We start from the raw sequence: 72,089 nt of genomic DNA on the forward strand, positions 1-72,089 counted from the left end.
AGTTGTGACATGATATCCCAGCTCTGATATCCCATGCCCTGATCCATGAAGGCAAGGATCCAATCGGCCTTCATCACCACCCTATCAACCTGTGCTGCCACTTTCAGGGAAGTATGGACATGTACCCCAAGGTCCCTCCGTTCGTCAATATTCCTTAGTGCCCTACCATTTACTGTATATGTCTTACCACTGTTGGCTCTCCCAAAATGCATCATCTCTCATTTATCGGTATCCACAGAGTCATACAACTAGGAAACAGGCCCTTCGGCCCAACTAGTCCATGCTGACCAAGATGCCCATCTAAGCTGGTCGCATTTGCCTGTGTTTGGCCCATATCCCTCTAAACTTTTCCTATCCATGTACCAGTCTAAACATTTTTTTCAACATAATTGTTCCCACCTTTACAGGTGATACACAGCAGGACATTTAGTATAAATTAGCATCAAGATTGGTACAACATTGTGGGCCGAATGGCCTGTCCAGTGCTCTACTGTTCTATGTTCTATGCTCTATGTTTACCACTCCTTCTGGCAGCTCGTTCCATATACCCACCACCTTCTGTGTGAAAAACTTATCTCTTAGTTCCCCTTTAAATCTTTCCCCTCTCACCTTAAACCTATTCCCTCTAGGTTTAGAACTCCCCTACCCGGGGAAAAAGACTGCAACCATCCACTTTATCTATGCCTCTTATGATTTTATAAGCCTCCTACACTCAAGGGAAAACAGTCACGGCCTATCCAGCCTCTCCTTAGCGGTTAGCGTAACGCTATTACAGCGCCAGTGACCCGGATTCAATTCCTACCACTGCCTGTAAGGAGTTTGTACGTTCTCCCTGTGTCTGCGTGGGTTTCCTCCGGGTGCTCTGGTTTCCTCCCACATTCCAAAGCCATACGGGTTAGGAAGTTGTGGGCGTGCTATGTTGGCGCCAGAAGCGTGGCGACACTTGCGGGCTGCCCCCAGAACACTCTACGCCAAAGGAGCATTTCACTGTGTGTTTCGATGTACATGTGACTAATAAAGAAATCTTATCTTATCTTATAATGTGCATCAGTTAAGTCTTCCCTCAGCCATCTCCGTTCCAACCCCAGCCCCTCCAATCTCTTCTCACAGCTCCGATCTTGCTGTCCCAGAAACATCCTGGAGAATCTCCTCCACACCTTCTCCAATGCTGTCACATCCATCCTGTAACATGGTGACCGCAACTGAGTGCAGAACTCAAGCTCTGGTCTGACTAGTGTTGTACACAGTTCAGGCTCTGCTTCCCTGCTCTTATATTCTGTACCTCAGTTGTAAAGCGAAGCACACTGTGGGCCTTTTCAAACCTGCAGGCTGAGAGGGCTGCAATCCCACAGAAACCTGGTGGTAAACTGGTCGCCTCATTATAAGAAGGATGTGAAGGCTTTGGAGAGGGTGCATTTACCAGGCTGCTGCCTGGATTGGAGAGCATGTCTTATGAGGATAGGTTGAGTGAGCTGGGGCTTTTCTCTTTGGAGAGAAGGAGGATGAGAGGTGACTTGATAGAGGCGTACAAGATGATAAGAGGCATAGATCGAGTGGACGGCCAGAGACTTTTTCCCAGGGCAACAAAGGCTAACACGAGGGGACATAATTTTAAGGTGATTGGAGGAAGGTATAAGGGGGATGTCGGGGGTAAGTTTTTACACAGAGAGTGGTGGGTGTGTGGAACGCACTGTTGGCAGAGGTTGTGGGGGCAGATACATTAGGGACATTTAAGAGACTCTTAGATAGACACATGAATGATAGAGAAATGAGGGGCTATGTGGGAGGGAAGGGTTAGGTAGATCTTAGAGCAGGATAAAATGATGGCACAACATTGTGGGCCGAAGGGCCTGTACTGTGCTGTAGTGTTCTATGTTCTATGTTCTAACCGTGCATTTAAGGTGTTGTCTTAGGCAACTGCCCTGCCCAAGGCCACAAGAGATTCCAAGAGCTGTGAACACAGCCCAGTCCATCCCGAAAACCAGCCTCCCCTCCATGGACTCTGTCTACACTTCCCACTGCATCGGTAAAGCAGCCAGCATAATCAAAGACCCCATCCACCCCGGACATTCTCTCTTCTCCCCTCTGCCATCAGGCAGAAGATACAAAAGCTTGAGAACAAGTACCTCCAGGCTCAAGGACAGCTTCTATCTTGCTGTTATCAGACTATTGAACAAACCTCTCATACGTTAAAGATATACATTTGATCTCTCAATTTACCTCGTCATGGCCCTTGCGCTTTGTCTACCTGCGCTGCACTTTCTCTGTAACTGTAATTCTGCATTCTGTTATCACTTTTCCCTTGGACTACATCAAAGTACTTATGTTTTGAAATGATCTGTACGGATAGCATGCAAAACTAAGTTTTTCACTGTACCTCGGTACATGTGACAATAATAAACCAATACCAATACCCTCACAGTCTACCACCAATGCATTAACTGCACAAACGTACACACAGGAAAAAACAGAGGCAGTGGGTGAAAGTGGAGATTTAATTGAGGTGATCACATCTACAAATGAGTCTTTGAGAAAGAGAAATGGTTATAGGAAGGGTCACCAGGGCAGAGAAGTCCGCCACAGAACCAGGTGAGTGATGGGATGCCAGTTTTACCCAGCGCGGTGTCACAGTCTGGAAGGCGTAGCCTGAAAGAACATAATTAAATATAAGAAACAGGCCATTCGGCCCCTTGTACAGAGTCTACCATTCAATAAGGTGGTTGCCTTTTCACCTCAGCGTCTTGTTCCACACATCCTGCGATTCCCTCAATACTCAAACATTTTTTGATGTCTGTCTTGAATGTAATCAGCAACTGAGGCTCCACAATCCTCCTGAGCGAAGAATTCCAAAGATTCTCTGCCCTCAGGCTGAAGAAGCTCTTCACATTTCTGTCTGAATTTTAAGGCAGTGACCTCTTGTTCTCGACAACCCAGCCCAGAGAAGCATTAACTCCACCTCTACCCTCTTAAGCCCTGTTAGAATTCACTTCAATGAGATCACCTCATATTCATCTAAAGTCAATAAGAGTATAGACCCAATCTCTCTTGGTGGGACAAACCTGCTGTCCCAAAAATACATCCAATGAACCTTTGCTCCATTCCCTTTATTGTAAGGATGATGGATGCAAATTCAAGGGGAACCTTGAAAACTACTGGAAAAGGAGATGGGAAGGAATTTTCAGGGATGGGAAGGAAGATCGTGGACGACCAATTGGATAGCCCTTGCAAAGAGCTTGCATAGACTTGATCAGCTGAATAGACTTCTTATGCATCAAATGATCATACTTTTCCTGCTAAATTAACTATAGAAGGCTCTTGCATTTATTCATCTGATCTATCTTGAAAACACTTGTCCGAGAATGGAAGGAAAAGACATTTCTCCCCATGAATTTTATTCAGACACTTTTAGCCTCTTGAGTTTGGCGCAGTGAAATGATTGGCCGGTGTACCATCACATGGCACTGTGTAGGGTTGGTGAGAAGAAGCTAAGCAGGAAACGATTGATAATGAACCCTCTCCAGCTCTGGTGAAGGGCGATAGGGGTGGACACGTGGTGGTGACTCAGGACGCTGTGGACTGGAACCCATCAACCAGTGTCGTTGGGAGTTTGGCTCCTGCCTGGTGCCCGGTTGGGGGAACTGATCAAAGCGACTTGCTAGTCAGGAGGTGGGTCTACGAGCAGTCAGTGTTTATGGGTCCCGCAGGGTCAGACCTCTGGCAGATAGAGCACCATTGCCCAGCGTCCCATCCCACACCAAGTCCTGTTCACCTGTTCACCCACCACCCCTACCCCTGACCTGCACTAATCCCTGGTCTGTCCTCACCTTCCCCTTTCCCATGGTTTCGACCCACCCTTTCTCTGTAACCTCCTCTCCCCCTACAACCCTTTGTCATCTCTACTCTCCTCCAATTCTGGCCTCTTGCTCGTCCCCAAGTTCTGTCACTGCATCCTTGATGGCTGTGCCTTCAGCTGCCTCGAGCTCTGGAATTCCCAGCTTGTGCATCCCTTTGCCTCTTTTAGCCGCCTTCTAAACCCCTCCCTGCCCCCCAACAAAGCTTTAGATCATCTGCTGAGTTATCCCCCGTGGTGGCTGGACGTTGACGGATGAGATGTTTTACTGAGCTGTAGATGCTGCCTGGGTGTCTGAACCCACCCTGGGCTGGGTGGAACAGAGCCCTGGGACTGAGGCGGACTCAACAGCGTGCGGTGCGCCGAGCTCTTGAAGTGACCACAAAGTGTCGGGGAGTGAGCACCCCTTTGGCACAGAAGTGAAATTCTCCCTCCCACCTCATACAGCACAGAAATAGACCCAACTCATCCATGTCACCCAAGATTCCCATCTGAGCCAGTCACATTTGCCCACGTTAGTCCCTCTAAACCTTTCCTCTCCATGTACCTGTCCAAGTGTCTTTTTATTCTCTTTGACATCCTCAACCTCTACCCGTTTCAGGAGAAACCTTCCTGGTCCAGAGGGGAATTTGGAATTGAACCCACGGGGAATCTTTGGGACTGATGTCTCAGTAAAAGCTGGGAGAATGAGTGGTTGACGGTGGGCACAGACTCGACGGGCTGAAGGTCCTGCCCCGGTGCTGTAGGTTTATGACTCTTTGAGATGGATAACCATGTGGGGGATGGAGGGTCAGTAGAAGGTGTTGGGAGTAGGAACACCACACAGAGGGAGCAAATGGCCATTTTAAGGCTGTAAATTCAGCATGGTATTAGACTGCGCCACTATAAGCAAATCTGGCCCCAAACAGCAATATCCAAGCACAACTGACCAATCAAGAACTAAGCCCCAGAGATGACTACATCTCCAGCACACCAAATGTGACTCATACAGGAAGATTTCTTTCTTAGGGGGATGCCGGGAAAGAGGGAGTTCCAAGGCATACCAGTTAGGATATCCTAGCACCCGCAGCAAAGGTCTGCTGAATGCTGCCAATCCATCCAGTTGTTGGGCCTCATCTGGAGAAAGGAATGGTGGGGCGATCATCAGGGGCAAGGGAAAGCTTTTCTTTGACCCCTCCTTTCCCACTGGGAATCCAGGGATGACATTGGTGCTGAAGTGGGAAGGGGGCCCCATCAGATGCTGTTGGCTATTCCTCACCCAATCCCACAACCCTGCACACTCCGGTCCAATCGTTGACAAGCCAGAAACAAGGGCAGGGCATCAGCTCAGATGCTGATTGGTTGTGGAGGCTCCATCACTGAGTGTGTTCAATACAGAGACAGACGGACGTTTGGAAAACTCAGGAACCATAGGATTGGGCAGGATAGCAGAACTGAAATATGGGATCAGCATGGTCTTTGTCAAAGGGGAGCAGATGCAAGGGTCTCCCATTCCCGAGATGTACAAGTTCTCGATATCTCTACGCTCAAACAGGTGTTGACAATGTCTTCTTCTCTTAGTATCCCCAACGCCACACGAACATGTGACCCTCCGCTGACGTTGGCCGGCAGCTTCCTCAGGCTGGGTTCCAAGGCACTTTGTCCCGTGTGTGTGATTCGCTGCTGTTAACCTGGTAGATAGCTGGTGGTGGGGTGAGGTGGGATGTGGTGGGGGTTGGCAGGGGGTTTCAAGGGCTGGACGACACATCCTGTACATTTCTGTGGGGGTTTAAGCCAATTCCTGCTGCTGTTGTGATGATTCACTGATCACCTGGTGGGAAGAGAGAGAGAACAACACGTCATTGCAGAGGAGATTTACCAGGATGCTGCCTGGATTGGAGAGCATGTCTTATGAGGATAGGTTGAGTGAGCTGGGGCTTTTCTCTTTGGAGAGGAGGAGGATGAGAGGTGACTTGATAGAGGTGTAGAAGATGATGAGGGGCATAGATCGAGTGGACAGCCAGAGACTTTTCCCGCGATGTTGTGCCGACATTTTATCCTGCTCTAAGATCTATCTAACCCTTCCCTCCCACATAGCCCCCTATTTTTCTATCATTCATGTGTCTATCTAAGAGTCTCTTAAATGTTCCTAATGTATCTGCCCCCACAACCTCTGCCGGCAGTGCGTTCCACACACCCACCACACTCTGTGTAAAAAACTTACCCCTGACATCCCCCTTATACCTTCCTCCAATCACCTTAAAACTATGTCCCCTCGTGTTAGCCATGAGGGGCATTGATAAGGTGAGTGGTCACGGTCTTTTTCCCAGGTTAGGGGAGTCTCAACTAGGTTTAAGGTTAGAGGGGAAAGATTTTAGAGGGGCAAGGTTTTCACACAGAGGGTGGTGGGTGGATGGAACGAGGTGCCAGAGGAAGTGGTGGTGGGGAGGGGGGGATACAATTACAACGTTTAAAAGGTACTTGGACAGGTACATGGATAGGAAAGGTTTAGAGGGATATGGGCCAAACACAGGCAAATGGGACTAGCTTAGATGGGCATCTTGGTCTTCACAGATCGGTTCGGCCAAAGGGCCTGTTTCCGTGCTGTGTGACTCTGTGAATCTAAACAGGAGCAGCAGACGACATTCAGCCCCTCAAGATCTGCTCCCCCATTCCACAATATCATGGCTGACTTTCTAATCCAGCACTACTTTCCTGTACTAAACCCATCTCCCTTTCTCTTCATACTTCGAATTTTCTGTTTCAAACATACTCAGCGACCGAGCCCTCACAGCCCACTGGAACTCCAAAGGTTCCCCAACCTCCTAAGTGAAGGAATTTCTCTCTTTTCTCAGTCCTAAACAGCGACCCCTTATTCTAAATCCGTGACCCTTGGTTTGAGACTTCCCAGCTGGGAGAAACATCCTCCCTGTATCTACTCCTCCCAGGCCTTATTCCTCTAAACTCTAGAGAAAACAAGTCCAGTCTACTGAATCTCTCCCCATATGCCAAACCCTCCATCCCTGGGACCAGTCTGGGGGACAACAAGTAATCTGCTGGAGGAACTCAGTGGGTCGAGCAGCATCTGTGGGGGGCGGGGGGAGGAATTGTCGATGTTTTGGGTCGAAACCCTGCATCAGGACTGAGTGGAGAGGGGAGATGGCCGGTGTGAAGAGGAGAGGGGGGAGCGTTTCAGGAGAAATCTTTCTGGTCCAGAGAGGAATGTGGATTTCAGCCCCATGGGGAGTGTTTGGGACAGATGGGATATAGAACATAGAACACAGGACAGTACAGGAACAGGCCCTTCGGCCCATGATGTTGTGCCAATTTAATTAAGCTAATAATGCCTAATTACACTAATCCCTTCTGCCTGCACACAGTTCATATCCCTCCATGCTCTGAACATTCATGTGCCTCACTAAGAGCCTCTTAAACCCCTCTGTCGTATCTGCCTCCACCACCACCCCTGGCAGCACATTCCAGGCACCCACCACCCTCTGTGTAAAAAACTTGCCCTGCACATCTCCTTTGAACTTAGCCCCTCTCACCTTAAATACATGTCCTCTAGTATTAGACATTTCAACCCTGGGAACAAGATATTGGCCGCCTACTCTATCCATGCCTCTCATAATTTTATAAACTCTCCCCTCAGCCTCCACCGCTCCAGAGAAAACAACCCAAGTTTGTCCTTGACATCCAAAATGTTTAGGACTCCCACAAATGGCTCATATAAATTCAAACTCTTTTTCTGACTCTCTCTCTGCTTCTCTCTCCTGCCTCTCTCCCTCTCACTTTCACTTCCTCTCCTCCTTTCGCTCTCCCTCCCTCTCACTTTCTGTCTCCATTTCCCTCACTCTCTCTCCCTCACTCTCTCCCTCTCACTCTCGCTCCCTCACTCTCTCTCACTCTCTCCCTCTCACTCTCTCCCTCTCACTCTCTCCCTCCCTCTCACTCTCTCCCTCCCTCTCACTCTCTCTATCCCCCTCTCAATTTCCCTCATTCTCTCTCTCCTTCCCTCACTTTCCCACTCTGCTCCTTTCCCTCCCCCCTCTCTCTCCCCCTCTCTCTCCCCCTCTCTCTCCCCATCTCTCTCCCCATCTCTCTCCCCATCTCTCTCCCCATCTCTCTCCCCTCTCTCTCCCCCATCTCTCTCCCCTCTCTCTCCCCTCTCTCTTCCCTCTCTCTCCCCCATCTCTCTCCCCCTCTCTCTCCCCCTCTCTCTCCTCTCTCTCTCCCCATCTCTCTCCCCATCTCTCTCCCCTCTCTCTCCCCATCTCTCTCCCCATCTCTCTCCCCCTCTCTCTCCCCATCTCTCTCCCCTCTCTCTCCCCATCTCTCTCCCATCTCTCTCCCCCATCTCTCTCCCCCATCTCTCTCCCCATCTCTCTCCCCATCTCTCTCCCCCCCTCTCTCCCCATCTCTCTCCCCATCTCTCTCTCCTCTCTCTCCCCATCTCTCTCCCCCTCTCTCTCCCCCATCTCTCTCCCCTCTCTCTCCCCATCTCTCTCCCCTCTCTCTCCCCCATCTCTCTCCCCCATCTCTCTCCCCTCTCTCTCCTCTCTCTCTCCCCATCTCTCTCCCCATCTCTCTCCCCTCTCTCTCCCCATCTCTCTCCCCCTCTCTCTCCCCCATCTCTCTCCCCCATCTCTCTCCCATCTCTCTCCCCATCTCTCTCCCCCATCTCTCTCCCCCATCTCTCTCCCCTCTCTCTCCCCCATCTCTCTCCCCATCTCTCTCCCCCCCTCTCTCCCCATCTCTCTCCCCATCTCTCTCTCCTCTCTCTCCCCATCTCTCTCCCCCATCTCTCTCCCCCATCTCTCTCCCCTCTCTCTCCCCCATCTCTCTCCCCATCTCTCTCCCCATCTCTCTCCCCCTCTCTCTCCCCATCTCTCTCCCCTCTCTCTCCCCATCTCTCTCCCATCTCTCTCCCCCATCTCTCTCCCCCATCTCTCTCCCCCATCTCTCTCCCCATCTCTCTCCCCCCCCTCTCTCCCCATCTCTCTCCCCATCTCTCTCTCCTCTCTCTCCCCATCTCTCTCCCCCATCTCTCTCCCCTCTCTCTCCCCATCTCTCTCCCCTCTCTCTCCCCCATCTCTCTCCCATCTCTCTCCCCATCTCTCTCCCCCATCTCTCTCCCCCATCTCTCTCCCCTCTCTCTCCCCCCATCTCTCTCCCCATCTCTCTCCCCCCCTCTCTCCCCATCTCTCTCCCCATCTCTCTCTCCTCTCTCTCCCCATCTCTCTCCCCCATCTCTCTCCCCCATCTCTCTCCCCTCTCTCTCCCCCATCTCTCTCCCCATCTCTCTCCCCATCTCTCTCCCCCTCTCTCTCCCCATCTCTCTCCCCTCTCTCTCCCCATCTCTCTCCCATCTCTCTCCCCCATCTCTCTCCCCATCTCTCTCCCCCATCTCTCTCCCCATCTCTCTCCCCCCCTCTCTCCCCATCTCTCTCCCCATCTCTCTCTCCTCTCTCTCCCCATCTCTCTCCCCCATCTCTCTCCCCTCTCTCTCCCCATCTCTCTCCCCTCTCTCTCCCCCATCTCTCTCCCCCATCTCTCTCCCCTCTCTCTCCTCTCTCTCTCCCCATCTCTCTCCCCATCTCTCTCCCCTCTCTCTCCCCATCTCTCTCCCCCTCTCTCTCCCCCATCTCTCTCCCCCATCTCTCTCCCCCATCTCTCTCCCATCTCTCTCCCCCATCTCTCTCCCCCATCTCTCTCCCCCATCTCTCTCCCCTCTCTCTCCCCCATCTCTCTCCCCATCTCTCTCCCCCCCTCTCTCCCCATCTCTCTCCCCATCTCTCTCTCCTCTCTCTCCCCATCTCTCTCCCCCATCTCTCTCCCCCATCTCTCTCCCCCATCTCTCTCCCCTCTCTCCCCATTTCTCTCTCCCTATCTTTTTCTCCCCCATCTTTCCCCATCTCTCTCTCCCCATCCCTCTCTCTCCTCCCCCTCTCCCCCTCTCCCTCCCCCTCTCCCCACCTGTCTCTCACCCCCATCTCTCCCTCACCCCCATCTCTCCCTCTCCCTCATCTCTCTCCCCCATTCTCTCTCCCCATCTGTCTCTCCCCATCTGTCTCTCCCCCCCTCTATGTCTCTCTCTTTCCTTATCTCTCTCACCCCATCTCTCTCTCCCCATCTCCCATTCTCTCTCCCATTCTCTCTCTCTCTCCCTTTCTCTCTCTCTCTCTCCCCCCCCCCCATCTCTCTGTATGTATCTCTGCCCCTCCCTCTCTCTCCACACACCCTGCCACACTCACCTCTCCATCCCTGGTCTCATAAGTCTTGATGGTCACTGTCTTTTTGGTATGGATTTCTGCATGGCGAGGCTGTTCAGGACTGGTCTCTGGAACAAAATGGATCACAAGTTTACTCCCCTGTCCCTGACTCACTGGCTGGGGGGTTACAGCCGTAGGAATTAAACTCATGGCATGAGGAGCGGGGGAATGAACATACCTCTGAAACTCAGGCTTGAAAACGACTGGATGGGCATCACAATCCTAAAGTAAAACCAAATAATGACAAGTTACAATGACTTCCAGGCCGAGAAGTCGGCACCAAACTCAGCCAGAGGTCCATCAGGAGATGGACTTCTCCTTCACCAATCTGATTGTACGAGGAATTCGGCAGCAGGGGAGGGGCCTTCGTTCCAACCTCTCCACTTCAAATGGTTGTCGAGCAACTTTACAAGCAGACCATCATGTCCATGCTGGTCGAGCCTTGTCCCAGCTGCCCACACTGGTTCCAAAGTCCTGCAGCTCACAGCTCTTCAAGTACACACCCACTGTTTAAATGCGATTAGGACCCCAGCATCTCCACGCTGGTGACAGAGAATTTTTTAGGCAGGCACAGTAGTGTAGCGGTTAGCGTAACGCTATTACAGCGCCAGCGACCCGGGTTCAATTCCTGCTGCTGTCTGTAAGGAGTTTGTATGTTCTCCCCGTGTCTGCGTGGGTTTCCTCCGGGTGCTCCGGTTTCCTCCCACATTCCAAAGACGTACGGGTTAGGAAGTTGTGGGCGTGCTGTGTTGGCGCCGGAAACGTGGTGACACTTGCGGGCTGCCCCCAGAACACTCTTCGCAGAGATGCATTTCACTCTGTGTTTCGATGTACATGTGACTGATAAAGATATCTTATATCTTACTACCACCACCCTTTCAGACTGTCAGTTCCGGACACTCCGCCCTCTGGGTCAAACCCACATCTTCCCTCGAATCCTGTTCCAATTATGTTATGACCCAGTCCAATTAATTTATGCTTTTCTTGTGAATGCTGCTTATCTGATGCTATGTGCTTGTGATGCTGCTGCAAGTAAGTTTTTCATTGCACCTGTGCACACACGGACCGGTGCGCATGACAGTAAACTTGACTTTGAGTTTGACAAATCCATGAAACCTCTCTTGGATCGTTCATCAAGTCTAGTCCCCATTTGCCCTCTCCTGATCAACCCAGTCACAAAGATTATTTAACAGAAGTTCTTGTATTTATTTGCTATCCCTGTAAAAAAAAATGCAGAGAGTTGTGGACACAGCCCAGTCCATCACGCAAACCTGCCTCCCCTCCACTGACTCCGTCTACACCTCCTACTGCCTCGGGAAAGCAGCCGACATAATCAAGGACCCCTCCCACCCTGTCATTCTCACTTCTCTCCCTTCCCATCAGGCAGAAGATACAAAAGCTTGAGGGCATCAAGGGTAGTTTCAATCCCGCTGTTATCAGACTCTTGAATGGACCCCTCATACATGAAAGAAGATCTCTTGATCTTCCAATCTACCTCGTCGTGGCCCCTTGCACTTTATTTGTCTTTATTTGTAGAGAGGTTGAGCAGGTTAGGACTTTTTTTCACTGGAGCGTAGGACACGGAGGGGTGATCTTATAGAGGTGTATAAAATCATGAGGGGCATAGATAGGGTGAATGCACACAGTTTTTTTCCCAGGGTTGGGGAATCAAGAACTAGAGGGCATAAGTTTAGGGTTAGGGGGAGAGATTTAATAGGAACCTGAGGGGCAATTTCACCCAGAGGGTGGTCAGTATATCAGATGAGCTGCCAGAGGAAGTGGTCGAGGCAGGTACATTAACAACATTTAAAAGGCACTTGGACAGGTACATGGATAGGAAAGGTTGAGAGGGATATGGGCCAAACGTGGGCAAATGGGACGAGCTTAAAGGGGAATCTTGGTCGGCATGGACCAGTTGGTTCGAAGGACCCGTTTCTGTGCTATGTGACTCTATGACTTTAGGAGTTGTGCTGAGGGAGTACCGCATTGTGGGAAGGGCAGTACTGAGGGAGTGTCACTGTGGGAGGGGTAGTACTGAGGGAGGGTCACACTGTGGGAGGGGTGGTACTGATTGGGGGTCTCCCTACGCGGGAGTCCTCCCGCTGTACATCGGGGACCTGGGGTGGAGGGTGTTGCACCGGGCCGTGCCGTGCAACCGATTCTTGAGCCGGTTCACCGACACCCCAGCCGCCTGTCACTTCTGCGGCCGGGAGGAGACGGTGTACCACGCGTACGCGGAGTGCGAGAGGTTGCAGCCCCTCTTCGAGTATCTGTGGGGGCTGCTGCTGAAGTTCTGGTTGCACTTCAGCCCGGCGCTGTTGGTCTACGGGCACCCGGTGCGGCGCGGGGAGGGGCGCGCGGCGGATCTCCTGGTGGGTCTCCTGCTGGGCCTGGCCAAGCTGGCCATCCACGGGACGCGTCGGCGGGCGGCCGAGGGTCCCGGCAGGTCGGCCCGCCTGCCCGTCTTCCGCGCTTACGTGCGCGCGCGGGTGCGTCTAGAGAGGGAGCACGTGGTTTCCGCGGGCACCCTAGCCGAGTTCCGTGCTCGGTGGGCCCCTCAGGGGATCGTGTGTGTCGTGGACGGTACGGACGCGATTCTTATTTGAAGTGTCGCGTTGACGGGTGTAGAGTCGCGTGTGTGTTTCGGTAGTATTAGTTTGCATTCTCTACCGTAGTATGTCGTTGCGTAGTTTCTTCTTTTCTGTGTTAGATGTAGTGTATTGACACTGGTTGTCTTTTGTAGTGCTTTTAGTGAATAAACGTTTATTATTAAAAAAAAGGGGTAGTACTGAGGGAGGGTCAGACTGTGGGAGGGGTGGTACTGAGGGAGGGTCACACTGTGGGAGGGGTGGTACTGAGGGAGGGTCAGACTGTGGGAGGGGTGGTACTGAGGGAGGGTCACACTGTGGGAGGGGTGGTACTGAGGGAGGGTCAGACTGTGGGAGGGGTGGTACTGAGGGAGGGTCACACTGTGGGAGGGGTGGTACTGAGGGAGGGTCACACTGTGGGAGGGGTGGTACTGAGGGACTGTCACCCTGCGGGAGGTCAGACACGTTGTGACCCACCTGCTCTCTTCACCTTCCAGCAGCTTCCTGTAGGTGGCGATCTCCACGTCCAGCGCCATCTTCACGTTGAGCAGGTCCTGGTACTCACGCAGGTGCCTGGCCATCTCGTCCTTCAGGTGACGGATCTCCTCCTCCAGGCGCCCGATCGTGTCCGTGTAGCCCGCTGCCTCGTTGGCGAACCTGTCTTCCATCTCCCGCAGCTGGCGCATCAGAGACTCATTCTGCGGAAGAGAGGCTTTGAGACCGTGCTGGCGAGCAAGTGTCCGTCCTGAGACAATCCCCTCCGGAGTCACTTGGGGTGTGAACAACCCCTTGTGGGGAGGTGAGTGGGAGAATCTGCGGGGAGGTGATGGGAATGTGGGGATAAAATGGGATTTATATTCGGGTCTGAGTTACAGGGAGAGGTTGGGCAGGATAGGACCTTTCTCATTGGCACATAGGAGACTGAGGGGTGACCTTATTTTTAAATTTAAATTTTTAAAAAAGATTTTATTTACGGCGTGGTAACAAGTCCTTCCGGCCCAATGAGTCCGCACCGCCCATCTTAAACCCAAATTAACCTACCCGTACGTCTTTGCAATGTGGGAGGAAACCGGAGCACCCGGAGGAAACCCACGCAGACACAGGAGAACGTACAAACTCCTTACAGACAGCGACGGGAATCGAACACCGATCACTGGCGCTGTAATAGCGTCGCACTAACTGCTACGCTACCGTGCCACCCTTTCAAGCGAGCTTTTGCCCTTCTGCTCTACGGGAGGTTTCTGTCCTCCCTGAGCTCACCTTAGGACACCTGCATTATGGTGTGACAGGTGTACCGCCCCAGTCAAACTCCCCACCTGCCACTGTCCCCGGAGCGGGTCGCGCCCGGCCGCCCTGGCGCTTCTGACCAGAAGCGAGAGCCCCTCAGGGCTCGCCTCCCCGCCTCACCGGGTAAGTGAAGAAAATGATCAGAGTAGTGGTATTTCATTATAGAGGTGTATAGAATCACGATGGGCATAGATAGGGTGAATGCACTCAAAGTCTTTTACCCAAGGTTGGGGAATCAAGAACTAGAGGGCATAGGTTTAAGGTGAGAGGGGAGAGATTGAATAGGAACCTGAGGGGCAACTTTTTTTACGCAGAGTGTGGTCACCATATGGAATGAAGTGCCAGAGGAAGTGGTTGAGGCAGGTACAATAACAATGTTTAAAAGGCACTTGGACAGGTACAAGGATAGGAAAGGTTCAGGGCCAAATGTGGGCAAATGGGACTAGCTCAGGTGGGCACCATCAGTATGAACGAGTTGGGCCGAAGGGCCTGTTTCCGTGCTGTATCTCTCCATGACTCAAGCAGCAATCGTCCTCGAACTGTCAAGAGCTCATCCATCTGCAGATAGCTTGCAGAGTAATTAATGCCCAGCAACTGAGCGGCTCGGTGGTGCAGCAGTTAGTGCAGCTGCTCGCACCTCCAACACCCCTCCTTCGATCCTGATCTTGCAGTCAGAATTAAGATTGAAAAGAGTGGAATGATTACAAGAAATGTAATGAATGGTAAAGCAGCCGGCATAATCAACGACCCCTCCCACCCCGGACGTTGTCTCTTCTCCCCCCTCCCATCGGGCAGAAGGTACAAAAGCCTGAAAGCACGTACCACCAGGCTCAAGGACAGCTCCTATCCCACTCTGGAATGGACCTCTCATATGCTAAAAGATGAACCCTTGATCTCCCAATCTACCTCGTTGTGGAAGTTGCACCTTATTGTCTACCTGCACTGCACTTTCTCTGTAACTGGAACACTATATTCTGCATTCTGTTTTCCTTTTGTATTACTTCTATATACTGATGTACGGCATGATCTGTCTGGACGGCACGCAAACAAAAGCTTTTCACTGTATCTCGGTACATGTGACAATAATAAACCAATTCCAATTCCAATCTCCAGTGCTGTCTGCCTGTTCTCCCTGTGACCACATGGGTTTCCTTCCACATCCCAAAGATGTGCAGGTTGGTAGGTCAATTGACGTTAAACTAAAGCTCTCTGTCCCGGCCGGAGTGAACTGCTGCAATGTTCAAAAACTAGAAGCTACTGAATCTTTGGACCAAAATAATTTCCTCAATTTATACCCATCTCCAGCAATGCTCCCAGTGGGATTTCATTATGTGCATGTAAAGTTCCATAATTCCTTCCAAAATTCTAAAATTACTTCATTTACACAGCTTGGGGTATCTTGAGGTAGAACACAAAACATAGAACACTACAGCACAGTACAGGCCCTTCAGCCCACAATGTTGTGCTGGCATTTTATTCTGCTCTAAGATCTATCTAACCCTTCCCTCCCACATAGCCCTCCATTTCTCTATCATTCATGTGTCTATCTAAGAGCCTCTTGAATGTCACTAATGTATCTGCCCCCAAACCTCTGCCGGCAGTGCATTCCACGCACCCACCACTCTCTGTGTTAAAACTTACCCCTGACATCCCCCTTATACCTTCCTCCAATCACCTTAAAATTATGTCCCCTCGTGTTAGCCATTGTCGCACTGTTAGCCAAGGTTGTGAGAAGTGTCTGTAGAAATGCATGGTGGGGACTCGGTGTGGGGGCTCGGTAAACACTCACAGATCCCTTGAGGGCGTCAATCTCACAAGTATAAGTCTGGATCTGGTGCCGATATTCCATCGCCTCCTGCTTCGCCTGTCGCAGGGCGTCATTGTGCTTGGCCGCACTCTGATTCAGGTCCGCTACCTGCGACCGGAGCAGAGAGAAGGCAGGGAGTGAGTTACAGCCCCCTTCACATCATGCCCCCTCCACACATAACCTCCCATCACATAACTGCCCCTTCTCATGGAAACACCCATCTTCTGGCGGCCCTCTGGACTCAATATCGAATTCTACAACTTCAGGTAACTTTATTTCTATCTCCATCAGTAACCCATCTGTGATATTACCTCAGGGGTGACTCCGTCTACACTTCCCACTGCCTCGGGATAGCAGCCGACATCATCAAGGACCCTTCCCACCCCGGACATTCTCTCTTCTCCCCTCTCCCATCGGGCAGACGATACAAAGGCTTGAGAACACATACCACCAATGATCTGTCTGGATGGCACGCAAACAAAAGCTTTTCACTGTAGCTCGGTACATGTAACAATAATAAACCAATTACCAATTAGTACCAATTGCTCGGGATATGGTGCATGGACATTCTCTCATGATTTAAACAGAGGGAAACCCTTCAGCCTATCATTTGGGAAAGCAGTGCATCGTCAGCCAACACTCTGACAACACAACAGGTGGAAAATCCCACTTTCCCTCACTGAGGTCGCCGCCATTGAAGCTCATTTCTCACCCTGTGCCCCCACAGTGACCCCACCCCAACTGCAGAGAACCCCTCCCTCCACCCCCACCTCCACCGCACTGACCTTTGACTTGTACCACTCCTCGGCCTCCTGCACATTCTTGGCCGAAATGGACTCGTACTGTGCACGGATGTCGCGCAGAGCCGCAGTGAGGTCTGGCTTGGCCACGTCAATGTCCACTTGGATCTGCTGCTCTTGGAGCTGAGCCTGAAGCTCCCGCAGTTCCTTCAGGGGAGGGAGGGAAGGAGATGGTTACCAACCAATGCCCCACCCATTTCCCCACTCTCTCAGAGGGAGCAGCGCGCAGGTTAACGAGGACAGCAAATGTCAAATACTCCTTCCAGCTACCCCCAGCAGGCACAGGACATGCCCTGAAGTATCTGGACATCTTAGGCTCTCGAGAGTTCATAGGTCACCTTGCAAATTTATCTGGTAATTTGCTAAGAGTAGCACTGATTGGAGAAGGGGAACCAATCATTCTCTGAGAAGACTCCAACAGACCAAGGATTGAATAACTCAGGATAACGTCACAGATATTTTAGGGGGGACTCAAGCTGCTGTGCGCTGGCAATATTCGATGGGATAGTGTATATCGTACAGTCAGACTGCACAGAAACAGGCCAATCTGTCTATGATGACCATTAAGCACCCACCTACGCAAAGTCTCTTTCCCCACACGCGTGTCCCCAACAAATGTCCCCTTCTATATGATTGCCCTACCACTCACCCACACGAGGGGTAATTCATCGGCAAAATTACTGGCTGTCGTGTCTTTGGGATGTGGGAGGAAACTGGAGCACCCGGGGGAAACGCACAAGGTCACAGAGAGAACGTGCAAACTCCACACAGACAGAACTGGAGGTCGGAATTGAACCTGGTCTCTAGCATTGCTGGCAGTGTGCGATGGGACAGTGTAGAGGGAGCTTCACTCTGTGTCTGACCTGGGAGTGTGTGATGGGATGGTGTAGAGGGAGCTTCACTCTCTGTCTAACCCTGGGAGTGTGTGATGGGATGGTGTAGAAGGAGATTCACTCTGTGTCTGACCCTGGGAGTGTGTGATGGGACGGTGTAAAGGGAGCTTCACTCTGTGTCTGACCCTGGGAGTGTGTGATGGGACAGTGTAGAGGGAGCTTCACTCTGTGTCTCACCCACTGACAATGGCTCTTGGAAATGGACGTGAGAATGCCTGTAAGCTCCACATAACTCTGGGAAGGGAGAGAACGACTAATAACAAGGCACCAACAGAGCCTCGGACTCACCTCCTCGTGTACCTTCTTGAGGAAGGCGATCTCCTCGTTGAGGGACTCGATCTTCCGCTCAAGTTCCAAGCGTGCCAGTGTGGCTGCATCAACATCCTGTGAGGGGGAGAGGCAGCTGCATGGGATTAACTTTGATTATTACCGTCTCTCAGTAAGTTGACTCCAGCTGCCACCTGTCTGAGGCTCGTTCAAAAATAACGCGGCGAGCATTCAAATAATGACCCTGGTCTGAGTCACAGGGGAAGCCAGAGCAATGGGCAGGGCAATCCTTACTCCCTGTTTCCCAGCTCAACACCAGTGTCTCTGGAGCAGCTGGGGATCTTTAAAAAAATTAATAAATTTAATTCATTAAAAATATGTACAAGAAATAGAAAAACAGTTCAATTCTGTTCGCCCCATTTTGGGAAGGATGTGGAGGCTTTGGAGAGGGTGCAGAAGAGGTTCACCAGGATGTTGGAGACACAAGAGACTGCCAATACTGGAAACCTGGAGCAACACACAAGGAGTTGGAGGGTCCAGTCCTGATGAAGGGTCTCAACCCAAAATGTCGACTCTCCATTTCCCTCCACAGATGCTGCCTGACCCGCTGAGTTCCTCCAGCGACTTTGTGTGTTGTTTCCAGGATGCTGCCTGGATTAGAGGGCATGAGCTATAAGGAGAGGTTAGACAAACTTGGGTTGTTCTCCCTAGAGCGTCGGAGGCTGAGGGGAGACCTGATAGAGACAGAACATTGCAGCACAGTACAGGACCATCGGCCCACGGTACCAAAATTTCATCCTGCTCTAAGATCCATCTAACCTTTCCCTCCCACATAGCCCTCCATTTCTCTATCATTCATGTGTCTGTCTAAGAGTCTCTTAAATGTCCCTAATTTATCTGCCCCCACCACCTCTGCCAGCAGTGCGTTCAATGCACCCACCACTCTCTGTGTAAAAAACTTACCTCTGACATCTCCCTTATACCTTCCTCCAATCACCTTAAAATTATGTCCCCTCGTGTTAGCCAGTGTCACCCTGGGAAAAAGTCTCTGACTGTCCACTCGATCTATGCCTCTTATCATCTTGTACACCTCTATCAAGTCTACCAAGTCAGAGGTTTATAAAATTATAAGAGGCACAGATACAGTGGACAGTCACTGTCTTTTTACGAGGGTTGAAATGTTTAATTCATGCATTTAAAGTGAGAGGGGAAAGTTTAAGGGGGATGTGTGGGGCAAGTTTTTTACAACAGTGGTGGGTACCTGGAATGTGCTGCCAGGGGTGGGGGTGGAGGCAGATATGATAGAGGCATTTAAGAGATTCTGAAATAGGCACATGGATGTGCAGGGAATGGAGGAATGTGGACCATGTGCAGGCAGAAGGGATTAGTTTAGTTGGGTGTCATCAGCTTCGTTAGTTCAGCACAACATTGGGGCTGAAGGGCCTGTTTGTGTGCTGTAACGTTCTATGTTCTCTGGCATGGTTTTCTTTCCATTCAGCGTTGTTCAATCTGTACATTCATAGTGTTAGCAGTTCCATATATTTGTAACGTTAGCACCTTTTGTGTACAGAGCACCATTGCCACTCATGTGACGATCAAACTTCCGTGTTTCAGAGGCTTCCACACAGGGCTTGGCCCCTCAATGTCTGGAGACAGACACACATTCTCTCTCCTCCCCCCCTTCCATCAGGCAGAAGGTACAAAAGCTTAAAAGCATGTACCACCAGGCTGAAGGACAGCTTCTATCCTGCTGTTATAAGACTATAGAACAGACCTCTTGTACTATAACGATGAACTCACAATCTACCTCATCATGGCCCTTGCACCTTATTGTCTGCCTGCACTGCACTTTCTCTGTAACACTATATTCTGCATTCTGTTATTGCTTTTCCTTTTGTACTACCTCAATATACTTACGCATGACATGATCTGTCTGGATGGCACGCAAAACATGTGACAATAATGGACCAATTACCAATGACCTTAGATGGCAGTCCTCCCCCACAAAGCCTTTGTGTTAGTTGCACTGTCCCTCAGCACGGACTCCTGCAGCCTGGAATGCGCCAGTCAGCAGCATTCCCTTGCGGACATCTCGCTGTGCTGGAAGACCAACAGACTGAAGTGTGCCTAGGGATGGGTTAGAGGGGGCAGTGAGGACTCTGGTCCCTGACACCAGTCAGGGCACAGGTTTCGGGAAAGACACTCGGTAGAGTGAGGGAGCATCCCGCCAGGAGCTCCCTCACACTTGGCCACTGCTGGCCTGTGATGTGAGCAGGAGGGGCAGCAGATCTCCAGGAGACAGTCCCCCACTCCACTGAATACCCAGCCTGGGTACGGCCACCAGCTGAAGCTGGAGGTTTAATCACATGACCTCCACGAGCACACTGCATTGGTCACCCAAGACATCCAGACGTGCCATAACCTGCCTTATTTCCACCAATCAGAACAACTCTTGCTGGAGGAGTAATCATATTAAACAAGCCTTAAACTAAAAAGAGTGCAGAAAGATTTACCAGGATGTTGCCTGGACTTGGGGGCCTGAGTTACAAGGAGAGGATCCATAGACTAGGACTTTATTCCCTAGAATTTAGCAGAGACTGAGGGATGACCTGATACAGGTATCTAAGACCAGGAGGGGCATAGACAGGGAGAAAGTACACAGTCTTTTTCCCAGGGAGGGGGTGCTAAAAACAAGAGGGCATAGGTTTAAGATCAGAGGCGAGAGATTTAAAAGGGACATCAGGGGCAGCTTCTTCACACAAAGGGTGGTGCGTATTTGGAATGAGCTGCCAGAAATAGTGGTTGAGGCGGGCACATTAGCAACGTTTAAAAGCCATCTGGATAACTCCATGGATAGGAGAGGTTTAGAGGGCTATGGGCCAAACGCGGGCAGATGGGACTAGCTCGCTGGGCAACACAGTCGGCATGGACGAGTTGGGCCGAAGGGCCTGTACTATATGACTCCAGAACTCTGTATGACCCCCCACGAGAGCACTGCACTGGTCACCCAAGCTTGCCATATCCTCCCAACTCTTAGCCAATCAGGAAGGGAACAGGCTTTTTGTTACACTATTGGATGATTCTTGACTTTAGCCCCCAGAAGGTCGTTGTCACTAACAAGACCAGCATTAATTGCCCTTTCCTTAAGTCTCCTTCTCTCAGCAGCCTGGGTGTGTTTTGTAGATGGTTCACACTGCAGCCACTGTACCCCAGTTGTGGGGGGAATGAATGTCCCTGGATGGGTTGCCGATTGAGTGGGCTCCTTTGTCCTGGATGGCGTTGACCTTCCTGAGAGTTGTTGGTGCTGCACTCATCCAGGCAGATGGAGAGTCTTCCATCACACCCCCGACCTCTGCCTTGTAGATGGTAGAAAGGCCTTGTGATCACAGACAATCTGCTGGAGGAACTCCGCGGGTTGAGCCGCATCTGTGGGAGGAGAGGAACTGTCGACGTTTGGAGCTGAAGCCCTGCATCAGGACCGAGAGTGGAGAGGGGAGATGGCCGGTGTATAGGGGAGAGGGGGTAATGGTGAGACAGGAGTCCGAGGTGATTGGTGGACTGAGGACAGGCAGGTTGTGCCAGGTAGGGGAGGGGAGGGGGTGAATGAGAGGCAGACGAAGGGGGGAGGGAAGGAAGAAACAAAAACAGCGAGGTGAGGAGGGAGGGGAGTGTGATGGGTAGAGACAGCTGCTGGAGGGAGGTAAGACCATCAGACCATAAGACAAAGGAGCAGCAGTCGGCCATTCGGCCCATCGAGTCTGCTCCGCCATTCTATCATGAGCTGATCCATTCTCCCATTTAGCCCCACTCCCCCACCTTCTCACCATAACCTTTGATGCCCTGGCTACTCAGATACCTTTCGATCTCTGCCTTAAATACACCCAATGACTTTGCCTCCGCAGCCGCCCGTGGCAACAAATTCCACACATTCACCACTCTCTTGCTAAAGAAATTTCTCCGCATCTCTTTTCTGAGTGGACGCCCTTCAATCCTGAAGTTGTGCCCTCTTGTACTAGATTCCCCTACTGTGGGAAACAACTTTGCCACATCTACTCTATCCAAGCCTTTTAACATTCGAAATGTTCCTATGAGGTCCCCCTTCATTCTTCTGAACTCCAAGGAGTACAGCGCAAGAGCCGTCAAACGTTCCTCATATATTAACCTTCTCATTCCTGGAATCATTCTAGTGAATCTTCTCTGAACCCTCTCCAACATCAGCACATCCTTTCTTAAATAAGGAGCCCAAAACTGCACACATAAGCAGGAACACAAAGGCTGGACTCTGACCAGTAACAGAGGTGGGGACCATAAGGGGAGAGGTGTGTGGCAGAAGGAACCAGAAACCTGTGGTGTCAGGAGGTGAGTCACTCGTTGCAGGATTCCCAGCCTCTGACCTGCTCATGTTGTCACTGTACCTATCCAACAAGTAGCCTCCTCTCCACTTCTACAACTGCTCTTACGACCAGTAAACCAAGGAGTTCAGGGACGAGATCGGACACAAGACTTACGTGTCGGAATGCGGCCAGGTTATGTTCAGCCTCTTCCTTGAGTTGTATCTCCTCTTGTAATCTGCAAGAGAAGGGAAAGGCAAGGTCATCATGATCTGAGTCTCTCTCTCCAGTGACGGATGCTGAGGGGAGACCTGATAGAAGTTTATAAAATTATGAGAGGAATAGATAAGGTGGACAGTCAAAGTCTTTCTCTGGGGGTTGAAATGCCAAATACCAGAGGACATGCATTTAAGATGAGGGGGGGAAGTTTAAAGGAGATGTGTGGGGCAAGTATTTTACACACAGAGTGGTGGGTGCCTAGAATGGGCTGCCAGGGGTGGTGGTGGAGGCAGATACGATAGAGGCATTTAAGGAGCTGTTTGAAAGACGTGAATATGCAGGGGATGGAGGGATATGGATTATGTGCAGGCAGAAGAGATTTAGGCTATTTCAGCATTGTGTCTGGTGCAGGCACGGTTAGATCCAGGTTCAATTCCAGCTGCTGTCTGGTTCTCCCTGTGTCTGTGTGGGCTTCCTCCGGGTGCTCCAGTTTCCTCCCACATTCCAAAGACGTACGGGTTAGGAAGTTGTGGGCATGCTTTGTTGGTGCCGGAAGCGTGGCGACACTTGCGGGCTGCCCCCAGGACACTCTACGCAAAAGATGCATTTCATTGTGTGTTTCAATGTACATGTGACTAATGAAGATATCTTATCTTATCTTACATTGTGGGCTGAAGGGCCTGTACTGTGCTGTACTGTTCTACGTTCTATGTTTTATTTATCATTTAGAACATAGAACATAGAACACTACAGCACAGAACAGGCCCTTTGGCCCACAATGTTGTGCCGACATTTTATCCTACTCTAAGATCTATCTAATCCTTCCCTTCCACATAGCCCCCCATTTTCAGGAGGTTGTGAATCTTTGGCATTCCAGAGCTGTGGATGCAGAGTAAGTAAATCATTTAAAAGCTGAAATGGATAAATTTTATACCACAGGGTAATCTCACACACTGGACCATTTCAGAGAGCAGTTAAGAGTCTGGTTGGCGTGTCTGGAGTCACGGAAAGAGTCACACTGACCACCAAATACCCACTTACACTACAGACCATCTCCAGGTTACAAACACCCGACTTATGGACACTCCTAGATATGAAAGAGCTACCATAATATTATTAAATACAGAAGTCTGACGTACATACATATGTTTGTTCCTACAAACAACAGACCTAGTTTCCTCTCTCCCTCCACTTTTAATATTTGTTCCTTCTCATCAGCCTCATGTGTCTTTTGATTTGATGCCATTCATTCCAACACTGACGAGGCACCAGAGGTTGCAGATGCTGAATCCAGAGCAACAAACAATCTGCCGGAGGAACTCAGTCGGTCGAGCAGCATCTGTGGGGGGGAAGGAATTGTCGACATTTTCTGGTTGAAACCCTGCATCAGGACTTGATCCAAGGTTTCGACCCGAAACGTCGACATTTCCTTCCCCCCCACAGATGCTGTTCGACCTGCTGAGTTCCTCTGGCAGATTGTTTGTTGCCCCCATTACAATATTATGGTACTATGGTTACCATATCAAGTGATTTTTGTATATTTTCTAACGTGAACAAAATTGACTTATGAATTAAGTAAAAATGGAATCCGTCTGTTACCTGGGATGGCCTGTAATCCCACTTATCAGCGCTTGGTCCGTAGGTTTCTGTGTCTTGGGATTCAAGTCCTCTTAAATGTTGTGAGAGTCTCTGGCTCCACCACTCCCTCAGGCAGTGCGTTGAGTAGGTATGGCAGATGTGTACAAGGTTAACGGCAGGATTCTGAGCAGTGTGGAGGAACAGAGGGATCTTGGGGTCCAAGTCCATAGATCCCTCAAGGTTGCCACACAGGTCGATAGGGTTGTTAAGAAGGCGTATGGTGTGTTGGCCTTCATTACTCGAGGGATTGAGTTCAAGAGCTGAAAGGTTTTGTTGCAGCTCTATAGAACTCTGGTTAGACCACACTTGGAGTATTGTGTTCAGTTCTGGTCGCCTCATTATAGGAAGGATGTGGAAGCTTTAGAGAGGGTGCAGAGGAGATTTACCAGGATGCTACCTGGATGAGAGAACGTGTCTTAGGAGGAAAGGTTGAGTGAACTAGGGCTTTTCTCTTTGGAGCGAAGGATTATGAGAGGTGACTGATAGAGGTGTATAAGATTATGAGGGGCATAGATAGAGTGGACAGCCAGCACCTTTTCCCCAGGGCGGCAATGGCCAATACCAGAGGACATCTGTTTAAGGTCAGAGGAGGAAAGTTCAGGGGAGATGTCGGAGGTAGGTTTTTTTTACACAGAGAGCGGTGGGTGCCTGGAACACACTGCCGGGGGTGGTGGTAGGGGCTGATAAAATAGGGACATTTAAAAGACTCTTAGATGTAAGAAAAATGGGGGGGTTATGGGCTGCGTAAGAGAGAAGGGTTAGATTGATCAGGGAGTAGGTTTATATAGGTCGGCACAACATCGTGGGCCGAAGGGCCCGTACTGTGCTGTACTGGTCTATGTTCTATACAGTGAGGGACATGAGTTTGGAACAACAGTCTGATAGTTTTGTCGTCACTCTTACTAATACCAGCTTCACATTCTATATTTATTTAATTATTGGATTTAAATTCCTCTGTGGCCCTAGTGGGATTTGAACTCGTATCTCTGAATTGTTAGTCCAGGTCCTTGGATTACTTGTCCAGTGACATAACCAGCATTGGGGTCCCCTGTAAATTCAGATTAGCTCCAGGACTGCCTCCTTTTGCCGCCAGATAAGTCTCTGCAATGGCTCCAGGTCTCTACAAGACCCCAAGCATGCTAAAAGAACAAGGTCCTGTCTTGGAATTTTACCTTCTCTCTTCTTTTAAGATCTCGATGACTGCTCGTTCCAGACCTCTTGTCAGATAGGCATGTCCAGTTATTTTTGATCACCACTTGCTAACTCATTTGGTGGCAACATTCCCCTGGCATTCCTGATGGAATTAGTTCTTGAGTCCTTCCTGATGTCCTTGACTCTGTCTCTATTTTTACCCATGCTCACGCCAGCCATCCCTGTAAATCTTCGGCTCTTGCCTCAGCTGTCCACAGTGTCGGGATCTCTCTCTATGTCTCTTATCTTCCTCTCCCAGTCACTGTTTGTGCAACTGTCTGTGGTTATGTCCTGAAGGTGTCAGTTGTGGTCAGTAATTAGGCTTCTGTCTCCTGTCTCCGTGGGTTCGGGTGCCCAGTGTAAGGGCTGGTGTGGTATGAAGGGGCTGTTACACAGGGGTGTCTGCTTTTGGATGTAGATATTGAACTGGGGCCCTTCGCTTGTCTCTCCCAGGTTAATATCAAAGGTCCCGCTGCACTTTCTAGGAAAAGATGTTCTCAATCTGGCAACCATCTACTTGCCACCCAGTCTGACATCTTATATTCTCATCCATAAACCCCCATCCTTGACCCTCCCTTCCCCTGCTACCTCCTACAGCTCGACACCCCTCCGAGATCTCCAGTCTTTTGCCCCTCTCGCTTTCCATTATTGGGAGCCCTGCCTTCAGCTGTCCAGACCCCGGGCTCTGGACTTCCAACCCTCCTGCTCCCTCCCCAGCTCCCAGTCTCGGCACTTCTTGTTCCATCTTTCAGAAGCTTCATAAAGGTTTTCGGTCACTGGTTTCAATACCTCCCCACATGACTCAATGTTGAATTTTACAAATCTGGAATCAACCATTCGGCCCATCGAACCTGTTCCACCACCTTGGCCTCATCTCTGCTCTCTCACCTGGTCTCCATAACTGTTGACCCCTCCAAAACCTGTGAATATATTCAGTGACAGTCCCCACAGCTCCCTACAGCAGTGAACTCTCAGAGCAGAGATCCTTCCTCAGATTGGCTTTAAGTGGGTGGCCCTTTACTCTGAAACTGTACGCCCTGATTCTAGATAACCCCAGCCAGGGAACATCCCCTCAGCTTCCAATGTCATGTGGCCCTTGGAATCTGAAATGTTTGAATAACTCTCATTCTTCTAAACTTCATGTTCAAGTCAAGTTATCAGGTTGAGTTTATTGTCAAGTACGGTGAGCTAAAGGTACAATGAAAAACAATGAAGCAGAGGCCCAACCTGTCCAAGTGTTCCTCATGAGACAACCCACCTCTACCACCTCCTCTGGCAGTTTGTTCCATGTAACCACCACCCTCGGTGTGAAAAAGTCGCTCCTCAGGTCCTTTCAAATCCTCTTTTCCAGTTATCCTGATTAATCAGTTTGGCAGTCGTGACAGTGGATAGGAAAGATTTAGAGGGATAGCGGCAAAATGAAGGCAAATGGGACTAAAAGATAGGCTAGCACGGACAAGTTGGGCCAAAGGACCTGCTTCCGTGCTGTATAACTCCGAGCACAATTGTTTCCATAAGTTTTGGTCAGACAGTACAGGGGAGAAGTGAAGATGCTGGGCTGTCTTCCTCCAAGCCTGAAAGAGGGTGCTTTCTTCTTTGAGATATGGACATTACTGGCAATGCCAATATTTATTGGCCATCCCTAATTGCTATTGGAGAGTCAAACCCATTGCTGTGGTGCTGGAGTTACAAATTGACTGAACCAGGTAAGGACAAGAGCGAAAAGCAAGATGCTGGAGGAACTCAGCGGGTCAGGCGGCATTTGTGGAGGGAAATGGACAGTCGATGTTTCGGGTCGAGACCCTTCATCTGGAGTGTGGTCTGGGTGAGAGTTTGGTCGAAGAGAAGGAGTGCAGCAGAAACCACAGAGGGGCAGCAGTGAGAGAGGGGCTCGTAGAACTCCCAGTGAGGAGAGAAGGAAAAGCATCCTATCTGGATGCATCACGGCTTGGTACGGCAACTGCTCTGCCAAGGACCACAAGAAACTGCAGAGACTTGTGGACACAGCCCAGCGCATCATGGACACCAGCCTCCCCTCTTTGGACTCTGTCTTTACTTCTCGTTGTCTTGGTGAAGCAGCCAGCATAATCAAAGACCCCACCCACCCGGGTCATTCTCTCTTCTCTCCTCTTCCATTGGGTAGAAGATACAGGAGCCTGAGGGCACGTACCACCAGACTTAAGGACAGCTTCTACCCCACTGTGATAAGACTATTGAACGGTTCCCTTATACAATGAGATGGACTCTGACCTCACAATCTACCTTGTTGTGACCTTGCATCTTATTGCACTGCACTTTCTCTGTAGCTGTGACACTTTACTCTGTACTGTTATTGTTTTTACCTGTACTACATCAATGCACTCTGTACTAACTCAATGTAACTGCACTGTGTAATGAATTGACCTGTATGATCAGTGTGCAAGACAAGTTTTTCACTGTACCTCGGTATGAGTGACAATAGTAAACCAATACCAATAGCAAAACTTCTTCAAAGTCAGCACGCCTTGAAGAAATTTTGCAGAGGAGTAGCACAAGGGAGACACAAGAGACTGCAGATGCTGGAATATGGAGCGACACACAAAATGCTGGAGGAACTCAGCAGGTCGGGCAGCATCTGTGGAGGGAAACGGACAGTCCAGATGAAGGGTCTCGACCTAAAACGTCGACTGTCCGTTCCAGCACAAATGCTGCCTGATCCGCTGAGTTCCTCCAGCTCCTTGTTTGTTGCTCTGGATTCCAGCGTCTGCAGTTTGTTGGGTAAGAAACCCAATTAGGAGATTGCCTTCCCTGGCATTAGTTGTCCACGTCGAACTATCTAGCAGTTTCATGATTTAATTCCTAATTGATTTAATTGCTTTATTTTAAATTCCACAGCTGCCAGGGTTTCTGAATCTGCAAGCTGAATTTCTGGCTGCTAATCCAGTAGCAACCATTGTGCTGCCATTTCCTGGGGCAATTGCTGCACAGAATGAAGAGGGGAGAATGAAGGGGGACTGCCCTTCTCTGGAGAAAAGGTTAAGTACAGTATTTGCTGATGGATAAAGCCCTTCAGGACTGGGATCAACAATAACGTTCATCTAAGGAGTTTGTACATTCTCCCCGTGTCTGCGTGGGTTTCCTCCGGGTGCTCCGGTTTCCTCCCACATTCCAAAGACGTACGGGTTAGGAAGTTGTGGGCATGCTATGTTGGCGTCGGAAGTGTGGTGACACTTGTGGGCTGCCCCCAGAACACTCTACGCAAAAGATGCATTTCACTGTGTGTTTCAATGTACATGTGACTAATGAAGGTATCTTATCTTATCTTAGAGAGAGAGCTTGGGTAGACCAGGACTTCATTCCTTGGAGCGTGGGAGACTGAGGGGTAACCTTTCAAAGGTGCATAAAATCATGAGGGGCATAGATAGGGTTAAAGCACACAGTCTTTTTCCCAGGGTTAGGGAATCAAGAACCAGAGGGCACAGGTTTAAGGTGAGAGGGGAGAGATTTAATGGGAACCTGAGGGGCAACTTTTTCATACAGAGGGTGGTCCGTATATGGAACGAGCTGCCAGAGGAAGTGGTTGAGGTGGGTACATTTAAAAGACAGTTGGACAGGTCCAGGAATAGGAAAGGTTTAGAATGATATGGGCCAAACACAGACAAATGGGACCAGCTTAGATGGACATTTTGGTCAGTGTGGGCCTGTTGGGCTGAAGGGCCTGTTTCTGTGCTGTACAGCTCGATGTCCCTACAAAGGGTTGACAGGTTAACGTGAGTGTCAGGTCAAAGGGTGGAATTCTCGTGGTGCGGTGGGTTGGAGGAAAGGGGAGATAAAACCAGGTTCCTCGGACATTGCCGGGGTAACCAGCCTGGAGCTCATTTTGGAGAATCCAAGGAAGCACAAGGGAGAAAGGACTGTTGGGGCACTGCAGACACTGGAATCTGGAGCACAAGCTGCTGGAGGAACTCAGCGGGTCACGCAGCATCTGTGGGGGGAGATGGGCAGCTGACATTTCGGGTCGAGTCCCTTCATCTGGACTGTTGGAATGAGGCTTGAAGTGGGAACATCGACAGACCCATTGGGATGAAGCACAACATGTCTGGCCTCTTCCATTTAAGTCCCTTTCTCAGAGGGGAGTGAGACAGAGGTGGATAGGGTCAGGTCAAGCTGAACTTATTATCATGTGCACAATGTTACGAGCCAGGTTGATATTTGGTGAATGTCCCTTTAAGGTACCTGGACAGTAGAGTAGTAGTGTGTGTGTGTGTGTGTGATGTCAGCAAGATAGCAAGACTAATAACAACGTGCTGGCTGTTTTGCTCAGTGAGGAGAGAGAGAGAGAGAGAGAGTTGGGGGGAGACACTGACTGCTGGCCTCTGTAGCAACGGATGAAGAGCAATAGCTGTGTCTGTCACTACAATCCATGTATGGATTCTTGGAGCAAACAAGCGGAGTCCACTTTGTCGTTAACCTGTGGTGGGAAACAGGTATTTCTGTGGGCGGCCACATATCGAATGCCTTCGGGGTGGCAGATACTTCGGAACAAAGCAGTGGAGATCATCGGAGGTTGAGGTGTCATCTGGGTTCCATCGTGGAACATGTGGATTTTGTAATTTTTCTCTCTACATTTTCGCTTCAGTCAACGGCGGTTTTGCAAAAGCCTTTTCTCACGTTTCACCTGATGACCTGCTGAACTGAACTTTAAGAACGATTCCTTGACTTGGGGGTTTGGGAATTTGCCACACACACACTGTGAGTTTAGTTTTGGGGATTTTGTTTGATATCTAGTGTTTTTACTTTTCTTATTATTACAAGTAGTTATTGATAAGATAGTTTCTAACACTTACACATGACTGTGTGTTTCTATTGTTGCTGGTACATAACAAGTACACTGAGATACAGGTACAATAAAAAAAACTTGCTTGCAGCATTACAGGCACGTAGATTCAGACAACACAGAGAAGGTAAACTGTAAATGAGTTTATACAAGACAGTGAAGATAAAACTGTGCAAAGCAAGACAAGACCGGGGTGAGAGGTTGACAGAACTCTCTTCGAATTGCTTGAGGAACTGAGTGGCAGGCACGGTAGTGTAGCGGTTAGCGCAACGCTATTACAGCGCCAGCGACACGGGTTCAATTCCCGCCGCTGTCTGTAAGGAGTTTGTACGTTCTCCCCGTGTCTGTGTGGGTTTCCTCCGGGTGCTCCGGTTTCCTCCCACATTCCAAAGACGTACAGGTTAGGAAGTTGTGGGCGTGCTATGTTGGTGCCAGAAGTGTGGCGACACTTGGGGGCTGCCCCCAGAACACTCTGCGCAAAAATGTATTTCATTGTGTGTTTCAATGTACATGTGACTAATAAAGAAATCTATCTATCTATCGATCTAGCTACTTCATCCCATTGCCAATGTGTAGGTCTGTGTGTGTCGTGGCTTAACCAACAACCACAGAACATCGCTGATGCAGGGTCTTGACTCAAAACGTCGACCATCCCTCTGCCTCCACAGATGCTGCCTGACCCACTGAGTTCTTCCAGCAGTTGGGTTTTTTTTTAACCACAGAGTATCATCCCAGTAAATGGGCAAGAAATGCTGGTCTTGTCAGCAACATCCAGATCCTGACAATGAATTGAAGTAATTATTGAGCGCAATTCTGGTCGCCTCATTACAGGAAGGATATGAAGGCTATGTAGAGGGTGCAGAAGAGGTTCACCAGGATGCTGCTTGGATTAGAGAGTATGAGCTATAAGGAGCTGTTGGACAAACTTGGGTTGTTTTATAGAACAGAGAAAATAGTACAGCAGAGAACAGGCCCTTTGGCCCACAATGTTTGCCGACATAGCTAATCCCTCCAACCTACAGAATGCCCATATCCCTCTATTTTCCTCTCATTCATGTGCCCATCCAAGCCCCTCTTAAAAGCCCCCAGTGAATTTGCATCCACCACCCCATCAGGCAACGCATTCCAGGCATCCACCACTCTCTCAGTAAAAAACGTACCCCTCGCGTCTGTTCTGAACCTACCCCCTCTCACAAATGCATGCCCTCTGGTATTGGATCTCTCAAGGGGCAATTTTCCCTGGAGCGGCAGAGGCTGAGGGGAGACCTGATAGAAGTCTATAAAATTATGAGAGGCAATAAATAGGGCAGACTGTCAGAGTTTTTTCCCTGGGTAGAAATGTTGAATACTGAAGGACATGCACTTAAGGAGAGAGGTGGAAATTTAAAAGGAGATGCGCAGGGCAGTTTTTTTTTTACACACAGAGTGGTGGGTGCCTGGAACAAGCTGCCAGGGGTGGTGGTGGAAGCAGATACGACAGTGGTGTTTAAGAGGCTGTTAGACAGACACATGAATATGCAGGAAATGGAGGGATATGGATCATGTACAGGCAGAAGAGAGTTAGCTTAATTTGGCATTGTGTTCGGCACAGGCAGCGTGGGCCGAAGGGCCTGTTCCTGTACTGTCCTATGTTCTATAAAAATCTTCATCCCACGTTCTCCAGTCTGTCTGCATCTGTTTGTAAGGCAGAGATGAGTAAGATGATGAAGCAGTTTGGTTGGAATTGGACCCTGTTGTTATTAGTAGGACACCCTTGTTGTACATGTGCTCCAGGCAGTGAGTGAGTCAGATACCCGTTATATTGAGATAGCTAAATCATGTGTTAGAGGGGATGTAATGAGATGCATCCACTCCAAATAATCAAAGCATCATCTGCCACAGAATGAGACCAGCTCTCTATAGATATCTGGAGATCCTTTAATAGTAGCACGTTCCCGTTCTTCTATAATTATTTGTGCTTGGATAAAGCAGAAAGCAGGAGAAGAGAGAGGAAAATGAGCACAGTGGCTTTGGGAGGGAATCCCAGAGCCCAGTGCCTGTATAATCAGATTGGAGAGAAAGGTTCTAAGGGTGACACAGCTGACAGACCCACCACCTCACAGCTCCAGAGACCCGGGTTCAATCCCGACCGCGTGTGCTGTTGGTGCGGAGTTCGCACGCTCTCCCTGTGACTGTGTGGGTTTCCTCCTGTTTCCTCCCATGTCCCAGAGCCTTGCTGATCGATAGGTTAACTGGCCGCTATAAATTGCCTCCAGAGTGTGGGTGAGTTGTAGACTCTGGGAGGCAGTTGATGGGAATGTGGGGAGAATAAAATGGGTGTAGAGTTAGTTTGATGGTTGTGGAGTCATAGAGTTGAACAGCACGGAAACAGGCCCTTTGGCCCCACTTGTCTATGCTGACCGAGATGCCTATCTGCGCTAATCCCACTTGCCCATATCCCTCTACACATTTCCCTCCACAGATGCTAGCTGACCTGCTGAGTTCCTCCAGCACTTTGTGTGTTGTTCACAAATAATGCAAGCTCATCCATGTCCTGACTCACACCATATCCCGTTTCCCCATCTTTTCTTCAGGGGCTGACCCTAGGGATCGAGAGTGACTTGCTTCCACCCCAGTTCTGTGGGTTCCGAGGAGGCACAGACTCTTCCACGGACGGGGTAGGACCTTTAAGGATGGGAGAGTGATGTGGACAGATCAAGGAAAGGAATTCCAGTGCTTGGGCTTGGAACCTGAAGGCACAGCCACAGTAGAAGAGAGGCAGAAGTTGGAGAGGATCAGTGATTTCCCAAGAACACTCCGTAATGTCTGGAGCAAAGTCAATACTATAACATGACAGTAACATTCGTCCTGCAGCTTCTCCTAGGCCCCTCAGCAGAGATCAATACGGTATCCAATAGATACTTACCCCCACAGAGACTGTCTGATGGCACCTGATCTCCACAGTGTCAAGGACGGAACATATTGTTAAATGTGAGCAGGCGCCCAGTCAGAGGAGAAATTTAATTAACAGACCACTACATCAAAGGCAGACTGTATGACTGAGTGAAAGCCCCTGCCAAGTGTTGGACGGTTAGAGTGACAACATATTTCATTTTAACTCTTGATTTACATTTTACTGCAATGTTCAGAGCAATGAAAACCTGCTCCTGGCAACTCCGGGTCCACAGGCGACTCGCGCTCTCACAACAGTATGCTCCACACTATCCACATCACTCCCACTCACTATCCTGATCCCTCACGCTCTCTCTCCCACTCCCTCTCTGACTCCCTCCCACTTCCCCTCCCACTCTCCCACTCATTCAAAGCCTCCATCTCCCCTCCCTGGTCCTGTGCACCTCGTCTCCCGTCTCTGCCCACCAGAGGGGCTTCCCCTCAGCCCCCGGCTTCCCGTTCACTGCTCCAAGACCCGTGCCCCAGGTTCAGGTATCTGACCCCCTAACGCTGAATCACTAGCACCCGCCACAAAGCCCATCTGAAGAGCCATGTCCCTGAGCCTCTGAACGAGATAATCCCAAAGATAGAGGCCACTTCTCACAACCACTTAACCAAACTCTTTCAAAACTGGAGCAACACAACTAACTGTAAGAGGGTCAGTGGGTCAGGCAGCAGCTATGGAGGGAAATGGACAGTGGATGTTTTGGGTCAAGACCCTATATCTGGACTGTAGTCTGGGCCAGATGGAGCGTCTCAAAACGAAAAGCTGACTGTCCATTTCCCTCCACAGAAGCTGCTCGACCCACAGAGTTCCTCCAGCTGTTTTTTTTTTCTCTCCAGATTCCAGCATCTACAGTGTTTTGTGTCTCCATCACTGGCTCTCTAAAGCCCAGAGGGGGAGCCAATTCAAGAACACACTGGGTTAGGAGAACAGGTTCTATTGACATTGGAGACCCAATTGACCTTGAAGGAGCGTTTGTTATTTTTTGTGCTGACTTTTCCCAGCTCGTTCACACCCTCTGATGATAGGACCATTATCTCAGTGGCAGTGAGCTACTAATTATTGCAATAACCACCATCTAACACTAAAAGACCAACACTACCAGTCCTGACCCAATCCTTGTGTATCTAGGACATGGCAAAATATCAACCAATCAAGTTGCTTTAAAGTCTATTCACAGAGTCATACAGCATGGAAACAGGCCCTTCGGCCCAACTCGTCCATGCCGACTGTGTTGCCCAGCGAGCTAGTCCCATTTGCCTGCATTTAGCCCATAGCCCTCTAAACCTCTCCTATCCATGAACTTATCTAGATGGCTTTTAAACATTGCTAATGTGCCCGCCTCAACCACTATTTCTGGCAGCTCATTCCAAATACGCTCCACCCTTTGTGTGAAGAAGCTGCCCCTGATGTCCCTTTTAAATCTCTCACCTCTGATCTTAAACCTATGCCCTCTTCTTTTTGGCACCCCCTCCCTGGGAAAAGACAGTGTGCCTTCACCCTGTCTATGCCCCTCATGATCTTATACACCTCTATCAGTTCACCTCTCAATGCGTTGGAATGGGAAATGGAACCACGAGGCTCAGTGTTAATGACCAGATAATCTGTGTTGGTGGAGGGGGAGGTTTTGGCAGCCATTCATTGGCACAGTGGCCAAAGGATCCCAGAAGGGGGCACCTCTGACAGTGCGGCACTCCCTCACAAGAACATTGGGGCAGGACTAGGCCATTTGACCCCTCAAGCCTGCCCCACCCTCATTCAACATGATCATAGCCTCAATTCCTCCTCTGTCCCCATATTGTGTGCAGTTCTGGTCACCCCATTACAGGAAGGGTGTGGAGGCTTTGGGGAGGGTGCAGAAGAAGTTCACCAGGATGCTGCCTGGATTAGAGGGCATGAGCTATAAGGAGAGGTTGGACAAACTTGGATTGTTTTCTCTGGAGCGGCAGGGGCTGAGGGAAGACCTGATAGAGGTATAAGACTATGAGAGGCAGAGATAGGGTAGACAGAATCTTTTTCCAATGGTAGAATGTCAAGTAATAGAGGACATACATTTAAGGCGAGAGGGGAAAAGTTTGAAGGAGATGTGCGGGGCATGTTTTTTTTTACACAGAGAGTGGTGGGTGCCTGGAACGGGCTGCCAGGGAAGGTGCTGGAGGCAGATACCACAGTGGTGTTTAAGAGGCTGTTAGATAGACACATGAATATGGAGGGACTGGAGGGATATGGACCATATACAGGCAGAAGAGATTTGGTTTAATTCGGCATCATGGTCGGCACACACATCGTGGGTCGAAGGGCCTGTTGCTGTGCTGTACTGTTCTTTGTTGTATGTTTAACCTCCCCAGACTAGTGCTGTCCACTGTAGGAGAGGCGCCTTACACTGGAGATAGGAGGGGGAATAAATCATGGTTGTGGGACACTCCAGGGGAGCCACCGACCCCAAGAAGCACGACCTGTTGGCCTTCATTCCCCACAGTCTTACTGCCGATAGTCCCGACCACTCCATCCAAGAGAGGGAAGGTACAACCCCTGAGATTACTGTCCATGGGCCACTCCTCTCCCCACAGCACTGGGCTCAGAAGTGGGAGAGAATGAACCAGGCACCACCTTTGTAGTATCCCAATCTCAGCTGCACTGATGTAGCACCTTTCACACCCTCAGACCTCCAGAGCCAACCAAATGCTTTGACAGGAGGAGAATGCTCTATGCTAAGTCTGACCATCATTCAATATGATCGTGGTGGGCCAACTCTTCCTCGGTTCCCATAGCCCGCAGTTCCTCTAACATCTACCAACCACCACCCTAAGTGATCCGTCCTCCACCACCCTGAGGAGCAGAGACTTCCAGAACTTCCCACAAAGAGAGAAGAAATCTCTACACACCTCAGTTTTAAATGACCGGCCCCTTATTTTGTAGTTTTGTCCCGTTGTCCGTGAAGATACAGGAGCCTGAGGGCACGTACCACCAGGCTTAAGGACAGCTTCTACCCCACTGTGATGAGACTATTGAATGGTTCCCTTATACAATGAGATGGACTCTGACCTCACCACCTACCTTGTTGTGACCTTGCACCTTATTGCACTGCACTTTCTCCGTAGCTGTGATACTTTGTACTGTTATTGTTTTTACCTGTACTACATCAATGTACTTTGTACTAACTCAGTGTAACTGCACTGTGTAATGAATTGACCTGTACGACCGGTTTGCAAGACAAGTTTTTCACTGTACCTCGGTACAAGTGACAATAATAAACCAATACTAATACCAAATAGTGGAAGCTCAGCACTGCGTTGGGAACAAGTGTGCTCCTGTCCCCCACAGAGTGGGACCAGGGACCACAGCCTTCTGATACAGAGCTGAGAGCATGATTGACCCTACCTCCTGAGGCCGGGAGGGGGCGAGTGGGGCTTCACCAAGGAACTAGGAGGGGAAGGTCGGACCCCCCACAGATGTGGAGGGGACTGCCCTACCTCTGCTTGAGTTTCTGCAGGTCGTCCGCCAGGTTGTCTCTCTCCACCTCCACCCGCACCTTCTCGTTGGTCAGGGCGTCAATCTGCCGGCGGAGCTCCCTCATCTCCTGCTCGAAGAGCTCATTGACCCTGCCGGGCTCCTGGCCTTTCAGCCGGTTGACCTCGGCCACCATCACCTTGTTCTGCTGCTCCAGGAAGCGGACCTTCTCGATGTAGCTGGCGAAGCGGTCGTTCAGATGCTGCATCTCCGCCTTCTCGTTGGTCCTGGTCTGGATGAACTCCTGGTTGAGGGCGTCAGCCAGATTGAAGTCCACCACCTCGTAGCCGCGGCTGGGCGCCTTGACCTTGTAGCTGCCGGTGAAGGAGGGCAAGGCGGTGGTCTTGGAGATGTGAAACCTGGAGGACAGGTTCCCTCCGCTGAAGCGCCCACCGGAATAGGAAGCCCGGCTCAGCTGTGGGGACCCCACGACGTTGCCCCCAAAGGCCCTCCTGTAGGAGCTGCTGGTGGTGGTGGTTGAATAAGCCATGGTGCTCAGCTTCCCGGTCTCTCCCCTTTCCCCTTCTGTTCCTGCAACAGTAGCTCCAAGGATCTGACAAGGCTCCCCAGCCAGGCTCCCACTATAAATATGCAGCTCAGAGGCACACTGCCTGTAGCTCCTGGGTCCTAGTGCCCCTCAGCTCGCACTAACTTTCCCAAACTTGGGAGCTGGCCAACAGCATCATCACTATAAACAGATGGTCTGATCATTGTCATACTGGTGTGGGAGGGAACTCGTCGGGAGGGGGAAGGGGAGAGAGGAGGAGGGAGGGATTGGCTACTCTATTTTCTACAGTGCTACACTATCAAGCAGCATCCATCATCAAAGATCCCCACTATCCGGGCCATGCCATCTTCTCGCAGCTACCATTGGGCAGGAGGTCTCTGATTCAAATGCGCTGGAACGTAAGGAGTTACAGAGAGTAGTGGACTCAGCCCAATACATCACGGGCACATCCCTCCCCACAATCGGGAGTATCTACAGGAGGTGCTGCCTCAAGGAGACAACATCCATCATCAAAGATCCCCACCATCCGGGCCATGCCATCTTCTTGCAGCTCCCATCGGGCAGGAGGTACAGAAGCCTGAAGTCCCACTCCACCAGGTTCAGGAACAGCTATGAGGTTCTTGAACCAACTTGCAGAACTTTAATCACTACCACTGTATACCAACACTGTGACCACTTTGCACTACAATGGACTTTTTTTTTGTTCTACTTGTGTTTTTTCCTGTATAATTTTGTACAATTTATGTTTAATTTATGTTTTTCTTATGAATGTTGTGTCTCTAATCCTATGTGCCTGTGATGCTGCTGCAAGTAAGTTTATCATTGCACCTGTGCACACATGGACTTGCGCATATGACAATAAGCTCGACTTGACTTGACTGTTATAAGGACCTCTTATGAACCGTTGATCTCACAATCTACCTTGTCATGGCCTTGCACCTTATTGTCTGCCTGCACTGCACTTTCTCTGTAACTGTGACACTTTATTCTGCATTCTGTTACTCCCTTGTACTACCTCAATGTACTTATGCTTGGAATGTCTAGACGGCACGCAAACAAAAGATTATCACTTCATCTCGGTACATGTGACAATAATAAACCAATTACCAATTACTTCAGAAGTACTTCAGTGGGATGTCCCAGGCTTGTGTGTAGGTTTTTCTGATGGGTTTAGATGAGGTGGTATGGGAGTGGACTAAAATCCATGATATTCTACCTATAAACCACCAGAGTCCCTTCGTTAGATTCCAGGTTCCAACTTACTCCATGGCATCTATGAATCTCTCAATTAGACTCCAGACTACAACTCAAACATAAGAGTTATACAGGATGGAAACAGGCCCTTCAGCCCAACTCATCCATGCTGACTAAGGTGCCTACCTGAGCTAGTCCCATTTGCTTGCATCTGGCCCACGTCCCTCTGAACCTTTCCTGTCCACGAACCGTCCAAATACCTTTTAAGAATTGTATGAGTGTATCTGCCCCTACCACTTCCTCTGGCAGCTCGTTCCACATACCGATCACCCTCTGTTTGGAAAACCTGCTCCTCAACTCCCCTTTGAATCTCTCCCCTCTCACCTTAAACCTATGCCCTCTAGTTTTAGACTCCCCTACCCTGGGGAAAAGACTGTGACCCACCACCTTATCACCAAGTAAATTCCGTCTGCCGTTCCTTGGCCCACTTTCCCAGTCGATCTAGATCGTGTTGTAACTTCAGACAAACCTTTTCCACACCACCACTGATCTTTCAAACTTGCAATCTCTGCAAACTTACTGATTGTGCACCTACAAGCTCATTCAAATCATTAATATATATGAGAAACAACAGGGGACCCAGCACTGATCTGTTGGCACACGACTGGTCAAAGACCTCCATTCTGAGAAACAACCCTGTCCTGCCATCTTGTCTCTTTCCACCAAGCCAATTTTGTGTCCAAATGGTTAACTCATCCTGGATCCCAAGTGTGTGCTTCTATGCGTTAACCTTGAAACTCTCAATTAGATTCCCATCTGAAACTCATTCCTGGATATCTGTTATTCTATATTCCTTACTAGAGATTTTAGTCGGTTAACTTACTTGAATGGCACAGTAGAATCGCTGCCTCACCGCTCCCTTGCCCCAGGTTTGATCCTGACCTCCAGTGCTGTCCGTGTGGAGTTTTCATGTTCTCCCTGTGACTGTGTGGGTTTCCCCCGGGTGCTCCGTTTCCCTCCCACATCCCAAACTTGGGCGGGCTGGTAGGTTGACTGGCCGCTGTCACCCGCCCCTGGTGTGTAGGTGAGTTTTGGGAGAATCTTGGAGTGTTGATGGGAATGTGAGAGAGGATAGGTTACAGGGAACCAGAGGGGGGTGGGGAATGGGGCAGATGGGGGAGAGGTCTAATAGAAACTTGTGGAGCAACTTTTTCATCTAGAGGGTGGTCAGTATATGGAACGAGCTGCCAGAGGAGCTGGATGAGGCAGGTACAATAACAACTTGAACAGGTACATGGATAAGAAAGGTTTAGAGGGATATGGACCAAACGCTGGCAAATGGGACTGGCTTGGATGGCCATCTTGGTCCGCATGGACCAGTTGGGCAGAAGGGCCTGTCTCCATGCTGTATGACTCTATGATGGGATTGCTCTGAGAGTCAGCATGATCTCGATAAACCAAATGGTCTCCTTCTTTGTTGCAAGGAAATATGAGCAAGATATAAGGAAAATATAAATATCTGTTTTATATATATATATATATATATATATATATATATATATATATATATATATATATATATAAAACTCCAAACCCCTGGATTAGCTGGCAGCCTGTATTTGATGCATTTCTGTTTACATTTTTGAGTCATTCTGTCTCATATAGTTTGTTACTTTTGTGTAAAGTAATTTCTAAACCACTGAGTTATGGAACTAAATATTTATACAGACTCTGGGCTGGCACATTGGCACAGCTGGTAGGACCGCTGCCTCACAGCTCCAGAGACCCGAGTTCGATCCTGACCTGGGGCGCTGTCGGTGTGGAGTTTGCATGTTCTCCCTGGGTGCTCCCGTTTCCTCCCACATCTCAAAGACAAAAGGTTGGTAGGTTAATTGGCCGCTATAAATTGCCCCTAGTGTGTGGGTGAGAGGTAGAATCTGCAGAGAGTTAATGTCAATGTTGGGAGAAGAAGATGGGATAAGTGTAAATGGGTGGTCGGTGGTCAGCACGGGACTCATAGAACATAGAACAGAACAGCACAGCGCAGGCCCTTCGGCCCACAATGTTGTGCTGACATTTTATCCTGCTCTAAGATCTATCTAACCCTTCCCTCCCACATAGCCCTCCATTTCTCTATCATTCACGTGTCCATCTAAGAGTCTCTTAGATGTCGCTAATGTATCTGCCTCCACAACCTCTGCCAACAGTGCATTCCACACACCCACCACTCTCTGTGTAAAAAACTTACCCCTGACATCCCCCTTATACCTTCCTCCAATCACCTTAAAATTATGTCCCCTCGTGTTAGCCATTGTTGCCCTGGGACAAAGTCTCTGACTGTCCACTCGATCTATGCCCCTCATCAACTGGTACACCTCTATCAAGTCTCCTCTCATCCTCCTTCTCTCCAAAGAGAAAAGCCCTAGCTCACTCAACCTATCCTCATAAGACATGCTCTCCAATCCAGGCAGCATCCTGGTAAATCTCCTCTGCACCCTCTCTAAAGCTTCCACATCCTTCCTATAATGAGGTGACCAGAACTGAACACAATACTCCAAGTGTGGTCTAACCAGAGTTCTATAGAGCTGCAACATCACCTCACGGCTCTTGAACTCAATACCCCAACTAATGAAGGCCAACACTCCATACGCCGTCTTAACAAACAGCAGGTGGGCTGAAGGGCCTTTTCTGCTTTGTGTGATTCTATGACCTCTGTGGATTCTCTCCACTGGAAGCACCTGGAGCTCATTGGCTTGAGGCCTCTGTTTGACGTGGGAATGTGTTCAGGGACATGGTGTTCGGAGGGACCTGGGTTCCCTTGCCCATGAATCACTAAAAGGTGAGGTGGAGTTTTAGTAAGGGATTGGGAAGGCAAACAGCATGTTGGCCTTTATCCCAAGAGAACATGTTGCTCCAATTATACCAAGGCCCCGTGAGACCACATCAAGTGTAGTGTCATAGAGTCGTTGAGACATACAGCATGGAAACAGGCCATTTGGCCCACCTTGCCCATGCTGATCCATATTAGTCCCATCTTCCAGCACTTGGCCCATAGCCTTCTATGCCGAGGCAATTCAAATGTTCATATAGGTACTTCTTAAATGCTGTCAGTGATTCTGCTTCCATCACTCTCTCAGGCAGTGTGTTCCAGGCACTCACCACTCTCTGGATGAGAAAGGTCCCCCTCAGATCCCCTTTGAATCTCTTCCCCTTTACCATGAATCTAGGCCCTCTAGCTTCATCTACCTCTGACATGAGGGGAGGTTTCCTGCAGTCTGCCCTATCTCTACCCCTCATAGTTTTAAATACCTCAATCATCTCCCCCCTTAACATCCTCCACTGCTGGGAAAACAGACCCAGCCTCTCATAACTGAAACACTCCAGCCCTGGCAACATCCTGGTGAATCTCATCTGCACCCTTTCCAGCACAATGACATCTGTCCTATAGTGTGATGACCAGAAGTGCACACAGTACTCTGGCTGAGATCTGACCGATGTTTTATAAAGTTGGAGCTTAACCTCCCTGTTCTTGTATTCAATGCCACAACTTATAAAGGTCACCTCACCAATAGCCTATCCTGGTCCAACCACATAGACGCCACGGCCAAGAAAGCTCACCAGCGCCTCTACTTCCTCAGCAGACTGAAGAAATTTGACATGTCCCCGTCGACCCGCAACAACTTTTATTGATGCACAATAGAAGGCATCCTATCTGGATGCATCAGAGCTTGGTACGGCAACTGCTCTGTCCATGACCACAAGAAACTGCAGAGAGTTGTGGACACAGCTCAGCACATCATGGAAACCAGCCTCCCCTCCATGGACTCTGTCTATACTTCTCAGTGCCTTGGTGAAGCAGCTAACATAATCAAAGAACCCACCCACCCGGGACATTCTCTCTTCTCCCTCCTCCCATCGGGCAGAAGATACAAAAGCCTGAAAGCACGTACCACCAGGCGCAAGGACAGCTTCTATCCCACTGTTATAAGACTATTGAACAGTTCCCTAGGACAATAAGATGGACTCTTGACCTCACAATCTACCTCATCATGGCCTTGCACCTTATTGTCTGCCTGCACTGTACTTTCTCTGTAACTGTAACACTTTATTTTGCATTCTGTTACTGCTTTCCCTTGTACTACCTCGATGCACTGTTATAATGAATTGAACTGTATGAACGGAATGCAAGACAAGTTTTTCATTGTACCTTGGTACATGTGACAACAATAAACTAATTTACCAATCTACCATGTGCTTTCTACAGAATACTTTGGCCTTCCTAGCTGAAGAAGGGTGTAGAGGGCATACAGCTAAGGTTAATCAAATTGGTTCCCTGGGATGGTGGGAAGGGTCGTTATATAAGGAAAACTAAACAGTATCAGCCTATACTCTCCTGAGTTTAGAAGAATGAGAGGTGATCTCATTGAAACGTACCAACAAATTCTTATAGACCCTGATGTGCAGAGATCTTTCCCCTTGATTGTGTGTCTACACCCAGGGGATTACAGTATCAATATAAAGGGCTACTATTAAGGACAGAGATGAGGAGAAAGAGTCTGCAGTTCTGGTCGCCCCATTACAGGAAGGATGTTCAGGCTTTGGAGAGGGTGCAGATGAGGTTCACCAGGATGCTGCCTGGATTAGAGGGTATGTGCTATAAAGAGAGGTTGGACAAACTTGAATTGTTTTCTCTGGAGTGTCAGAGGCTGAGAGGAAACCTGATAGAAGTTTATAAAATTATGAGAGGCAGAGATAGGGTAGACAGTCAGAACCCTTCTCCCCAGGTGGAATTGTCATATTCTAGAGGACATAACTTTAAACTGAGATGGGGAAAGTTTGAATAAGATGTGCGGGGTGAGTTTTTTTACACAGAGAGTGGTGGGTGCCTGGGACAGACTTCCAGGGGTGGTGGTGGAAGCAGATACATTTAAGAGGCATTGGAATGGAGGGATATGGGCCATGTGCAGGCAGAAGAGATTTAGTTTGTTAGCATCATGGTCAGCACAGACATGGTGGGCCGAAGGGCCTGTTCCTGAGCTGTACTGTTCTGTATTCTATGCTCTAAATCTCTTCTGTGAGAGGGTACTGTATCTTTGGAATTCTCTGTCCAAGAGCACCGGGGATGCTCAGTCACTGAGTATATTCAAGACAGGGGTTGATAGGCTCTTAGATATTAAGTGCAGAAAAGTGGCACTGAGGTCAAAGACCAGACACGATCTTTGTGAATGACAGGACAAGCATGAGGGGGCGAATGGCCTCCTCTTGTCTTCCCCTTGCCCCTTCCTTCCGATCCTCCACTGGTCCTCCCAGTTTTGTCCCTTTTCCCACCCCCACCCCCAGCCCCCCATCACCCACCTCCGTCCCCCTCCTGGTTCCGTTCTGGTTCCGCCTGCCATACGCCTCTCCCCTAATGGTTCCCACTCTCACCTTCTTTACTTATCAGGGCCCAGCCCTGGTTCCCCTTCGTGTTCCTGCTTATCTCCCTCCAGCAGCTGCCTCCAACCCTCACCCTCCTTTTCCCCCACCTCGCTCCATCTGCCTCTCTCTCTCTCTCTCTGTCTGCCTCCATGTTGTCCAACTCCAGCCTCCCCATCCCCATCCCCTGCCCTCCCTGGCACCCCCTGCCTGTCATCTTACACCCCTCCTCAGTCCACCAATCATCTCTGGCCCCGTCTCACCACTCCCCCTCTCCTCTAGCCATCTCACCTCTCCACTCACAGTCCTGAGGCAGGGTTTCAAACCTAAATATTGACAATTCCTCCCACCACCCCACCGCCTGCCCCGCCAGATGCTGCTCGACCTGCTGTGCTCCTCCAGCAGATTTGTTGTTGCTCCAGATTTCAGCATCTGCCGTCTCCTCCTTGTGTCTCCTCCTGTCTTATAGAGATGGAACTGTATAAGATTACCCATGATCCAACTGAAGGCTAGAACAAACCTGACGGGCTGAATTGCCTCTTCATGTAAGAATTCCTTTGCTTGCCTACATTTCCATGAGAAAAAGTTTGGGTCTCTACCAATTAACCTGATCCCCATTCTGACAAGGTTACTGATAACCACAATCCACTGAATGATAGTACACACCCAAGGGGTTGAATGGCCTGCCGTTCCCTCCTCCCCATGTTCGACCAGATATTCTCAGAAGGCACATCTTAGGGTTTGTTAAAGGACATTTCTGACCTCAAAGGCGCCTTCAGAGTCGACATAATATATCCCACAAGAGACACCGGTGCCAGAATGAGTGAAATCACTTTGAAAAATTAATGGGATTGATTCAGAAAGAATCTTGGATAAAATGCCAACCCTCGTAAAATCCTCTGAAACCCTCTGTATATACGGACATACAGACTAGGAGCAGGAGTGGCCCACTTAGCCTCTCGAGCCTCTTCTGCCAATCAATAAGGTCATGTCTGGTCTTACTATAACCCCAACTCTGCATTCCTACCTACCCACAGTAACCTTCCATCCCCTTGTTTACCAATAATCTATCTCCCTCTGCCTTAAAAATATTCACAGACTCTGCTTCCAACTGCCCTTTGAGGAAGAGAATTCCAAAAACTCACAACTCTCTGAGAGATAAAAATATCATTTCAACTCTGCCTTTAATAGGCAATCCCATATTTTTAAACAGCGTCTCCTAGCTCTGAAGCAACGAACAATCTGCTGGAAGAACTCAGCAGGTCAGCAACATCTGCGGGGGGAAAGGAATTGTTGACGAACTGATGTGGTCGAGGAGATGTTTTCTCTTGTGGGGAAATCAGAGCTGGGAGACAGAAGGCATTTGGCACACTGGCCTTCATCAAAGGCATTGAGTGTAGGAGTTGGGAAGTAATGTAGCAGTTGTATAAGATCTTGATAGGGCTGCACTTGGAGTATTGTGTACAGTTTTGGTCACCCTGTTAGAGGAAAGATGCTATTAAACTAGAAAGAGTGCATTAAAGGTTTACCAGATGTTGCCTGGACTTGGGGGCCTGAGTTACAAAGGAGAGGTTGCGTAGATTAAGATTTTATTCCCTGGAATGTAGGAGATTGAGGGGTGACCTGATAGAGGTATCTAAGATCATGAGGGGCATAGACAGGGAGAAACCACATAGTCTTTTTCCCAGGGAGGGGGTGCCAAAAACAAGAGGGCATAGGTTTGAGATCAGGGGTGAGAGATTTAAAAGGGACATCAGGGGCCGATTCTTCACACAAAGGGTGGTGCGTATTTGGAATGAGCTGCCAGAAAAAAAGATAAGATATCTTTATTAGTCACATGTACATCGAAACACACAGTGAAATACATCTTTTTTTGTGCAGAGTGTTCTGGGGGGCAGCCCGCAAGTGTCGCCACGCTTCTGGCGCCGACATGGCATGCCCACAACTTCCTAACCCGTATGGCTTTGGAATGTGGGAGGAAACTGGAGCACCCGGAAGAAACTCACGCAGACATGAGGAGAACGTACAAACTCCTTACAGACAGCGGCCGGAATCAAACCCGGGTCGCTGGCGCTGTAATAGCGTTACACTAACCGCTACACCACTGCGTCTGCAGTGGTTGAGGCGGGTACAATAGCAATATTTGAAAGCCATCTAGATAAGTACATGGATAGGAGAGGTTTAGAGGGCAATGGGTCAAATGAGGGCAGATGGGACTAGCTCACTGGGCAACACAGTCGGCATGGACCAATTGGGCCAAAGGGCCTGTTTCCATACTCTATGACTTCCACCCTGTCAAAACCTCTCAGGACCTTGTGTCTCAATCAAGTCACCTCTCAACCTTCTAAACTCCAGTTATAAGCCTTGACTGCTTAACCTTTCCTCATAGAACACCCCACTCATTCCTGGTATCAGTCCTGGAAACCATCTCTAAAATGCTTCCAATGCATTAACATTGTTCTTTAAAGAAGGAGGTCAATGAGGTACACGGTGATCCACAGATATGGTCTCACCAGTGCCCTAAATACCTGAAGCAAAACCTCCCTTCTTTCGTATTTAATTTTCCTCTCAATAAACAGTGACCTTGTCAGTTTTCCTAATTAATTGGTGTACGGGTGTACCAGCCTTCTGCAAATTATGGGCTTGGACAATCAGATCCTTCTTCCTTTCAAAGCTTTTCCTGCAAATGGTAGGCTAGGACTTTATTCAATGGAGCATAGGAGACCTCGCAGGGTTTTATAAAATCATGGGGTGAATGGCCACAGTCTTCTCCTCAGGGATGGGGAATCAAAAACTAGAGGGCATAGGTTTAGGGTGAGAGGGGAAAGATTTAAAAGGGACCTGAGGGGCAACTTTTTCACGCAGAGGGTGGTGGGTGTATGGAACGAGCTGCCAGAGGAAGTGGTAGAGGCGGGTACAATTACAATACTTAAAAGACACTTGGACAGGTACAAGGATAGGAAAGGTTTAGAGAGACATGGTTCAAATGTGGGCCAATGCAAGAAGACAGGTGAGGGGGGAAAGTTCAAAGGAGATGTGCAGGACAAGTTTTTTGCACAGAGTGGTGGGTGCCTAGAACGTGCTGCCGGGGAAGTAGTGGAAGCAGGTACAAGAGCAACATTTCAGAGGCATTTAGACAGGGAATGGAGTGGTATGGACCATGTAAAGGCAGATGAGATTAATTTGAATAGGCATCATGGTTGGCACGGACATTGTGGGCTGAAGGGCCTGTTCCTGTGATATGTTGTGATCTTAAAGAGCTGTATAAAATTACGAGGGGCATAGATAAGGTGAATGCACACAGTCTTTTTCTCAGAATTGAGGAATCAAGAACTAGAGGGCATAGGTTTAAGGTGAGAGGGGAGGGATTTAATAGGGAACCTGAGGGGCAACTTTTTCACGCAGAGGGTGGTCCGTATATGGAACGAGCTGCCAGAGTAAGTGACTGAGGCAGGTACAGTAACAACATTTAAAAGACAGTCAGACAGGTACATGGATAGGAAAGGTCTAGAGGGATATGGGCCAAACATGAGCAGATGGGACTAGCTCAGACGGGCATCTTGGTTGGCATGGACCAGTTGGGCCGAAGGGCCTGTTTCCGTGCTGTATGACTCTAAGTTTCAGATGAGTGTTGAGCTCAGACCAAGTCTCCTCTCCGTGACAGACGAAGAGCATGAGATACCTCTTCAACATCTTGGGCCAACATTTATCACTCATTAACGCCTGGGTCATGTTGTTATGAGCATCTTGGTGTAAATTCACTGCTGCGTTATGGCGAGGACCACACTGGATTATCACGGCTGTTAAATGTTTTGGAGCATTGTGCATACTCCTCTAGAATTGCAGATTCTATTGGGTTCTATTTCTGACAACCTTAGGCTTCAATGCCAGATCACTGTCATAGTTACAGAATCGTAGAGATTATACAACACAGAAACAGGCCTTTTGGCCCACTAAGTCCATGCCAATCATCAAGCATCCATTTACACTAACCCCATTTTATTCTCCCCACATTCCCATCAACTCGCCCCAGATTCTACCCCTCACCTGCACACTGGGGGGGGGGGGGGGGTGAATTTAAAACCAGCAATTAATCTACCAACCCGCATGTGTTTGGGATGTGGCAGGAAACCGGAGCACCCAGAGGAAACCCACGGGGTCACGGGGAGAAGGTGCAAACTCCACACAGACAGCACCAGAGGTCGGAATCGAACCTGGGTCACTGGAGTTGTGAGGCAGCAGGGATGGAGTCATCCATCCGTCAAGTCTGTGCTTCGTTATTTATCTACAGATGAGAAACCTGTCCCTGGTCCAATTCTCCTGCTCCCTACTCGCACTCCTTTAGACTTGGACAGGGTGCAGAAGAGGTTCACCAGGATGCTGCCTGGATTAGAGAGTTTTAGTTATAAGGAAAGATCAATAACATAAGATAAGATATCTTTATTAGTCACATGTACATCGAAACACACAGTAAAATACATCTTTTCTGTAGAGTGTTCTGGGGGCAGCCCGCAAGTGTCACCACACTTCCGGCGCCAACATAGCATGATCACAACATCCTAACCCGTACATCTTTGGAATGTGGGAGGAAACCGGAGCACCCGGAGGAAACCCACGCAGACACGGGGAGAACATACAAACTCCTTACAGACAGTGGCCGGATTTGAACCCGGGTCGCTGGCGCTGTAATAGCGTTACGCTAACCGCTACACAAACTTGAATTATTTTCTCTGGCGCTCCAATGGATAAAGGGCAACATGATCATAGTATATCAAATTATGAGAGGCATAGATAGGGTAGGCAGTCAGAATTTTTTTCCCAGGGTGGAAATGCCAAATGCTAGAGGGCATAGGTTTAAGCTGAGAAATCCCACTCTTTAGACTTGTCTGTAAATGTAGAATGCAGGAAAGACATCAAGTGAGACCTTCCGGAGCTCATTTCCATTGGTTACAGAAACACTGCCCTAGAATGTCTGTACCCAAACTGTGGAAGGTGACAACACTATTCAAGGAAGTTCCTGAAAAGGCCGTGAAAGGGACAGAAGTTTATTGCTAATGAAGAGGTTATGCTTAACCTTCACGAGGTGTGTGAGAGCACTCTATCCAAACCTCAAACCCATGCATCACAATGCAAAAAGTAAATGAAAATCAAAAAATTCCACAGTTGCTAGAAATCAGAAATAAGAACAGAGAATAAGAACAAACTGGGAGCAGGAGGAGGCCACCCGACCCCTTGAGCCCCACTTCACCATTCAACAAGATCAGGCACAGACAGCAACAAGGGCAGGCACGGTAGTGTAGCGGTTAGCGTAACGCTATTATGGTGCCAGCGACCCAGGTTCAATTCCGGCTGCTGTCTATAACGGGTTCGTACATTCTCCCCGTGTCTGCGTGGGTTTCCTCCGGGTGCTCCGGTTTCCTCCCACATTCCAAAGACGTACGGGTTAGGAAGTTGTGGGCACGCTATGTTGGGGCCGGAAGCATGGCGACACTTGCGGGCTGGCCCCCAGAACACTCTACGCAAAAGATGCATTTCACTGTGTGTTTCGATGTACATGTGACTAACAAAGATATCTTAAATCTTAATCTTATCCTCTGGCAGCTTGTTCCATATACCTACAATACTCTGAAAAAGTTGCCCCTCAGGTCCCCTTTAAAATCTTTCCCCTCTCACCTTAAACCTATGCCCTCTAGTTTCAGACTCCCCTGCCCTGGGAAAAAGATTGTGATCTTCCACCTTATCTATGACCCTCATGATTTTATAAACCTCTGTCTGTAATATTCTGCATTCTGTTATTTTTCTTCCTTTTGTACTACCTTGATGTACTTATGTATGGAATGATCTACCTGGACGGCACGCAAACAAAGGTTTTTCACTGTACCTCGGTACATGTGACAATAAACCAGATCACCCCTCGGCCTCCTTCACTCCAGGGAAAACAGGCCCAACCTACAGTAAATGGTAAATTGGTTTATTATTGTCACATGTACCGAGATACAGTGAAAAACTTTGTTTTGCATGCCTTCCGTGCAGATCATTTCATCACATCAGTGCATTGAGGTAGTACAAGGGAAAACAATAACAGAATTCAGAATAAAGTGTCACAATTACAGAGAAAGTGCAGTGCAGGCAGACAATAAGGTGCAAAGTCATGACGAGGTAGATTGTGAGTCAAGAGTCCATCTTATCGTACTAGGGGACCATTCAAGAGTCTTATCACAGCAGGGTAGAAACTGTCCTTGAGCCTGGTGGTACGTGCTTTCAGGCTTTTGTATCTTCTGCCCGATGGGAGAGGGGAGAAGAGAGAATGTCCAGGGTGTGTGGGTTCTTTGATTATGTTGGCTGCTTTACTGAGGCAGCGAGAAGTGTAGACATGGAGGAGAGGCTTGTTTCTGTGATGCGCCGAGCTGTGTCCACAACTCTCTGCAGTTTCTTGAGGTCCCGGGATGAGCAGTTGCTGTACCAAGCTGTGATGCATCCAGATAGGATGCTTTCTATGGTGCATTGATCAAAATTGGTGAGGATCGATGGAGACATGCCAAATTTCTCTAGTCTCCTGAGAAAGTAGAGGGACTGGTGAGCTTTCTTGACCGTGGCGTCTACATAGTTGGATCAGGACAGGCTATTGGTGATGTTCACTCCAAGAAACTTGAAGCTCTCAACCCTCTCAATCTCAGCACTGTTGATGTAAACAGGAGCATGTGCACCGACCCCCTTCCTGAAGTCAATGACCAGCCTATCCAATCTCTCCTTGTAACTCAAGCCCTCCAGTCCTGGTAACATCCTCGTGAATCTTTCCTGCTTAGTCACATCCTTCCTATAGTATGGCGACCAGAACTACACACAGACATTTGAGGATGATGTGGTGGGTGCTGGAAGGGTGTTTATGCACTCCGAGGGGACAGAATTGCAGAATAAGAGGTCGCCCACTTCAGACAGAGATGAGGAGGAATTTCTTCTGTCAGAGAATCATGACTCTTTGAAATTGTCTACTCTAGAGGTATGTTAAGGTGGAGTCATTAAATATATTCGAGGCAGACTGAGAGACATTTGAACTTGGAGGGAGCCGAGGGCTACGGCGAGAGGATGGAAAATGGCAATGTGGCCAAGAGTGGATCAGCCACCATCTCATTGAATAGCAGATGCAGTTCGAGGGGCCGAGTGGCCTACTCTTGTTTCTTGCATTAATATGACTTTAGTGACGTGGAGGGACAGAGAAGCTGACGCTGGTCTGGTGGAGCAGGGAAGGTTAAGAGGAAATTGAATAGAGGTGTTCAAATCACGGTGACCTGATTGGTCTTGATGGAGGAGGAGGCTCCTTAACCAAATGGGTTTGAGGTCATTGGCTGAAGAAACAGAGGAGAAGTGATGTGAGGGTTTTATGCAGAGACTTGATGGGATCTGCACACACAGGGAGTATCTTCAATAAGAAACAAGACAGAAACTTCTAAGGTTACCTGGGGGGAGTTGGAGAGAGGGAATTAATTGCAAAGCTCTTTCAAAATGCTAGCATGGGCATGATGGGCTGATTGGCCTCCTCATGCTGTGCTATTCTATAATTCTCTGAGATCCTATCAAGCGATTGGATCAGGCTTATCCCACTGAGGCCCAGTTATAGTGATCTAATCCTAATGAGATGTAGAATAGAAGCGGTTTGACCCACTGAGGGCTGGTCATAGGAGTGAATTGATCCCACAAAGGCCTAGTATGAATGTGGTCTGATCCAACTGAGACCAAGTAATCAGAGCGAACTGATCCCACTGGGACCTGGTAATGGCATCAGACTGATCCCACTGAGGTCTGAAATGGGAGCAGATTTACCCACTGAGGCCTAGTCATGGGAGTGACCCATGGGAGGCCTAGTTATGGGAATGGTCTGATCCCACTGAGACCTGGTAATGGGAATGGTGTGATCCCATTAAGGCCCACTTATAAGGGTTGTCTGAGTTCAACTGAGGCCTAGTTATGGGAGTGGTCTGATCACACTGCCTAGTAATGGGAATAGTGTGATCCCACTGGGGCCTAGTAACAGCATTGGACTGATCCCACTGAGGCCTCATCATGGGAGTGAACTAACCCAACTGAGGCCTAGTCATCAGAAGGGTTTTAAGACCCTGAGTTTAACTGCAGATCCCCATCAATCCCTTCCCCCCGCACACCTGACCCGATATTTAATAACCAGTCAGGACATTTCAGCACCTCGAGCCAAAATAAAGCTTCCTAACTTAGCCTCAGAGGCCAAGCTGGGCTCTGGAATCTTCTTGTCAGGCAGTTATTTCAGGCCATCGATGTCAGCAGGTCCGGATATATCCCTGTCCTCCCCTGCCCCTCCCACACACTGCCGGGAAACAATCTCCTGCGGGCTGTAACAGAGCCCCACACCAGCCGTCCCATCCTCAGTCAGCACAGCCCCACCCTGGAGTCATGTTCCAGTGAGTCAGAGGGAGCGTAAAACGATCCAGGGACGAGCTCTGATTCAGTGGTTCAGGAAGAACCCTACATCACTGTAATTATCCTGAGGACGATCAGTATCCTGAGGACCCGTCACTGACTGGTCATTGATCCAGAGACACGTTCAGAATCAGAAACAGGTTTATTATCACTAAAATATGATGTGAAATTTGTTGTTTTGCAAACAAAAGGAATAACAAGATAGTGTTCATGGTTTAATGGACTGTTCAGAAACCTGATGGCAGAGGGGAAGAAACTGTTCCTGAATCGTTGGGTGTGGGTCTTCAGGCTCCTGTACCTCCTCCCCGATGGTAGTAACGAGAAGAGGGCATGTCCCAGATGATGAGGGTCCTTAGTGATGGATGCCGCCTTCTTGAGGCGCCATCTCTTGAAGATGTCCTCGATGGTGGGGAGGGTTGTGCCCGTGATGGAGCTGGCTGAGTCTACAGCCCTCTGCAGCCTCTTGCAGTCCTGTGCATTGGAGCCTCCATACCAGGCAGGATGCAACTCTCCACCATATATCTGTAGAAATTTGTAAGAGTCTTTGGTGACGTACCAAATCTCCTCAAACTCTTAATGAAGTAGGAGTTTGAGGAGATTTGGATCCCTCCACTAAGCCAACTGGGGAATTTAACATCAAGTACTAAATAAAATGTAGGGTAAAAAGCTGATAGCGGTACACTCCAAGAGTATAGTATATTATTGTCACTTGCACTAAGGTACAGTGAAAAACTTGTCTTGCATACAGATCTATTCATTACACAGTGCATTGAGGTAGTACAGGGTAAAAACAATAACAAAATACAGAGTAAAGTGTCACAGTTACAGGGAAGTGCAGTGCAGGTAGACAATAAGGTGCAAGGTCATAATGAGGTAGATCATGAGGTCAAGAGTCCATCTCATCGTATAAGGGAACCATTCAATAGTCTTATTACAGTGGGACAGAAGCTGTCCTTGAGCCTGGTTGTACGTGCCCTCAGGTTCCTGTATCTTCTTCCCTTTGGGAGATGGGAGAAGAGAGAATGACCCAGGTGGGTGGGGCCTTATCATTAATCATAATCAATGATCCTAAGATCAATGCCTTTTTGGATATTGAGGGAATCAAGGGAGTTGTCACTATTGTCCTTCAGGAAAGGAAATCTGACATCCTTATCCAGGCTGGACCATATGTGACTCCAGCCCCACCAAGTAATGTTGACTTTTAACTGCCTCCTCATGGCAAAGCAAATACAAGGGACCAAATGGCCTCTTGTTTCTATTTCTTACGTAACAGTGGCCACAGAACCACTGGATCGTTGGAAAAACCCATCTCCTAGAGAAACAGGTCCTACAGCCCAACTAGTCCATGCTGACCAAGGTGCCTACCTGACTGTGTCTCATTTCCCAGCATTTGGCCCATATCCCTCTAAACCTTTCCTATCCATGTACCTGACCAAGTGTCTTTTAAAGTGGCCTCTGCCCCTACCACTTCCTCTGGCAACTCGTTCCATATACTCAGCACCCTCTGTGTGAAAAAGTTGCCCCTCAGGTCCCCTTTAAATCTTTCCCCTCTCACCTTAAACCTGTGCCCTCTAGTTTTAGACTCACCTACCCTGGGGATAAAGTCTGTGACCATCCACCTTATCTATGCCCCTCATGATGTTATAAACATTCATAAGGTCACCCCTCAGCCTCCTTCGCTCCAGGGAAAACAGTCCCAGCCTGTCCAGTATCTCCTTGTAACTGAAATCTTCCAGTCCCAGTAACATCCTCTGGATCATTGTTGTCCTTCAGGAGAGGAAATCTGATGTCTTTACCCAGGCTGGACGATATGTGACTCCAGTCCCACCCACAATGTTGGCTTTTAACTGCCTCCTTAGTTCAGGGGAGATGAGGGATGGACGATAATTGCTGGTCCACATCCCACAAAGAGAGTTCTCCTGACTGGATGTGGGATCAGTGCTGACTTCCCTACTAGGTACAGTAGGGTGCCCAACCCACTTTCTGCTGGCGTTTAGGCTCACTTCGAGTGTCCTGCCGCCCCTCCCTCATCACCAGCTCCTCCTATTCCCTCTCCCTCATGAGTAAACTCAGCTTCCCCTCAACCCCTCCTCTACAGGGAGAGTTTTTCAGACAAGAATGATGGGCATTGGGCAGAGAATTGGAGCTGAGGCCAACGGTTAGGGTATATGATGGAATCTGCTCATGGAGACAACGTGCCTAATTTTCTCATGGAGAGACACAGCACAGAAACAGGCCCTTCAGCCCATCAGTCCATGGTGACCATCACCCACCAATCTTACACTAATCCCATTTTATTCTCCCCACATTCCCATCAACATCCCCCCCAGACTCTACCCTTCACCTGCACACTGGGGGTAAGTTACAGCGGCCAATTACGCTACCAATCCACACACTTTTGAGATGTGGGAGGAAGCCGGAGCACCCGGAGGAAACCCAGGTGGCTCCTGTTCTCTTGTGCAAGTTCAGGCATCTTCCCTGAACAGCATGGATCAGTGTTACACCAATGGGAACATGCTCTGGAATAACCTCATCAGAAGAAATGGTTCCTTTATCACTGGAGAGATTGCCATTACAGCAGCCTTTCACTTCCTCTGCTGCTGGCTGAATTGGAATCAGAATTGGTTTATTATTGTCACATGTACCGAGATACAGAGAAAACTTTGTTTTTCACGCCATCCATACAGATCATTTCATTACACAGTGCATTGAGGGAGTACAAGGGAAAACAATAACAGAATGCAGAATAAAGTGTTACAGTTACAGAGAAAGTACAGTGCAGGCAGACAATAAGGTGCAAGGCCATGATGAGGTAGATTGTGAGGTCAAGAGTTCATTTTATCATACTCAGGAACCATTCAATAGTCTTATAACAGTGGGATAGAAGCTGTCCTTGAGCCCTGTGGTACGTGCTTTCAGGCTTTTGTATCTTCTGCCCGATGGGACGGGGGAGAAGACAGAATGTCCGGGGTGGGTGGGGTCTTTGATTATGTCGGCTGCTTTACCGAGGCAGCGAGAAGTGTAGACGGAGTCCCTGGAGAGGAGGCTGGTTTCCGTGATGTGCTGAGCTGTGTCCACAACTCTCTGCAGTTTCTTGCGGTCACGGGCAGAGCAGTTGCCATACCAAGCCGTGATACATCCACCATTCTCACATGGAAACGTGTTTGCATCAATGCCCCCATCAGCCTTCTTTCTCCTTCAGAAAACAGCCCCAGACTCTTCCCCGCTTCCTGAAAGGCACAAGCTCTCACACAGAGGTCTGAACAGTACACAGGGCTCCCAGTGTGGCTAGCAAAGCCAGGCTGAGTTAACTGATCTCAGTTGAGGTTTCACAGGGGATATCAGTCAGCCTTCCTGGTCCTGGCTGAATTCCAGCCCACACCATCAAGGAGTGTGCTTGGAAAGAAGGAGAGACAGAGCTCGAATTTCTACCACAATGCTTTCATAATATCCTAAGGTTTATCACAGGCAGTAAAGTGTTTCTGAAATTATTTACTGGCAGCCTTCTCCATCTGAAGCAATCCTTTGGGATTGACGATAACTTGTTTCCACTCTAATTATGTGGGCTCTGAGGTGACTGATGAGGCCAATGTGGGAACCTCAGACCCTCCCACAGACGGGACGGGAGATGGTGGTGGGGCGGGCAGTGGGAAGTGAGGTGATGCGCACCTTCTGACGTTTGCCCTAATATGTATCTATCTAACCCTTCCCTCCCACATAGCCCTCCATTTTTCTATCATTCACATGGCTATCTAAGAGTCTCTTAAATGTCCATTCACAAGATAAATCATTCACAAGAAAAACATAAATGAAACATAAATTATACAGAATTTTTCCAAGAAAGAACACAATTAAAACAAATAAAGACAAAGTCCATTTTCATGTAAAGTGATCAAAGTGGTCATTGTGTCGCTAAACTGCAGTGATCAGGGTTGTGCCGGTTGGTTCAAGAACTGAATGGTTGAAGGGAAGTAGCTGTTCCTGAACCTGGTGGTGTGGGGACTTCAGGCTTCTGTACCTCCTGCCCGATTGGAGCTGTGAGAAGATGGCACGGCCTGGATGGTGGGGATCTTTGATGATGGATGTTGCCTTCTTGAGGCAGCACCTCCTGTAGATACTCCTGATGGTGGGGAGGGATGTGCCCGTGATGTATTGGACAGAGTCCATACTCTCTGCAGCTTCTTACGTTCCTGCACGAGGTTCAAAACAGTGAAGAAACAAAAGACTGTGTAAGTCAAGATGTTAGTGCAAAAAAAAACAGAATCAGAGTCCATGGTACTGCAAGAAGAGGTCCGTAGTGTTCCATTGCTGAGGTAGGGTTAGGGTTGTGCAGGTCTGTTCAAGAACTTGCTGGTTGTAGGAAGGTAGCTGTTCCTGAACCTGGTGGTGTGGGACACCATTGCTGAGAAGATCAGGACTTTGCCCTGTGGTCTTTGTTAATCTTTAACCCTCACCCAACACCTCCAGAGTCAGATTATCACAGTGACATTTGTGGGAGCCTGACCTCTCACTTAACGCCTCTCTTGTCTTTTGTAGCCTTTGTATGTCCTCTTACCTTCCCACCTTTAGCAAAATTACCAAATATATATCTTCTGTGCCTTTATCCAAAGGATGTCTGTAAATTGTAAATGTAAGAAGTTGGGGCCCAGCTCCAATCCCTGTGATACACCAGTCCTCACCTCTCGCCATCTGAAAAAGACCCATTTATATCGATTTATCTGACAATTCCTCTTTATCTGGAATCCACATAACTTCTTCAAAGAACTCCAGTAAGTTGGTCAAACGTGATTTCTCTTTTACAAAATTACGTTGACCTTGTCTGATTGCCTCGAAGTGTCCTCAGTTGGAATCTTTTGTAATACCTTCTGACACTTGCAGGAGGGGCAGGGCTGGCAGCTCAATGTTCCGGGGTTCCAATGTTTTAGACATGATGGAGAGGGAGGTATTAAAGGGGGAGGGGTGGCACTACTCATCAGGGAAAATGTCACAGCATTGCTCAGAGAGGACATACTGGAGGGCTCATCTCCTGAGGCAATATGGGTGGATCTGAGGAATAAGAAAGGGACGACCACACTAATGGACTATATTATAGATGTCCCAATAGTCAGCGGAACTTAGAGGAACACATTTGTAGAGAGATAGCAGACAGTTGCAAGAAAAATAAGGTTGTGATAGTAGGTGATTTTAACTTTCCACATATTGACTGGGACTCCCATACTGTAAAGGGATTAGATGGGATAGAGTTTGTTGAATGTGTTCAAGAAAGTTTCCTCAATCAATATGTAGAGGTTCCAATGAGAGAGAGCGCAATACTGGATCTCCTCTTTGAGAACAAGACAGGGCAGGTGACAGAAGTGTGTGTAGGGGAACACTTTGGATCTATTGATCATAATTCCATTAGTTTCAAGATAATTATGGAAAAAGATAGGACTGGCCCTCGGGTTGACACTCTAATTTGGAGTAAGGCCAATTTTGATGGCATCAGAAGGGATCTGGCAGGCATGGATTGGGATAGGTTGTTTTCCGACAAAGAGATGTTTGGAAAGTGGAAGGCTTTCAAGAGTGAAATATTGAGAGTACAGAATCTGTATGTTCCTATTTGAATAAAAGGCAAGGCTAACAGGTTTAGGGAAGCTTGGTTATCGAGGAATATTGAGGCCCTGGTAAAGATAAAGAAGGAGGTGCATATCAGGTATTGGCAGTTAGGATCAAATGAGGTGCTTGAGGACTATAAGAAATGAAAGAGAACACAAGAGAGAAATCAGGAGGGAAAAAGACGACATGAAGTCACTCTGGCAGACAGGGTGAAAGAGAATCCCAAGGGTTTCTATAGCTATATTAAGAGCAAGGGAAAAATTGGTCCTCTTGAAGATCGGTGTGGTCATCTGTGCATGAAGCCGAGAGAGATGGGGGAGATCTTGAATGAATTTCTTGCATTCATGTCTACTGTGTGACAGACACAGAGACTATAGAACTGAGGCAAAAATGTAGTGAGGTCAGGGACTGTATCTGGCTTACGGAAGAGGAGGTGCTGGCTGTCTTGAGGTGAATAAAGGTGGATAAAGCCCCAGGGCCTGATGAGGTGTCCCCTCGGACCTTGTGGGAGGCTGGTGCAGAAATTGTAGGCTCCACTGCTCTCTGCAGCTTTTTATGGTCCTGTGCATTGTACATGCCTGAGGATACAAGATTTCTGAAAATTGGTGCACTTTCTTTTTCTCTGGCTTCATCTTTCTTGCTTTATTCCTCATTATCTCCTTTCTCTTTTGTCTGTCTCCCTCTACACATATTTAGAAAGTATATCTGATTAAATTTGGGAGGATAAAATGGGTCAGGGTATGATTCGCTTAAAATTGAGTGCTTGCTAGTCAGAACGAACTCAATGGACCAAAGGGCTTGTTTCCGCGCTGTATCACCCTGTGACTCGGAAGGAGGTTGTTCAACCCATTAAGTCTGTGCCAGGTCATAGACCAATCCCATCTCCTCACTAATTCTCACTAATCTATTTTCCCCACATTCTCAATAATTCCACCCCCCCTCCCCCCGATTCTACCACTAGGGACAATTTACAGCGGCCAATTAAACCACCGACACGCACGTCTTTGGAATGTGGGAGAGAAACCAGACCACCCGGGGGAAACCCATGCAGTCACAGGGAGAACGTGCAAACTCCACACAGAGAGTACTGGAAGTCAGGGTTGAACATGGGTCATAGCAGTTGTGGGGAGGTTACACTAACAACTGCACCAGTGTGCTACCCATTATCATTTTCTCTGGCTGCTTCTGACTCACTTGCAACAGGATGACGTGTCACTTCTCACAGACCAGACAACCTCTCGAAATATTTCTTCTCCAATGATATAAAGCTGTATACAGTATGCATGGACTTCATTATTCCAAATGCCCCAGCACTACGCTCATAAATCTCTCAGGTAGACATAAATCGCAGTGCAGTATATTCGCCAGATGTAATGTGCTTTGGGATCTTCAAAATAAATCATTATTTTGCACACCAACCCCCACTGCAATACCGAATAAGGTGAATATTATTGTATCAACCCTTTATGATGATCTCAGTTGATTCCTAAGCTAGCTACTAGTACAAGAAATCATTCCTAATAAGTTGATAATTTGCAAAGGAGAATGAGTTATCCACTTAATTTTGTGCCTTCTGTAATGTACACAGATTTAGAAGCTCAGGAGTCATGACATGACACAACACAGAAGGAAGCATTCCAGCTCACTGTGCAAGGACTGGTTCTTTGAATGCCTACTCCAATTAGTCCCACACCCTGCTCTGTCCACACAGTCCTGCAAATTTCCTCCAAGTCTTAACTCATTCTCTGTTGGGAGTTCTGGTTGAATCCAGTTCCACCAACCTTTTCAGACAGTGTGTTCTCAATCGCATCACGTCACTGCGTAGAAATCCTCCCTCTCATCTGTGAGGTGGGAAAGGAATTGTCGACATTTCAGGTCAAAACCCAGCATCAGGGACCGGAACGTCAACAATTCCACTAACACTGGAACCGGTCTGCTGAAGCTTTGCTCAGCTCTCTCAACGGCAAGCATATCCTTTCGTATTGTCTACCTGCACTGCACTTTCTCTGTAGCTGTGACACTTTACTCTGTACTGTTATTGTTTTTACCCTGTACTACATCAATGCACTCTGTACTAACTCAATGTAACTGCACTGTGTAATGAATTGACCTGTACGATCGATATGCAGGACAAGTTTTTCAATGTACCTCGGTACAAGTGACAGTAATAAACCAATACCAATACCAATAAGAAGACCAAAAGTCCAATACTCCAGGTGCGGTCTCGCCACAGTCTGATACAGTTAGAATAAGATCCCTTTACTTTCTTTTCTCAAATCCTCTCATAGTAAAAGCTAAAATAACATTTGCCCTTTCAATCACTTGTTTCACCTGCCTATTGGCCTTTATGATTTGTAGGCAAATACAGCCAGATCCACCGCCTGGATTGGAGAGCATGTCTTATGAGGATAGGTTGAGTGAACTAGGGTTTTTTTCTTTGGACAGGAGGAGGATGAGAGGTGACCTGACAGAGGTGTACAAGATGATAAGAGGCATAGATCGAGTGGACAGTCAGAGACTTTTTCCCAGGGTGACAATGGCTAACACGAGGGGGCATAATTTTAAGGTGATTGGAGGAAGGTATAAGGGGGACGTCAGGGGTAAGTTTTTTACACAGAGAGTGGTGGGTGCATGTAACGCACTGCCGGCAGAGGTTGTGGGGGCAGATACATTTGGGACATTTAAGAGACTCTTAGATAGACACATGAATGATAGAAAAATAGGGGGCTATGTGGGAGGGAAGGGTTAGATAGATCTTAGAGCAGGATAAAATGTCGGCACAACATTGTGGGCCGAAGGGCCTGTACTGTGCTGTAGTGTTCTATGTTCTATGTCCACCACGGGTACAGCTCTCACCACCATCGAGGACATCTACAGGAGATGATGTCTCAGGAAGGCGACATCCATCATCAGGGCTTTACTCATTGGAGAGAAGGAGGATGGGAGGAGACATGATAGAGGTGTACAAAATATTAAGAGGAATAGATAGAGTGGACAACCAGCGCCTCTTTCCCAGGGCACCAATGCTCAACACAAGAGGGCATGGCTTTAAGGTAATGGGGGGGAAGTTCAAGGAAGATATCAGAGGAAGGTTTTTCACCCAGAGACTGGTTGGGGCATGGAATGCGCTGCCTGGGATGGTGGTGGAGGCAGGTACATTGGTCAAGTTCAAGAGATTGTTAGATAAGCATGTGGAGGAATTTAAGATAGAGGGATGTGTGGGAGGAAGGGGTTAGGTAGTCTTAGGTGTAGTTTGGTCAGCACAACATGGTGGGCCGAAGGGCCTGTATTGTGCTGGATTGTTCTATGGTTCTATGGTTCTATCAGGGACCCCCACCATCCGGGCCGTGTACTCTTCTCGATGCTACCATCAGGCAGGAGGTACAGGAGCCTGAAGACCCACACCTCAAGGTTCAACAACAGCTTCTTCCCCACTGCCATCAGGTTCTTGAACCCACTTGAAAAACCTTCACACTACCTCGGATTATATTTTTATTTCTCTCTCTCAACTTGCACTAGTGTCATTGTTTACTTTGTTGTTTATTTTGCACGACTGTAAGTAATGCATAATTTATACTAATTAAGTTGATGTTAACTTATGTCTGTCCTCGTCTTGTAATGCACTGAGCTGCTGCTGCAGAGAGCTAATTTTCATGGCATTTATACCCTGGGTATGTCTGCCTATGACAACAATAAACTTGAACTTAAACCTAGATCCCTTTGCTAGGGCTGGCACGGTAGTGTAGTGGTTAGCGTAACACTTTACAGCACCAGTGACCCAGGTTCAATTCCAACCGTTGCCTGTAAGGAGTTTGTACGTTCTCCCCGTGTCTGCGTGGGTTTCCTCCGGGTGCTCCGGTTTCCTCCCACATTCCAAAGACGTACGGGTTAGGAAGTTGCGGGCATGCTATGTTGGCGCCGGAAGCGTGGCGACACTTGCGGGCTGCCCCCAGAACACTCTATGCAAAAGATGCATTTCACTGTGTGTTTCCATGTACATGTGACTGATAAAGAAATCTTATCTTAATCTTTGAATATTAACACTACCCAATCTCTCACCATGTAAACAAATACCCAGATTTTCAGTTTTGTGCACGAAAACGTGTGGCCTCACATCTTTCCCACTTTATTTCCCAGGTTGCCCATATCCCCTTGAAGCCTTTTTACATCCTCTTTTGCATTTGCAACCTGGCCTGGTTTAGTATCGTCACCAAACTTGGAAACATGACATTTTGTGCCCTCCACCAATTTGTTGTTGGCGGCTGTGGAAGGCTGGGACCCAAGTACTGACCTCCGCGGCACCACACTGTGTCATCCTGCCAACTCCAGAGAGACCTGTTCATTCCCATTCTTTCTTTTTTGTCTAATAATCCGCTGGACACAGCCCAGCAGGTCACGGAAACCAGCCTCCCCTAAATAGTCAATACCTCTTGCTGCCTTGGTGAAGCAGCCGGCATCATCAAAGACCCCACCCACCTGGGTGATTCTCTCTTCTCCCCTCTCCCATCGGGCAGGAGATATAGGAGCCTGAGGGCACGTTCCACTAGGCTCAAGGACAGCTTCTACCCCACTGCGATAAGACTATTGAACGGTTCCCTTATACAATGAGATGAACTCTGACCTCACTATCTACCTTGTTGTGACCTTGCACCTTATTGTCTACCTGCAACTGCACTTCCCTGTAGCTGTGACACTTTACTCTGTATTCTGTTATTGCTTTTGCCCTGTACTACCTCAATGCACTCTGTACTAACTCAATGTATCTGCACTGTGTAATGAATTGACCTGTACGATCGATATGCAAGACAAGTTTTTCACTGTACCTCAGTACAAGTGACAATAATAAACCAATACCAATAATCATGTTTGTACATTCCTAATTCCCAATTCCGTATATTACTCCCAACTCCATGCTTTTCAACCTTGTTCATCACATCCTGTACAGGACCTTATCCAACGCCTTTTGAAAATCCAAGTACACCACATCAAATGTTGGTCTACCCTCATTTTTGATAGTTTCCCATAATAGGCTCATTCAGAAGGTTGGGAGGCATGGGAGCCAGGGAAACTTGGCTGTGTGGATTTGGAATTGGCTTGCCGTAAAAGGAAGAGAGTACCTGTAGCTGGAGCGTATTCTGCCTGGAGGTCTGTGACCAGTGGTGTTCCGCAGGGATCTGTTCTGGGACCCCTGCTCTTTGAAGTCGAATTTGAAGGCAGAATACGGGGTTATTCTTAGCAGTGTGGAGGAACAGAGGGGTCTTGGGGTTCACGTCAAGGCAAGTTTTTCACCTCGTTACATGTGACAATAATAAACCAATTTATTAACACCTGATAGGTGATAGGTGAAACCAGGAGAGGTGGGGTTTCCACCTGTCACCTTCCAGCCCCTGTCTCACCGTCCCTCTCCCCCCTTTATACTGGCTACCTCCCCTCCATGTTCTCAGTCCTGTTCCAGGTCCTGACCCAAAACACTGACTATCCATTTCCCCCCACAGATGCTGCTCGACTTGTTGAGTTCCGACAGCAGTTTGCTGCTTTTGCCCTAGATTCCAGCATCTGCAGACTCTTGTGTCTCCAGATTCACAAACAATGAGAAACATAGAAAACCTACAGCACAATTCAGGCCCTTCAGCCCACAAAGCTGTGCCGAACATGACCCTACCTTAGAAATTACTAGGCTTACCCATAGCCCTCTATTTTTCTCAGCTCCATGTACCTATCCAACAGTCTCTTAAAAGACCCTATTGTATCTGTCTCCACCACCGTGGCCGGCAGCCCATTCCACACACTCACCACTCTCTGAGTAAAAAAACTTACCCCTGACATCTCCTCTATACCTACTCCCCAGCACCTTAAACCTGTGTCCTCTTGTGGCCACCATTTCAGCCCTGGGGAAAAACCTCTGACTATCTACCCGAGCAATACCTCTCATCATCTTATACACCTCTATCAGGTCCCCCCTCATCCTCCGTCGCTCCAAGGAGAATAGGCTGAGTTCCCTCAACCTACTTTCATAAGGCATGCTCCGCATTCCAGGCAGCATCCTAGTAAATCTCCTCTGCACCCTTTCTATGGCTTCCACATCCTTCTTGTAGTGAGGCAACCAGAACTGAGCACAGTGCTCCAAGTGGGGTCTGGCCAGAGACCTATATAGCTGCAACAATACCTCTCGGCTCCTAAATTCAATTCCCCGATTGATGAAGGACAATACACCATATGCCTTCTTAACCACAGAGTCAACCTGCGCAGCTGCTTTGAGCGTCCTATGGACTCAGACCCCAAGATCCCTCTGATCCTCCACACTGCCAAGAGTCCTACCATTAATACTATATTCTGCCATCATATTTGACTTACCTTCACACTTATCTGGGTTGAACTGCATCTGCCACTTCTCAGCTCAACTCTGCATCCTATCTATGTCCCTCTGTAACCTCTGACAACCCTCCAAACTATCCACAACACCCCCAACCTTTGTGTCATCCGCAAACTTACTAACCCACCCCTCCAGTTCCTCATCCAGGTCATTTATAAAAATCACAAACAGCAAGGGTCCCAGTACAGATCCCTGAGGTACACCAGTGGTCACCGACCTCCATGCAGAATACGACCTTTCAACAACCACTCTTTGCCTTCTGTGGGCCGGCCAGTTCTGAATCCACACTGCAACACCCCCTTGGACCCCATGCCTCCTTACTTTCTCAATAAGCCTTGCATGGGGTACCTTATCGCACGCCTTACTGAAATCCATATACACTACATCTACTGCTCTCCCTTCATCGATGTGTTTAGTCACATCCTCAAAAAATTCAATCAGGTTCTTAAGGCAGGACCTGCCCTTGACAAAGCCATGCTGACTATTCCTAATCATATTATACCTCTCCAAATGTTCATAAATCCTGCTTCTCAAGATCTTCTCCATTAGCTTACCAACTACTGAGGTAAGACTCACTGGTCTATAATTCCCTGGGTTATCCCTACTCCCTTTCTTGAATAAGGGAACAACATCCGCAACCCTCCAATCTTCTGGAACCTCTCCCGTCTCCATCGATGATGCAAAGGTCATCGTCAGAGGCTCTGCAATCTCTTCCCTCGCCTCCCACAGCAGCCTGGGGTACATCTCATCAGGTCCTGGCGACTTATCCAACTTGATGCTTTCCAAAAGTTTCAGCACCTCCTCTTTCCTAATATCTACATGCTCAAGCTTTTCAACCTGCTGCAAGTCCCCACTACAATCCCCCAGATCTTTTTCCATAGTGAATACTGACTTAATGAATAAAGTATTCATTAAGTACCTTCACTATTTCTTCTGGATCCATACACACCTTCCCATTGCTGCACTTGATAGGCCCTATTCTTTCGCATCTTATCCTCTTACTCTTCACATACCTGTAGAACACCTTGGGGTTTTCCTTAATCCTGCCCGCCAAGGCCTTCTCATGTCCATTTCTGGCTCTCCTAATCTCCTTCTTAAGCTCCTTCCTATCAGCCTTATACTCTTCCAGATCTCTAACATTACCTAGCTCTCTGTACCTTTTGTAAGCTTTTCTTTTCCTTTTGACTTGATTTATTACAGCCTTTGTACGTCATGGTTCCTGTATCCTCTTGTAACTTCTCTGTCTCATTGGAACATGCCTATGCAGAACTCCACACAAATATCCCCTGAAAATTTGCCACATTTCTTCTGTACTTTTCCCTGAGAACATCTGTTCCCAATTTAATCTACCAATTTCCTGCCTGAGAGCCTTTTACCACATCCTTGGTGCTGCATTTTCCGTTGGCTTTGATATTAAACCTTTTGTATTCCCAAGTCCAGTAACGGATGCGGGAGGAACATGGGAACGTTGCATGGATGGGGTTGGCCGACTGTCAGTGACCGTGTGCGCCTGCTTTTACCAGAGGAAACAGAGTTCATCATACGGCACAGAAACAGGCCCTTCGCCCATCACGTCCATACTGACTATCAAATCCCATTCACCAGCACTTGGGGCATAGCCTTCTCAGCCTTGGTGATTCAAGTGCTCGTCTAGATGCATCTTAATCATTGTGAGAGTCTTTGCCTCCACCACTCTCATACAGAGCATTCCAGCTTCCAATCATCTCCTGGGTGAAAAAAATTCCTTCCTCAGATCCTCACTAAACCTTCAACCCCTCACCGTTAACCTCACCGTCTGGTTTTAACCACCTCAAAAGGCATTCAGTCAGGCTCTATCTATCTTATGGTTCTGGGAGGTTACCATGCTTAGTCTCCTGACCACACTGATGTGTTTGCTTGTATACTGTGATGCACACAATGGTAATTGGTTTATTATTGTCAGATGTACTGGGGTACAGTGAAAAACTTTGTTTTGCTTACAGTCCATACAGATCATTTCATTACAACAGTGCATTGAGGTAGTACAAGGGAAAACAATAACAGAATGCAGAATAAAGTGCTACAGTTACAGAGAAAGTGCAGTGCAGGCAGACAATAAGGTGCAAGGCCATGATAAGGTAGATTGTGAGGTCAAGAGTCCATCCTATCGTACTAAGTGACTGTTCAATAGTCTTATAACAGTGGGATAGAAGCTGTCCTTGAGTCTGGTGGTACGTGCTTTCAGGCTTTTGTATCTTCTGCCTAAATGGGAGAGGGGAGAAGAGAGAATGTCCAGAGTGGGTGGGGTCTTTGATTATGTTGTCTGCTTTACTGAAGCAGCAAGAAGTATAGACAGAGTCCATGGAGGGGAGGCTGGTGTCCGTGATGTGCTGAGCTGTGTCCACAACTCTCTGCAGTTTCTTTCAGTCCCTGGCAGAGCAGTTGCCGTACCAAGCCGCGATGCATCCAGATAGGATGCTTTCTATGGTGCATCGGAGTCAAGTTGGTGAGGGTCAAAGGGGACATGCCAAATTTCTTTAGCGTCCTGAGGAAGTAGAGGCACTGGTGAACATTCTTGGCCTTGACGTCCATGTGGTTGGACCAGGACAGTATATTGGTGATGTTCACTCCAAGGAACTTGAAGCTCTCCACCCTCTTGACCTCAGCACCATTGATGTAAACAGGAGCATGTGCACCACCTTCCTCCCGTAATCAATGACCAGCTCTTTTGTTTTGCTGACATCGAGGAAAAGGTTGTTGTCATGACACCAACATCACTAAGCTCTCTATCTCCTTCCTGTACTCCGACATTGTTATTTGAGATTCAGACCACTACGGTGGTGTCATCTGCAAACTTGTAGATGGAGTTAGAGCAGAACCTGGTTACGCAGTCATGAGTGTATAGGGAGTAGTGTGGGGGTGGGGTGGGGTGGAGGATGCAGCCTTGTGGGGCACCAGTGTTGAGGATAATTGTGCTGGAGGTGTTGCTGCCTGTCCTCACTGATTGAGGTCTGTTGGCTCAGGAAGACAAGGATCCCGTTGCAAAGGGAGACATCCTCAGAGACGCCACCAAGCAGAGGGCCGACCTCACAGGGTTAACTGCTGCATCTGCTCAGGACGATCGCTACACCCCCACCTCCTTTCTCCTCTGCAGCCCAACTGTAAAAGGCAAGGAATTCCTCCCGGGAGATTCCTGAAGTGATTTATCCAGCATCAGACAGCCTCAAATATCTCTTAAAGCAACTGTTTATTTCAGGATTAATGTCCTGTCCTAATACCATCAGAGACTATCACAGTAACTAACCCAGAGCACAGATGTGCCCCTTTGCCTGGGACACCAAGGGATGGTAGTTATACTGCTGTTGGACAAAGCTCAGGTCAGTCCTCATCAGAAAGAACCATCCCTCGTTCTGGGCACAGGGTCTCAAGAAAGATACTTGCTCCTGAAAACCCAGGTCCACCAGAGTGAAGTTGTGTGAACAGGTTACCCAGAATGGCCCTATTTTCCCTGAGTGTAAAGATTGATCATACCAAGCCTAAGATCATTGGGTAGAGAGAGGGAAACAGATCCTTTAATCTACATCGGTGAGACCCGACACAGATTGGGGGACCGCTTCCTCGAGCACCCTTGCTTCATCCTCCGCAACAGGCAGGATCTCCCAGTGGCCACCCACTTCAATTCCACATCCCACTCCCACACTGACGTGTCCATCCACGGCCTCCTCCACTGCCACGTTGAGGTCAGACGCAGGTTGGAGGAGCAACACTTCATATTCTGCCTGAACCCACCTATCACCAGCCAGCTTGCGCTCCTCCCCCTCCCCCTCCCCTTTTATTCTGGCTTCTGCCCTCTTCCTTTCCAGTCCCGATGAAGGGTCTCGACCCGAAACGTCGACTGTCCATTTCCAACCACAGATGCTGCCTGACCTGCTGAGTTCCTCCAGCGTTTTGTGTGTGTGTGTTGCTCCGGATTTCCTACATCTGCAGAACCTCTTATGTCAACAGTTTCCTTTGGGTGGGGTTGGGATCCAGATAAGGCAGCGACAGCCTTAAAATTAAAAGCAGGTTGTTCAGGGTCTTCGGGAAGTGGATAAACATGCCAAAGGAAATGCAAATCCGGATTCCTCCCACCTCAAGCTGTGAACCAATCAGGTATTTCAAAACCAAGATTGATTGGCTTTGTTGAGGTGAAATTACTGAAGGCCACAAATACAGAGTAATGATACATTCCAACCATGGTCTGATAGAGAGGGGAGGGGAAGAGTCTTAGGGGCTGAATGGCCTCCTGCCATTCCTGAGTAATCTTTTCTCTGCCTGTCTTTGTTCCCCTGATTGAAACGTCGGTCCTGTCCCATGGATGGAGTGGAGCTGCTGAGTCCTGCCTTCAGGAACCCAGAGGGACCTGCTTGTACTTCGGAAGGCTTTCCTTCAAGGTTCTTACACATTATAAGATAAGATTTCTTTATTAGTCACATGTACATCGAAACACACAGTGAAATGCATCTTTTTGCGTTGAGCGTTCTGGGGGCAACCCGCAAGTGTCGCCACGCTTCCGGCGCCGACATAGCATGCCCACAACTTCCTAACCCGTACGTCTTTGGAATGTGGGAGTAAACTGGAGCACCCGGAGGAAACCCACGCAGACACGGGGAGAACGTACAAACTCCTTACAGACAGCAGCTGGAATTGAACCCGGGTCACTGGCGCTGTAATAGTGTTACGCTAACCGCTACACTACCGTGCCTGCCCACTACCTTCTTCTCTGCTTACTCTTTCACGTAAGAAACAGAAGCAGGAGGAGGCCATCCAGCTTCTCATGCCGGCCATTCAATGTCTCAACCTGAAATGTCTACAATTCCTTCCCCCCCCCTCCCCGCCCTGCACACAGATGCTGCTCGACCCGCTGAGTTCCTCCAGCAGATTGTTTGTTGCTCCAGATTCCAGCATCTGCAGTGTCCAGCACGATTATTCTCAACACTGGTGCCCCACAAGGCTGCGTCCTCAGCCCTCTACTCAACTCCCTCTACACTCACGACCGTGTGACCAGATTCTGCTCTAACTCCATCTACAAGTTTGCAGATGATACCACCGTTGTAGGCCGTATCTCAAACAGCGATGAGTCGGAGTACAGGAAGGAGATAGAGAGCTTAGTGGAATGGTGTCATGACAACAACCATTCCCTCAATGTCAACAAAACAAAAGAGCTGGTCATTGACTTCAGGAAAGGGGGCAGTGTACATGTACCCGTCTACATCAATGGTGCTGAGGTCGAGAGGGTTGAGAGCTTCAAGTTCCTGGGAGTAAACATCACCAACAACCTGTCCTGGTCAAATCACATAGAAGCCATGGCCAAGAAAGCTCACCAGTGCCTCTACTTCCTCAGGAGGCTAAAGAAATTTGGTTTGTCCCCTTTGACTCTCACCAACTTTTACCGATACACCATAGAAAGCATCCTATCTGGATGTATCATGGCTTGGTACGGCAACTGCTCTGCCCAGGACCACAAGACACTGCAGAGAGTTATGGACACAGCCCAGCGCATCACGGAAACCAGCCTCCCCTCCATGGACTCTTGTCTTTACCTCTCGCTGTCTTGATGTAGCAGCCAGCATAATCAAAGACCCCACCCACCTGGGACATTCTCTCTTCTCTCCTCTTCCATCGGTTAGAAGATACAGGAGCCTGAGGGCACGTACAACCAGACTTAAGGACAGCTTCTACCCCACTGTGATAAGACTATTGAACGGTTCCCTTATACAATGAGATGGACTCTGACTTCACGATCTACCTTGCCGTGACCTTGCACTTTATTGCACTGCACTCTCTGTAGCTGTGACACTTTACTCTGTACTGTTATTGTTTTTATCCTGTACTACATCAACGCACTCTGTACTAACTCAGTGTAACTGCACTGCGTAATGAATTGACCCGTACGATCGGTATGCAAGATGAGTTTTTCACTGTACCTCGGTACAAGTGACAATAATAAACCAATACCAATGCCAATATCTGTGCCTCCAGAAATCCCCTAATGTTCTTTGGAAACATGCCTTGGGATCAGTTACATCCACCTGAGAGAATAACTGGGGTAGATAAAAGTTTTACTGAGAAACGCCACTCAGAGGTGCAGCACCCCCTCAGTGCTGCACAAGGAGTCAAGTCTCTGGAGCGAGACTTGAACCCACAGCCTTCTCTCCCATGTTCCAAATGATTATTCCCCCCTGGGGCCCCTTTGTACTAATCAGCAGCTCAGCTGTGGCGGTGACCTTGCTAACTCTGCCCTACTCTGCATTCTGATGCTCAGCAGAAGGACGAGTCGCTTGGATAAGGGAGATAGCAGGGTGTTCTGGTAAGTGTCACATCGAAGCTGAATTCCTGGAGCATGACATCTTTGGTGAGCTCATCCAATGCCATCACAGTGCAGATAAAAATCCTTAATCACTGCCAGGCCAGATAGGAAGCACTTAACAGAGCTTTGTAGGCAAGAGGCCTTGTGCTCAGTTATATCTAGTTCTGCTGTGGAGATAGGAAGTTTGATTCACCTGCCATCAGACTGGAGTGACCCGTATATATGCGCATTTCGCAAACAGCTTCAGGGCGACCCACAGCACAACCTCAACACCAAAAATGCACCGGCCTCGGGCTCGGGAACTGAAGCTACACTGACGGAGAGAGGATCTCACGTCCCAGAAGATGACGAGAGTTCACAGCAACAAACTACCAAGTGCTGTCACCAAACATAGACCTAAAGGTCAGAGGAACCAGGAGGAGGAGAAGACGACTTGGCCTCTGGAGCCATTCAATAAAATCCAACCTTGGCCTCAACATCCCCCCCCCTCCCCGCCTCTCTCTCTCTCTCTCCCCACTCTCTCTCTCTCTCTCTCTCTCTCTCCCTCCTCTCTCTCTCTCCCTCCATTCTCTCTCTCCTCTCTCTCTCCCCACTCTCTCTCCCCCCTCTCTCTATCTCTCTCTCTTTCTCTCCCTCTCTCCCTCTCTCTCTCTCTCTCCTCTCTCTCTCCCCACTCTCTCTCTCTCTCTCTCTCGCTCTCTCTCTCTCTCTCCCCACACCCCGTTATTCCAATGTACAACTCCTCCCTGGGTTACAAACTCCTGATTTATGGACACCCTGTACATACAAATGAGCGTTTGGGAGATGGGCGGGATTGATGGGGACGGATTTGCCGGCTGCTGCAGGTATCTTCCGCCGGGTGGGAGTGGGACGTTTCCACGTGCCTTCTCTCTCACCCACCACCCACCACCTCCACCTCCCCCTCCCGTGTTGCAAGATTCAGGGTCTGGGTGGAGCCAAGCAGAGCCGGGAGCGCTGAGCAGACTCCCTCACTCACTCACTGAGTCAATGAGGCCGGCTGGCGGCCACTCTGCCCACGACTGCTTGCTATCCCATCACTGTCGTCTCTGTGACCCTCTCCCACACACTGCTGTTGTTCATTCCCGACTTACAGACAGTTTGGGTCATGAACAGTTCTCAGGAGCAGATCGGACTGCCCGTAGTTCAAATGTCTCTCAGTTCCCGCCTTGAGTATATTCTGTCTTTACCTCTCGTTGTCTTGGCGAAACAGCCAGTATAATCAAAGATCTCACCCACCCAGGACATTCTCTCTTCTCTCCTCTTCCATTGAATAGAAAATACAGGAGCCTGAGGGCACAGACCACCAGACAAGGACAGCTTCTACCCCATTGTGATAAGACTATTGAACGGTTCCCTGATACAATGAGATGGACTCTGACCTCACAATCTACCTTGTTGTGACCTTGCACCTTATTGCACTGCACTTTCTCTGTAGCTGTGACACTTTACTCAGTACTGTTACTGTTTTTACCTGTACTACATCAATGCACTCTGTACTGACTCAAGGTATCTGCACTGTGTAATGAATTGACCTGTACAATTGGTATGCAAGACAAGTTTTTCACTGTACCTCGGTACGTGACAATAATAAACCAATACCAATACCAAGTACTCTAGGTCTCATCAGTGCCTTGTAAAGCTGCATCAAAACTTCCCCACTTTTATACTCCATCCCCTTTCCAATAGACTCATAGAGCTATACAGCACAGATTAGATGAGATAAGATATCTTCATTAGTCACATGTATATTGAAACACACAGTGAAATGCACCTTTTGCGTAGAGTGTTCTGGGGGAAGCCCACAAGTGTCGCCACACTTCC

At 48.7% G+C, this 72,089-nt stretch overlaps 1 protein-coding gene across 1 annotated transcript; it reads right to left on the reverse strand.

Moving 5' to 3' along the window:
- Window positions 1-2,482: 2,482 nt before the first annotated feature.
- On the reverse strand, window positions 2,483-36,935 carry desmb (desmin b). Its single transcript, XM_052014412.1, has 9 exons — window positions 36,347-36,935; window positions 22,252-22,312; window positions 17,765-17,860; window positions 16,569-16,730; window positions 15,766-15,891; window positions 13,167-13,387; window positions 10,280-10,323; window positions 10,084-10,169; window positions 2,483-5,660 (listed from the first exon to the last, which is right to left on the reverse strand). The coding sequence occupies exons 1-9, from the start codon at window positions 36,871-36,873 to the stop codon at window positions 5,619-5,621; spliced, it is 1,365 nt and encodes a 454-aa protein (XP_051870372.1). The 5' UTR covers window positions 36,874-36,935; the 3' UTR covers window positions 2,483-5,618.
- Window positions 36,936-72,089: the final 35,154 nt, after the last annotated feature.

The sequence above is a fragment of the Pristis pectinata genome, chromosome 1, assembly GCF_009764475.1.
Source record: "Pristis pectinata isolate sPriPec2 chromosome 1, sPriPec2.1.pri, whole genome shotgun sequence".
In the NCBI taxonomy this organism is placed as follows: domain Eukaryota; kingdom Metazoa; phylum Chordata; class Chondrichthyes; order Rhinopristiformes; family Pristidae; genus Pristis; species Pristis pectinata.

Coding starts and splice junctions, on each gene's coding strand:
- desmb (XM_052014412.1), bottom strand. CDS start 36,873: ATGGCTTATTCAACCACCACCACCAGCAGCTCCTACAGGAGGGCCTTT. Junction 22,313..36,346: donor CTGCAGAAACTCAAGCAGAG/GTAGGGCAGTCC, acceptor CTTCTCTTGCAG/ATTACAAGAGGAGATACAAC. Junction 5,661..10,083: donor ATGAGACCAGGGATGGAGAG/GTGAGTGTGGCA, acceptor TCTTCCCACCAG/GTGATCAGTGAATCATCACA.